The following is a 72,089-nucleotide window of genomic DNA, read 5'->3' as shown; positions in this document are numbered from 1 at the left end:
CAAAGAAGCCTTACAGAGATCCGGGTCCGAGCCTCTTTTGAGCAAGCTAGTGGCAAGGAAGGAGAGAAAGAAACCTTGAGAGGAACCAAGAACCCATGGGAAACCCATCCTTCTCAGGTCGACCCCGGATAATAACAATAAAAAGCAAAACAAGAATAAAAATTAAAACATTAAAACAAAACTGAATTAAGGAATAAAACAAAAAACAGTAAATGTGGTGTTAAGCCGTGCAAGATGAAAGTGTGAGTGAGATGATAAAGTCCTGCAGGTAAACAGTCAGAAGGTAAAGAGTCGTGCAGTGAGAGGAGGATGAACTGGTAGCTGGTGTAATTGGGTATAAGGGTGAAGAAGGCCAGTTCAACTGGATTTGAAGATATTATACCATGTAATAAATACATTACATATTCCGTATATAATAATACTATAAACTGGTAAGCTAAAACTGGCCTAGCAAACTAACTACACCTGGCACATGCATCCTGGTAGATCTGATCATAAGTGGCCAGCTGAAAAACACCTAACAACCCCATGACCCCACCGTCCACAGTCAGTTAGCTGAGTTAGTGGAGCACGCTACAGTACCAAACTAGCTAACAGAAGTGAAACTAGGTGCCTCATCCTCATTAATTAATTAGTAATGTATGGCAATTATGTGAAATGATGTGAGAATTCTGATCACAAGTCTGATCACAAGTGGTAACAGGGGACTCATTTAAAATGGCAGGTGTGAACAGCGATGCGTTTTGCCAATCATGTGTGAGCAGATCTCTTGCGATGAATGATAATGCTAGGTGTGAACCCAAATGAATCAGAATTTAATAAAGTATTAATTACTAATCAGCAGCACATCTTATCTGAACTGGGTGACTGGATCATTTAAACAAACTCTAACTGGAATCCGCCAGTTCCCAGCATTAAGGTCCAATCAGACCAAAAAACAAACAAACAAACAAACAAAGATTCCAACAACAGGACTGAGAAATCCCTAATAATGAACCACAGTTTTACGTCTGGCCGTTACTGCAGTTCTTCGTAGTAATATGTCCTGTAAATGGCAGCAAAGTATTAATAGTGTAGAACAGTGATGGCGCAAATGAACTGAAACAAGCTGTGAACATGTTAAATGTTTGTCTGAGGAATACTTACTGCAATTAGTATTCAAATTATTTGTGCTAGCCTTTATGGCACATTGTTTTGTTTGTTTATTATAATTTTATTTTAAAAACAAAAACAAAAAACAAAACAAAACCTTTTCTTTTCTTCTGACATCAAATTAAAACCATACAGTTAACCTTAAGGTCAACCTAAAATGAATTCTTTTTGACAGATCTCATTTAAAAGACTTTTTGTTTGGCAAATCCTCCAAATTACTGACCAATGCTGCGGTCGAATGCTGACGGAAACTGGGAAATATCATTTGTACCACTTGTAAATTGTGCCAGAAAAGTCGTATTTACAACTGGGCTTCAAGAGGATACAAGAGTTTCTGAAATACGATGTATGTCGGGACCTTTTACCTTTTCGATATATTTATAGATTCAGTTTTTAATCTTATATATATATATATATATATATATATATATACAGTCATGCCCGAAAGTATTCATACCCCTGTCAAAGTTTGACTTAAATTTACTTTTATTTAACCAGAAATTATATTTTTGCCTGTAAATGACACAGGCATCTCCCAGGAGATAACACGATGATGTACAAGAGGCATCATTGTGGGAAAAAATATTTCTCAGCTTTTATACACATTTGAACAAAAAGTGGCATGTCCAAAATTATTCATACCCTTCTCAATAATTAATAGAAAAGCCTTTATTGGCTATTACAGCAATCAAATGCTTCCTGTAATTGCTGACCAGCTTTTTGCATGTCTCCACTGGTATTTTTGCCCATTCATCTTTAGTGATGAGCTCCAACTCTTTGAGGTTCGAGGGTCTCCTTGCCATCACCCTGATCTTTAGCACCCTCCACAGATTCTCAATTGGATTCAAGTCAGGACTCTGGCTGGGCCACTGCAAAACATTAATGTTTTTGTCTGCTAACCATTTCTTCACCACTTTGGCTGTGTGTTTTGGGTCGTTGTCGTGCTGAAATGTCCACCGGTTCCCAAGGCCAAGTTTCTCTGCAGACTGCCTGATGTTGTTGTTGAGAATCTTGATGTATTGCTCTTTTTTCATGGTGCCATTTACTGCGATCAAGTTCCCTGGTCCATTGGCTGAAAAACACCCCCAAAACATTAGGTTCCCACCACCATGTTTGACAGTGGGGATGGTGTTCTTAGGGTTGAAGGCTTCTCCTTTTTTACGCCAAATGGTGCACACATCATTGTGGCCAAACAATTCAATTTTTGTTTCATCTGACCATAAAACAGAACACCAGAAGTCTTCTTCTTTGTCCAGATGAGCATTTGCAAAGGTCAAGCGGGCTTTTGTGTGCCTTTTCTGGAGAAGTGGTGTCCTCCTTGGCCTGCGTCCGTGGAACCCAGCAGTGTGCAGTGTCCGTTGAAATGTCTGCCTTGAGATGTCGCCACCAGCAGAGTCCAGCAGAGTCCAGATTCACCAGGATGGCCTTGGTGGTGATCCTTGGATTTTTCTTCACCTCTCTCACTATTCTCCTGGCCAGCACAGGTGTCACTTTTGGCTTCCGACCACATCTTCTGAGATTTTCCACAGTGCGGAACTTCTTGTATTTTTTAATAATACTTTGCACTGTAGCCACTGGAACTTGAAAACATTTTGATATGGCTTTATAGCCCTTTCCTGACTTGTGAGCGGCCACAATGCACAGCCGCAGGTCCTTAGTGAGCTCCTTTGTCTTAGCCATGACTGTCCACAAACCAACTGCAGAGAGCTGCTGTTTTTCTCCTGTTGAGTTGATTAAAACAGCTGTTCCCAATGAATCAGGGTAATTAGGATGCTTTAAAACAGCTTGGACTATTTGGAATGGTATAGAACTTTGGATTTTCCCATATACTGTGACAGTTTTCAAAGGGTATGAATAATTTTGGACATGCCACTTTTTGTTCAAATGTGTATAAAAGCTGAGAAATACTTTTTCCCACAATGATGCCTCTTGTACATCATCGTGTTATCTCCTGGGAGATGCCTGTGTCGTTTCAAGGCAAAAATATAACTTCTGGTTAAATAAAAGTAAATTTAAGTCAAACTTTGCCAGGGGTATGAATACTTTCGGGCATGACTGTATATATATATATATATATATATATATATATATATATATATATATATATATTTTTTTTTTTTTTTTTTTAATAACATATATATATATATATGTGTATATACACACACACACACACACACACACACTCCAACGCTCAGCCGATTAATATTAATCGATTTGTTTTAAGATTTCGCAATGTTGTCTTTTTGCGATTCCCTACAGATCTCCATGCTTAGTGGGCGGACCCCCCAACGGAGCGAAGGTGTATTTACTGGTTAACCATCTAGTATATACAACCTTCCGACCAGCACTCGAGCACAGCATTAATCACCTTGTGGTTTTTGATGACATCCCCATGCTCCAGTGGGCGGGGCAAAAAATGATCTAGGGATAACATCATGTGTTCCCTTTGCCTCCCACCAGCCCCACCTATAATCAAGACTAGACCCACCCTGATACCAGGTTCCACTCACATTAAATAGGATATAGTGATCTTGTACAGTGACCGCCCATTGTAAGACATTACAGGTCACTTTCGAGTGTGAAGGTTTTCTCTTCTTCTGCGAGCACAGAGAAACATGCTGAAGTTCCCGTCCGGGGGAAATGACCGCAAGCTACGGGCATAGCAGATAATGATCACACTGAAGGACACTGAAGTATTCCTTTAAGGCCTGACCGTACCCACTCAGCATATATCACTGGCTACTGAAAGGTTTTCCTGCAGTACGATAATGCTGACCGATGTTTCTTTAGCAGACAGTTTCTCCCTTGTCCATTAAACCTCCTCCGTCCCCCCATCAGGAACAATGGAGCTCTTTAGTGGAGTGCTGTATTCCTCTCGTCACACGACATGCGTTCAACACTGTTCAAATGGGAAGGCCACAAAGCTGGCCAAGCAGCATAACTGCAGATATACTGCAAGTCAGCATGAACACCCCCCCACACACACACACACACACACACACACACACTCACCTCCTGTCTAACAGCTGCACAGATTTCTCAACACGATCTGAGCAAACACACATACGTCGTCATGTTGCCGACTTACACGCTGCACAGAAATATGATAAATCACTTCTCAAAAATCCCCATGATGCGCTCCTCACACCCCTCTGAGAACATTGTGGGCGTGGTCTTAATATTCTAATGACAAGTGCCTGACTGACAGCTCTCCATCAGCTCCAACCATGGCAATGCACACACAGCCTTGAGACAGAAAGTTTACAGGGCGGGGTACTGGTGGGAAGTGGGCAGCCGACCTCCCTGGCTAAGGATAAGGTTAAGCTGGGCAAGCAGGGCAGCTTTAGCATTAGCTTTAGCCCTCCAGGTTGCTCAAAGTCGAAAAGAGGGCGGAGTCATCCTAGCCTTATGATTGGTCAGGGGTATGCTGATGTTAACCTGATCAACTTTAAGGACCGCCATTCCACATGCAGAGGAGAGGGGACAGCAATACTGGTGAAATCCAGCAGACGTTTATTCGACTTTGGAAAGGTCTGCAAAAGACGTAGGGGCCCAGAGGAGCCAGATTAACGAAAACTCAGATTTAGGCTCTAAGGGGCCTATTTAAGCAATTATTCTACCACCATAAACATTCCATATATAACTCAGAAGACACATGTAACTTAATCGGTGGGTTTGAATAGTAACTAAAATGGCTATACTCGTGCAGGGGTCACTTGATTCCATTCACCACCGCTGTAAAGAAATCTGAGCCGGTCAGTTTCTCTATAAGGAACCATTGCACACCAAAGCCACTCTGGATTACTGTTCACGTCTCAACCGCTGAACTATAGAGGAATTCTGAAAAGGTGGTGGACTTCCCCTTTAATAACAGTAGCTATTACAAGGCTATTTACGCTATTTAAACTACTAGCTATCAATAACCACTAATCTTAACTAGTGTGTGTGTGTATATATATATATATATATATATATATATATATATATATATATATATATATATATATATATAAACTGGCTATCCTGACAGTAGGTGAATGTACACACACACACACACACACACTTTGACAGCATCAGTGACATCATACACTACATGACACAATGGGAGCACAGTGGTGCGCTTGAGACTAACGCTGGGCGGGGCCTGTGATTGGTCACTTGGTCATCAGGAGGTTTCGGAATGTCTCCTGGTGCCAGCCAGTGAATTCGCTCGATTCGGTCCACCACCGTACACCCACCTAGGGTGAAAGGCCGCCGGTTCAGAAACACCGCCCTGTTCCAGCCGAACCACACAAAGGGCACTTTTGTCACGTACAAGCTCTGCGCTTCCTGTAAGGCTGAGGAATGGAGGCTCCGCAGTGGGAGCTGATGACACATGACTGACTTCCAGGCCAAAACACCAGCGTTTCGCAACGAGCTGAAGGGGTGGGCCGCGTCTGGACATCTACTGCAGGAAACCAGGGCTAATGTCACAGCCGAGATCGCAGGAGCTAAAGAGACAGCCCCCCGTCGAGAGCGACATTTAGCCAGGCAGACTGAGGACACGCAAAAGGGGGCCCAGTGTGCTTCAAGTCAGGGGGTGACCAGTTACACCACCGCACACTGAAGAGCACCCTACCTATTCACTAGGAAAAGAGCCTTGCGGTACGATGTGCATCGCGGTACAGGTTTTTTTTTTATCCAATCAGAGCAGTGGGATCTGGCCTGTGATGCTGCAAACTGCATGCCATCAGCAGTCAGAGCCTGAATGAGCACAACTGGCCTTGATTTCTCTGGGTGGGTAGATGGCGCTCTCTCCCCACATCACTCCCCATGTGATGATGGGTGTGCGTTAGCTGATGTATCAGAGCTAGGGGGCGCTTTTGTTGGAGTGCGTTGGCCGTCCAATAACTTATGGCAATGACAAGGATTTAAAAATTATTGGAGTGCTGGGAGCTCTGCAACTGATAGGAGCAGAGCCTGCACAAGTGTACTGGAGTGTGTCTGTATGTATCTCACACACACACACACACACACACACACACACACACACACACACACACTCCTGCTATCTAGCTAACACCAGCTAATACACACCCATGTTGGCTTTTGCTAGCATCTCTCTGACAGACTGGGATTTAAGGGAACATCCAATTGCGATCTCTTGACCTAACCAGGTGGAAACAGACTGGTTTAGACAGCGCTTAGACTGTTGTGCCACCCAGGAGCCATCACAATGCTGTACTGTTATACCTTATATATGACATAACCGTGTTAGTTATTAGTCCCTCCTGGCAATTATTAGGATGTGACTAAATAGGGTGTTTGAATACTGGGAGTTGGCGGACAAATCCCTAGACTAATATACCTGGACAGTGGACAATACGTCTGGCTTGGATCCAAATCCACAGCCCTTGAGTAAACACACAGTCATCCGGCAGCGATGTCTTGCTGTATTGCGGACAATAGGGATTAAATCACACATGTGGGCTGTGTGGTGTCGGTACGGGAAGAGCAAGCAGCTTTTAGGAGCTTGTTATCCAAACATTACACACCAGGCCTCAGAGCTGAATCATGAGGAGTGTGTGTGCAGTCATGGCTTTCATCACAGACGATGAGATCACCCCAGTGGGCTGTGGTTCGCCGCCACTAATGAGGACTAAACGCTGATTTTAACATGGAGGTTAAACTTTGGAACTACTGGTCCAGAGCACAGGTTCAAAACCCTGGCCCTGGAGGACTCCCTGGCCCCGGAGGACTCCCTGGCCCCGGAGGACTCCCTGGCCCCGGAGGACTCCCTGGCCCTGGGAGTAGGGGGGTCCTCCAGAACCAGGCTTTGGCAACCACTGGCCTAGAGAACATGGTAGTGTATTAGTATTTAAGGAAGGCACCATCCCAGGCTACAAAGTCCACAAATAGTCCCTGTATCACATTTTTAAAAACAAGCAATATCTATTAGAACTACAATCAGTGGTGACAAAAAAATGGACAAAAGTATTGGGACACCTATTCATTCTCTCTTCCGAAATCAAGGGTATTTAAAAAAAAAAAAAGAGCTTATCCTGCTTTGTTGGAGTGACTGTCTCTCAGACAAAAAGCACTACTGAGGTCAGGATGTTGGAGGAGTACTGGATGGAGCACCATCATCCATCATTCCAGAGAACACAGTTCTTCCCCTGCTCCACAGCTTCTCAATGCTGTGCTTTATACCCCTCTTGCTCAGTGATCAATCACATATACAGTGTGTATATACGCTATATACACACACAGTCTAATAGCCACCAGATATTTACATGCATTTCTACCACAACATACACTACACAGACAAAAGTATTGGGACACCTGCTTATTTCTTCTGAAATCAAAGGTTTTACTGCACTTATCCTGCTTTTGTTGAAGTAATCGTCTCTACTGTCCAGGTAAGAAGGCTTTCTACTAGAGATTGGTGACAGTCCAAGTTCAGTGCTTGTTAGCAATCCTAGCCTAGCATCTCTCATTCTAAACTAAAGAAGTACACGTCACACTTATTTGATTTCCCACCAAACTATTCTTTTAGTGTAACCAGCAGTAGGGCTGGGCGATGTGGTAAAAAATCATATCACGATATTTATAGACAATTTCAAAAGATATTTATCGTGATATTTTGACGTGCAGACAAAATGTATCTGTAGCAGTAGATTTAAGAAAAAAATTAGGTCCAAAGGGCTTAGAGTGGCTCAGTGAACTAATGTGCTACCACTAAGAATTTGAATCCCGAGCCATACCGCTTGGCCATCAGCAGTAGGAGCCTGAGAGAGCACAATTGGCCATGCTCTCCGGCACAGATGTCTGGGACTCAGCGCTTTCCTCCGAGCATATCGGCAGCATTGGCGGCAGTGAGAAAAGAGGCGGTGGCTGGCTGCACATGTATCGGAGGAGCAACCAACGGGCTCAGAGCAGACGGCAGTGTCGGCCAGCACTGCACTAGAGCGATGTGTGGGGAGAAAACACCATCCATCTACCTACCCTGGAGAGAGCAGGGCCAGTTGTGCTCTCTCTGGGCTCCGGCTGCTGATGGCTAGCAGCATGACCGGGATTTGAACTAGCGATCTTCTGGTCATAATGACAGTGCCTTATTACACTGGACCTCTGTGGGCCCTAAACAGGCCATAATATCTGCTGCTGATGTAAAAGAGCAAGAGCAACTCTTCGTCTGGCAATGAAAGAAGTCGGGCCCAGCCAAGACAAAAATGCTGGGCCTGATGCTTTTCCACTGCAGACGTCTGACGTAAGGAACTCCACCATGAGTAAACATCTCTAAAGGCGGACAGATAGTTACTGAATGACATCACAACCATTGATCCACCATTAGCTTCTCAACACTAGAGCTTCTACACTTCTCCTTCACTCAACACACTCAACCAACACTGCCACTGTAGTATGTGTGTAAGCCGAGATGCTCGCATACACTATATGGACAAAGTATTGGGACATCTGCTCATTCACTGGGTTGGGGACCTGATTGCATTCAGCAACAAGTGCGTTAGTGAGGTCAGGATCATCTCCCTCACATCATCCCCCCCCCCCCCCCCCCCCCCCCAATCAACTCGTTCCACAAGTATTGGACGGAGCACCACCCATCATTCCAGAGAACACAGCTCTCCCACTGCTCCACAGCTCAATTCCGGGGGTAGCTTTATACCCCTCTACTAGCCCATACCTGGCATTAGGCAGCATGGTGCCAACAGGTTGCTGTTAATCTGCTGCAGAAAGTCCTATAGGCAGTCTACAGGGCCTAGATGAGCTGTGTGTGTGTGTGTGTGCGTGCAAAGTAGCTGAATGCTTTATTCGAAGGGGTGTCCACAAACATTTGGACATATAGTGTACTGATCAGCCAAAGGAGCATTGTGCCTTTTTCTAACGGTGTTTTCAGTGTCCATTAATGCTAATTTTGAACCACACCACAATTACAAATCATTAAAGCCATGCTCTCCATCACGGCTCTCATCAAAAGACAAAGCCATGGATCTGCACCAGAATCTGCATACAAATCAATGACCGCCAAGTGCCATGAAAGTGACCGTTCTAAACAGGGATGACCCCCCCCCCCAGACCAATGAGTGCGGTTCTCCTGCTGGTAAAACAGAGAGTTTCCACCATAGCTGCATTTCTAACTAGCCGTAAGACATGGTGGGAGTCGGGTCCACACAGAAAGTGGGATTAATGCCCATTGATAGAGTCTAGGGGGCGCCAGAGGGAACTCTACTGTAGCACAGCGGTAAAAACAAAGGATCGGAACTGGTACAACAAATTGTCTCGTCTACGCCGAACGTTCTAGTAGACTGTAGATGCAGACCATTTATTTATTCAACCCTTTAATCACCCCTAACACACACACCTCCATCACCTACACCAACGTAAACCCCGTGTTTTGCTAGTAAACAGCAGGTCATAGGATTATTTATTTCCCTAAGGGCAGCCGAAATTTGATGGTAGGCCTTGAGGTTTCGTCACCCTTCACAAGGAACCGCGTCACTGTCTGAAGCCTCATGTAGGCACCTGGCCAGTAAAACAGTCTGGCCCTCAGCCACATCATTCAGCCTTTCAGGTTCTTAGTGCTGAAGGGTAACGGAGCTGTGGGCTCAGTGCCAGGAAAGGTAAGCCCGGGTTCACAGGAAGAACCCGTCATCAGGCAGCTTTACCTAAGTGCAGACTACAACAATGCATGCATGGCGGAAGCCAGACGATCTACAAAGCCTTCTTTTTTCTGAACCTCATGAAGGCAGTTCCTCAGGAAATATGACAAAAGGATGGTCAGGGTGTTGGATGATCACCACCCCACATCACCCCCAACTCCCCACCTTATCCCACAAGTACTGGATGGAGCTCCACCATCCATCATTCCAGAGAACACAGGGCTTTATACCCCTAGCTCTAAGGAGTCCTATTCTATATATTATGAACAGGTGTCCCAATACTTTTGTCAATATAGTGTAACGTGAACCGTTTTTGTTTACATAACTGTCATAAGGTCTTTCAGACATTACTGAACAGCTCGGCGCTGAACCTCATGAAGGCAGTTCCTCAGGAAACATGACAAAAGGATGGTCAGGGTGTTGGCTAATCACCACCCCACATCACCCCCAACTCCCCACAAGTACTGGATGGAGCTCTGTCCATCATCATTCCAGTCCTATTCTATATATTATGAACAGGTGTCCCAATACTTTTGTCAATATAGTGTAACGTGAACCGTTTTTGTTTACATAACTGTCATAAGGTCTTTCAGACATTACTGAACAGCTCGGTGCTGTTGATCCTCCCTCCAGGTCTCCAGGTTAGCAGCAGAGTGTCCATGCTGCAGCCTCACCAGCGCGGCCTGCCTTTACATGCAGGGCTGGTTATCTCACCTTTCGCGAGATACAGGCCCCAGGGGCATCAGTTACCAAACAGCAGCTTCACCTCCCACGCAGGGACGAGGCCTCGCCTCGCAAAACACACCAAAACACAGAGCAGAGATAATGAGGGGGCCTTAAAGGGCCCTTTTTTAAGCACATGACCTTTTCGTGATACACTATGTGTCCAAATGTTTGTGGACACCCCTTCTAATGAATGCATTCAGATCCTTTGAGCTGCACCCATTCCTGACACAGCTGTGCACACAGAGCTTGTCTAGTCCTTGTAGAGAAATACTGCCACTAGAATAGGACTTTCTGGAGCAGATAAACAGACATGCTGCCTAATGCCAGGCGTGGGCTAGTAGAGGGGTATAAAGCCCCCCAGCATTGAGCTGTGGAGCAGTGGAGAACTGGGTTCTCTGGAATGATGGATGGTGGAGCTCCATCCAGTACTTTTGGGATGGGTTGGGGATGATAAGATAGGGTTGTGACCTCACTAACGCTGCTCTTGTTGCTGAATGCAATCAGATTTTCACTCCAATGCTCAAAGCTCCAAAATCTAGTAGAAAGCCTTAATCCCTGGACAGTAGAGACAGTTAAACCAACAAAAGCTGGATAAATAATTTTAAATAAACATTACTAAAAATCTAATATTATAAAAATGTATATTTTAAAATACAACATATTTCCAACAATAAATAAAAAAAATATATAAATATATTATATATAATAAATATGATTATATAATATCTAAAACCAATTTAATACTGCAATAAAAACAGTAAAATCTGGTCATTCTTTATTACTTTATCATATAAAAGCCAGACAAAACATTTAAAAAATAATAATTATTTTTTACTATTATTATTATTATTATTATTATTATTACTATTATTATAACAATACATTTTATAAATTTATATTACCCCAAAAAAATACTTTACATCATGGCAAGTCTAATGAAAATAATAAAATATGAAATACTGAATACTGCAACAAAATAGAGCTGTAAAAACAGTACAATCTGGTTATTGTTTACCATAATATTAAAACATAATAAATACATTAAAATAAATAAATTAATTTTAATATTATTAATATTAATAATAATAATAATAATAATAATAATACATGTGTCTCAGTCCACTGTGGTTTTCTGCAATGGGTCCTTTAACAGCATTAGCTCTCATTGGCAGGTAACTGTATTCTTAATCACACACACACACACACACACACACACACACACACACACACACACACACACACACACACACACACCCCTACCTGCAGGCCTAAAGTGAGTCATCCTGTACTGCCATAATGCAAGTGTCGACTGGCAGTGTTTACACTTTTTATACCCGTTATTACGCAATTTACACTTCTGATGCCTTTACTGTTGCAATTAAGGTTAAGGGCCGTACGCCAAGTTAGCCTAGAGGAACAGAGTTTTAACTGACTGTGACACTCAGCACTTCCTGGTCTGAAGCAACCGGTCGGCTCTCCTCAGAGTTATAAAAGTGTGCGTGTTGCATAACAAGAGTGCTGCCAGTAAGAGGATTCACTGCCAATCAGTCAAAACTGACACCCAGAACCTCCAATTGGCGTAATCTCGCCCCTGTCTGTCATTTAGTCCCCCCGTCCTCCTAAACATACAACCGCGTGTGTAGCCCAGAGACTCCGCCATGTAAGGTAAGGTGCACGTATTTGTCACTGTACACTGTACAGCGAAATGTGTCCTCCGCATTTAACCCATCTGGTAGTGAACACACACTCACACACACTCACACACACACATGTGTTAGGGGCAGTGAGTACACACACACACCCAGAGCGGTGGGCAGCCAACTCCAGCGCCCGGGGAGCAGAGAGGGTAAAGGGCCTTGCTCAAGGGCCCAACAGTGGCAGCTTGCAGAGCCCGGGAATCGAACCCACAACCCTGTTATCGACAGCCCGGAGCTCTAACCGCTGAGCCACCACTGCCCACTATGTCCAGTCTGAGACATGGTACCACTTTGAGCCAAACACCGAGCCATCTGAGCACCTCCAGCAGCTTACAGAAGAATTCATTCATCATAATCGAGGTAAAATGTTGAGTCAGTCCTGATACTGATTTGAGGTCGTATCGCCCAGCTCTAGGCCTACGCCACCGCCTCTCAATCACACACAGTCCTGATCTGGCAGAGAAGTGGAGTTTATAGCCTACAGGACGTTCTGTCTCAGTGTAATGAAACAGTAAATGCGGTCGTTAGTCCGTACCAACCGTCTGCGAGTTAGCATCACAACGCCGACATTTTTAAAAAGCTGCGTTCACGAAAACACTGAACATAGAGAGCATTAAAAATAATATATATATATATAGGCCGAAGAAACAGCTACGTTTTTTGGACGGGTCAGTTAGGTCAAGCGCCTTCACTGGAAATCACTGCCTTGATCGCCCAATCTTTCTCACCTGAGAGAGATATATAATATTTTTATTTATTTATTTATTTATTTGGAAATCTTTTAGTTTTAACCAGCAACGATACAATACTTTTTTTTTATTAAAAATCTCTATAATGCATTTTTACAAGTACTTAATTAATTAAATATTTGTTTTTTAATCTGAATTAAATTTCTTTTTTTTTTTTACTAATAATAATATATTATAATATATAATAATATCACATCTACAGATCTATCACAGATCAGTCATATATTACCATTGATTTACGTGGAATATTCAAATCACTTCAATTCAATTCAGATTTATTCTAATATCAATTCAAATATTCTAATCAATATTTGCATACCAATTCAAATCAATTAGAATCCCATTCTCTTTTATCCATAATTAAAAATATCTATAATTATTCTTATTATAATAATTTTACTATTAGACATCGCAATTCCACACACGTACTCTGTAATTCCGACTAATAAAAATAATCTAGATTTAGATCTCGATTATATTATTATTAATACTAGTCAAAATCCAAATCGTAGAAAACTGAGATCTGAAACTGCACAAATATTCTTATAATGTTCTTTTAAATATGAAACACTTATATTTAATATTAATAAATTTAATAAATGACTTTCGCACATTTCACTTAACAGAGCTCATCTCTACACTCTACTGTTATTTATTTATTTATTTATTTAAAATACATATGTATATATAGTCGTTGGAATTACATTTGGCACAAACAATATTCACTAAATGACTCCCAGCCCAGACATTACTGACCGTCTTCACCTCCTGATTCATACATTTAACTTGAATTAACTGAAATAATGAAATATCATTTTCAGTTTTTTGTGTGATTACTTTATTAACCCTAACATTAAATGTATCCATATTTGATATCTGTCCCACTGTTCTGGTCAACTCTGTTACCACTCGGGTGTCCAACTCTGTGATGTCACTATATCTATTCAATTCTGAAAATATTCTGAATATATTATATGAAAATATTCTTGTTATATTGTTTATGGTGTACATTGTATCTTTCTTTGACATGTTTGCTTTGATATTTACATTTATTTCTTTAATATATTTACTAGATAGACAGAGACAGATCAATACTTCTTTGATCCTGAAGGAAATGTAGCGGCCAGTAGCAATTGGACAATTCAGACATACAATAATTACAACAATAACAATAAATAGAAAAAATGTTTTAAAAATAAATAAATAAATAAAAACATTCAAAACCAACCGGAGATGAAAGGCAGTGCAGTTATAGTGAAATATGAAATATGCAGACAGATGACAATACTGAAGAAATATGTGCATATACTGGTCTCTAAATATTGGTGTATATATATAGTATAATATATATATGGTATATTATATATATATATAATTTATATAGTTTCATGCGAGCAGACAGTCCTCCAGACACTTCGCTGCTGGTTGTACGGACTATGATTGTGTGTAAGAGACGAATAAACTTTAATTTAGTCGAAATATTTATAAATAATAGAATTCAGTGGCCTTAACCTGTGTTGATACTGATCCGTTTTATCAGTATACTCCTGATAAAGTGGCGGATGATGACTGTTTTGGACAGTTTTAGAGGTTTGGTTTGAGAGGTGGAGATGGACACCCACCCTCCTCTAACCTACTATATTCTAGCTTATTTAAATATGGGTGCTTTTTTATATTTGGACAGTTTTCAGCATTTGAAAAGTTCTCAGGTGCTTTAATTTAGTCCTTATAATATTTAAGAATTAATGTTACAAAATAAAAATTAAACATTGACTGAACGTGTTTGGTTATCGAAATATCGCGATATGCTGTTCACGTCCACATCGTGCAGCCCTGTAAGACTGTGAGGAATACCTGCCCACAGGTAAGTATATCCAGGTGTCTGGGACTTCCCGCCATTCATTTATTTAGTTAGCCAGTCAGCCAGCCAGCCTACCTACCTACCTACACCCAGTCATACAGGTGGAGCGGGTGCAGGAGTTTAGCGTACCTGCGTTTCTGCGCCCTGCATGCGCACTGCATGCGCAGACAGGTGGGTGAAAACATGGTCTCAGCGAGTTTACCTGCAGAAATCACGGCTCGAGCTCAGTGCATCTGTACGTGGGGTGACTTACTTACCTGTCTGTCTGTCTGTCTGTCTGTCAGCCTGTCTGTCTGTCTGTGTGCAGCACGCCGGTGGTCGGAGGTGTTCAGGGCTGCTGCTGCTGCTGCTGCTGCTCCTCCGTCTACCTGCTTGCTTCTGAGCTCATGGCACTTACTGTAACTTCCCCAAGACGTTTCTCAGACGTTTCTCAGACGTTTCTGTGAGTTCCTGTGCTTTTGCTCTCCCCCAAACTTCCCTTTCTGTCGCTTTTCTCAGTCCTAATGTTGTGCTGGCCTCGTCCCTCAGTTCCTCTCCCTCTCTCACCCTCTCTCTCTCTCTCTCTCTCTCTCTGCTGGCAGCCCACTCTTAAAGGGACATGCAGCTATTTCCCCCCTCAGTGTGCCAATAATGTTATTTAGTATTTTATAAAACCTAATATTTCTATTTTCTATTAGCATCAACAGACAAGCACTGTCTGACAGTTTTATACATTATACATATATATATGAATATGGACCTAAAATATTTTAGCTTATAATTTTTTTGCATTTATTTGAATCTGTATAAACGTGAATATAAACAGGGCAGTAAGACATTTAAGGGGTTTAGGGACATGGCACTGCACAAAGAAAAAAAAAAAGGAATATTTGTAGGCTGGATAAATAGTGGGAACTGGGGGGAATTGTGTTGGTCCTCTACTGACACCTTGTGGCGGAATTCGAGAACAGCAGCCAAGTCAAGACATGGAAACACTTAAAGGGTCTATATTCATCATAAGCATCTAAGCATTGAATCTGTTTTTTTCTGTGTTTTGTGGAGTTAATTAAAGCATCTTTACCTGTGCAGTTAAATGAAACCGTGCTCTTTGTAGATCACTCCAAGGTCGGAGGGTAGGAAGCACTAGGGTTAGGGGTTAAGGGGTGGCCTGGCAGGCCTTAGGCATTAGGCACAGGCATTAAACACACCACAAGCTTGTAATTTATTACAATCAAGGGCATGAACTGTGTAGCTACTGCTGTTTTTCTTACCCTAGGTCCATTTATGATAGTTGTGGGTTAATGTGCCTAATATACCGTCACAATCTACCCATGTAAAACCACTGTTTACCCATATATATATATATATATATATATATATATATATATATATATATATATATATATATATATATATATATATATATATATATATATATAAAATCTTCCAGTGGCCTAAAATGTGTGTGTGTGTGTGGACGGAGGCTGAAGAAACAGCTTTTTTTGGACGGGTCAGTTAGGCCAAGCGCTTTCACTGGAAATCACTGCCTTGAATGTCCTCATCTTTCTCACCTGAGAGAGATAAATAATATTTTTTTTTTTTATTGATTTATTTGGAAATCTTTCAGTTTTAACCAGCAATAATACAAGACATTATTTTTTTATTATTGAAAGTCTCTATAACGTTAGTTAGTTACAGGTAGTTAATTAATTAAATATTTTTTAAATCTGAATTAAATTTCAGCTAACTTTTTTTTACTAGTAATAATATCAAAGTAAAAATGACATGTAATATTCAAATGACTTCAATTTAATTCAGATTTATTCAAATATCAATTCAAATATTCAAATCAATATTTGCATACTAGTTCAAATCGATTAGAATCACATTCTCTTTTATCCATAATTAAAAATATCTATAATTATTCTTATTTTATTCTTATACTTTATATTCTATTCTATTTAAAGGCAAAGTGTAAAGTTTAGGCTAAGAAAATATTAATATTAGTTTTTTATATTGTAGGTTTTTCTGTGCCGTAACTTGCTGCTTTCATGTTAACACTGAATTACTGACATTAATACAGAGAGATGAACAGAGTGCCACGTTAACACAGAGTAAAAAGACCCGAATTAAGACAAGAGAAGAGGATCGTTTATTGGACACAGATCAGAATTCAGTTTCTTACAAAAATATAAACAAAGAAAATAATTTTCTACAAAATTAAGACCCCAATCAGCGCACGGGACCGTCACCAGGATAAGCTTGTCTTTGGGACGCATTTAAATATGTGCAAATATGTGACAGACACTCAACCGTGAGTGCATTAAGAACATAGACCACTATCAAATCATCACTGTCCTGCGAAAACCTTGCATCTCATTGTGCTGTTTTTTGCATTTGGACATAATCTGGCAGCTGTTTTTAAAATGGGGCAGAATTTCATGATGAACAGACAATAGAAATGCTCCAAAATATCTCAGATTTTTCTTTTAACACTGATTTCCATAGAAAGTTAAGACGTTCCCTTGAAGGTAAAACTGGATTGTAGGTCTGGTAGGAGCAAGAAATGCCAATTCTTGCATAGCGCTCCTTTAAGTGCACAGGTCCTCACATTACAGGGATAGACTAAACCCCTTAAACCCCAGGCTTAAGACCTATTATCCAGTAATTGCTTATTATTTAATAAATGTTATGAAACTAATGTCATTTATGTTCTTAGAGGGCGATAAACTGAAGTATGGGCCTACAAGCAAGTATTTAGGGTTTAAAGGGTTAAAAAAATACTATACTGACCATTTCTCTGCATTTTTGCATTAAATGAAGTCTTCAGCTTCTTCTCCATCACCTATCTGCTACACAGCTGTCATTCCTGGAGGCAGATGTAAGCCCTATTTGGGGGCCTGTGAGGGCCATGAGGCTGTAGGGTGCTCACAAGCACTATGCGCCACACTAATGCCTAAGACAGCAGAGGACGGATCACAGTGGACAGAAGAGGAGGAAGAAGAAGGAGAGGACCTTGAGATGAGAGCTGGAAGTGTGGCTTAAATTCCATTAAGCAGAAGCACGTGTCCTCTTGAACCCCAGAAAGCCGCCCCTTGTATCGCACAGTGTCGCAGTTTAAGGCATTCTGGTGAAGCTGTGCAGCAGTCCATTTCGGTCCCTCCTTCTGCCTAAACGTCGTTGTCCATCTCCCACACGTTTTCGCCTGCCAGGGCGTTGGCGCAGCTCTGGATGATCCAGGTGACCAGAGCAAACTGGTTCTTCAGCAGGTCAAGGTCAGCGCTGGCCGAGCCCTCCTTTATCGAGGCTAGGTGTGCACGCAAAGCTCCCAGAGTGTGTGAGCCAGAGCCCTGCAGTACGTGCCTGAATGGACTGACCTGCGGACACACATATGGAGAAAGGAAATGCCTCTCCACCTGTGGATACAGAAAAAAATTATTTTAGGACACCCAATTACACATTTTAACATACAATAAATTGACAAAAATATTGGGACACCTGCTTATTCACAATTTCATCCAAAATCAAGGGTATTAAAAAAAGTTTCTCCTGCTTTTGTTGGAGTAACTGTCTCCGCTGTCCAGGGAAGAAGGCTTTCTACTAGATTTTGGAGGAACATTGCTATGAGGATTTGATTGCATTCTACGACAAGAGCACTAGTGAGGTCAGGACTCCCCAACTCACTCCAAAAGAACTGGCTAGAGCACCCTCCATCATTCCAGAGAGCACAGTTCTTCCACTGCTCCACAGCTCAATGCCGGGGGGCTTTTTTAAATACCCCTCTACTAGCCCACACCTGGCATTAGGCACCATGGTGCCAACAGGTTCACGTTAATCTCCTCCAGAGTGTCTTATTCTGCTGGCAGTACCTCTCTACGGGGACTAGACATGCTGTATGTGTGTAGATCTGTGCATTAAATCTGTGTCAGCAATGGGTGCAGCTTAAAGTAGCCGAATGCATTCATTTGAAGGGGTGTCCATAAACTTTTGGACATGTAGTGTAATGGACACATGTATTTTAAACATCGACCAGCTATTACTTAAAATGTCTAGAATTAGAATCAGGCTCTTTATCCTATTCAAGGTAGGCAATGTTTTTCAATCAGTAAAGGAAAGATCAAAGCATTTTGCATTCCTTAAAAGTTCTTATTTACCCCCATGATTCGGTCATTGATGATGCGGCACTGCTCAAAGTCCTCCAGGTCGCTTTCTGCAATGCTGGTGGTCAGTTTACTGGCGGCACGACTGTATGAGCCCAGAGCCGACAACAACCGCTGCGTTTTCAGCGTCTCCGGAAGACGACCAGCCTGAAAGAGACAGAAAATGCTCACCGGATAGACCAGACATTGTACTTGCTAAAGAAAACATGCTGCCACAGGTTCAAGCTGCTTATCTAGGCATCTCCAAAGTTCTCCTCATGGAGTCTAGTGTTATTTAGGGTTCTCCTCAGATCAACCGCTGGTTTGGTGATAAATCAGGGCTTAATGATGGTAAATCAGGTGATCTGCTGCTGCTGCTGATGATGGAGTTGAACACATCCTCCACGCTGTGCTGGCTGTGGACCCTGTTTCATGAACCTGTGGCTTCTATTAGTGCAGGTCAGGAAGCCTCACCGATTGTAGACTGGTGACGTTTTTATTGATCAGAGCCACGTCTCTGCGGATGATGCCGGTGTACTTCTCCGCGTTCAGTCTGAGCAGGTGGTCGTGCACCAGCCGAAGAGCCATCTGCCCAGCGATCTCCCCTGCCGTTCTGGCCAGCAAAAGGAAGTTGAAGGATGTCTTGTTATCCAGATTTTCTCTGGTGTCCAAAACGGTGCCAAAGAATGGGTATTGCTCTTTGTCCTGAGAGCGAGAGAGCGAGAGAGCGAGAGCGAGAGCGAGAGCGAGAGCGAGAGAGCGAGAGCGAGAGCGAGAGCGAGAGCGAGAGCGAGAGCGAGATCTTTAAAGAATCTGTGTGTATCTGAGAGTTCGGGGGGGGCAAACCGTGACCCTCAAACACTGTTGTTCCTCCTTTTAAAGAAAATCATGGTGGCCCAGAATGACCAGAGGATCGCCGGTTCAAATCCCGGTCCTGCTGCTAGCCATCGGCAGCCGGGCCCAGAGAGAGCACAATTGCTCACACCTCTCCAGGGTGGGTAGATGGTCCTCCTCCCCCCATATCGCTCACATTGCTAATGTCATGCTGATGGCATTTCCTGTTATCTGCTACACGCCAGGCACATTGGCTGCCCGGCGGCAAGTCGAAAAAGAGGCGCTGGGCGTGTGGTGGTGTTTTTTTTTTTTTGTTTGTTTTTTTAAACCCTCACTAGTATCGGTAGAATATGTACCGGCTGGGTCACTGGAGATCCAAATTGGGGAGGAAATGGGTCAAATATAAAATTATATAAATTAAGCCTAACCAAAACAGAGCTTCTGAGGTCAAATAACAGGGTTGTAAATGGGCCAATGATATTAAAAGTGTGGATACCTTTTAAGCCGTTAGATTGAACGGCCTCAAGTGAATGACATCAAGGCTGAGCTGCCAAAGCCCAGGTAGCCTAACAGAGCCCGGTTTGGGCTGTTATGTTATGTACGATTTTAATAAGGGTGCGCTCTCTAAGCCTCGCTGCCTACCAGGTCACGTGGCCATGCCCCCTTTCCCCAATGGGGCTCGTCGCATTACTTACTGAGGTAAAGCGAATTGAGACTGAAGGGATGCCGGAGAACGCCAGGAATGGATAGGCAGGATCAGACAACCTCATTGGCTCCATCCTGTAAATAAATAAATAAATAAATAAATAAACATACTGGAACATCCTACAACACGCACAAACTGTTATTTACATTTCTGTGCAGCAGAAAACACACGTACACAGCGGCTTCCCAGTCGCCTGCAGCCACCAGTGAATACAAACTCCTGCTGGTGTCATTGGGTGAGGATACCTGCAGTAATAAACACAGGGATCCATTCAAGACAGTCCATTGCTCACTTAACATACAAATAAGGAGAAACAGCAGGCAGCAATCTCACCTCCTTCAGGGTACTCTGAATCAAGTCATACATCAGTGGGCTTGCACTTGCTTTGAGAGAGGAGCCTGTGCAAAAGTTTAGACACAGGCGGTCACAGGTCATTCAGGAGAACGAGACGATTCCACTGTTTTCGTGAAGCTAAGACTAAAGGTAGTATGAGGAATTTTTAAAGTTCAGTTTTTCAGGTTTAGGGTGGGAGTATTTTCTTATGCAGAGCTCTGGGTCACATGGGGTCTCGTTATAGAGAGGGCTGAGACTGTTTGGTATAAAACATGTGGGTATTATCTGATATAAAGGGCCTTTAAAGGTGTATTTCAGAAGATTGAATTGAATTGAAGAGGGTTAAAGTAGTAAAAGACTGAACACACACCTGTGACGACTCCATCAAGGCTAATGTAGGAGAATGCGTTCAGATTCAGGGAGGACAGATAACCCTGCGGACACAAAAACACTCACTGCACATCATCACCCCAAAAACCATTCATCATTCCAGAGAACACAGTTATTCCACTGCTCCACAGCTCAATGCTGGGGGGCTCTAGACCCCTTTACTAGCCCACACCTGGCATTATTAGGCAGCATGGTGCCAATAGGTTAATGATGTTTATCTGCTCCAGAGAGTCCTATTCTATTGGCAGTACCTCTCTGCAGGGACTAGACAAAGCTGTGTGCAATGGGTGCCATCTAAAGTAAATGTACGCATATTGTTAGAAGGGGCGTCCACAAATATCTGGACACATAGCGTATGTAGGTGTAACTGCCATGCTACAAGTCTCAGACGGTCAATGGGGTGAAAAAGATGGGGGTGGTTAAGCTGGTTGACTAGGCTGGTCAGGTTCTTCACTCTGGTAGACCATCTGACCCATCACACTCAAACGAAACGCTAAGCCAGTCTGAACTGGCCGGGCTGGGTTTTTTTCCAGGAGAAAGGTAAACAGTAAATAAACAAAGGTTTCTAACCTCCAACCACTCGGTGGCGCCCACAGCCCCATATTCTCCAGCAGTCCAGCTTGCGAACACCATGCTCCTCCTTGGCTTGAATCCATCTAGATGAGAAAAGCGATTAGCCATTATCAGTTTCACAAATCGCCAGCTGTTCCCTCTACCCTGCTTATGATTGCTTATGACAGTTTCAGCTGATCACAGAACCTCTGACGGCAAGTGCTATCAGGGTCCAATCAGGGACCAATCCCAGCACTCTAAGGGTAATATTGTATTAACCAGCCTAGAGCGCAGATGAAAGGTGCTCTCGGCCGGACCTTGAATGCCAGGTCCAGCTTTAAAGACGGACAAAGCTGCGGTCACCGTCAATGAGGCTTTTTAAACTCCACTCACTTTTGCTGATCATCTCGCTAACAGTCCTGGCTAACTCAACCAGCAGGCTGGTGCCAACAGTGGACTTGGCATATCCAGGACCCCAGGCGTCCCTCTGAGCTCCAATCACCACATAGCGATCTGCAGCACGGGATTAAGGCCGATTAAGAGAGGAGTTCAAAGCCCGGGCGCCTGTTTGATGTGAGCTCAGAGTAAGGCATCATGAGTGTGTGGTGCCGCAGTGTACCTGGATCCTGGAATCCTTTGATGACTCCAAACACATTAAGGATCTTTTTAACCGTGAGGACGTTGGTCACCTCCACTGAAGCTGTGTCACTGTCACTACCGAGTTTGTATGTCACATTTCGGAGACCTCTACCTCCCCAGCCTTGAGGAGGGTCAGAACCCTCCATTTTCCTGCTCAGAGAAATGGATATTAGGGCCTCACCAGTAGACAAAAAAAACAGATAACCAATATAATTCCCACCAGGTTTCAGGTTTGATGGTGTTTAGTGTTGTTGAAATTTGCCAGTTAAGCCTATAGAGGGCACAGATACCACCAATTCCTGTCTAATACCTTCTAATACCTTCTGAAATATCAGTCAAAATACTAGTACCTTATTTTTCCTTCACTTCCCTTAAGATGAACATCTAAACGTACTTCCTTAAATAAAGGTTCTTTAGTAGTTCTCTATACAGAATCAAGACTTCAGGCTCCTGCAGATGGCGCTGCACGAGAATGATGGAGTTATGAATGGCTGTGGAGTGGCTGTGTGACAGGATTCATAGATTGAGAAAAGAAAAGATGTGTGGTAAAGGGGTCGCAAAGCAGATCCAGTTAATGATTGGCTAAAAGGATTGATTGTATTTGGGGCGTGGCCAAAAACCACAGTGTGAAGGAAGGAGCTGAATCTGCAGGTGTATGGAAGCTTACGGTCATACGGGTCTACCAGCAGTGGCAGAAATTCCTACAGCCTACAGCCCTACAATTTTCCTCATTCTTGAGCAGAAGTGAGCGAAGGTCTCTTGCGAGCCGCTCTGCTCCACATGTAGATGGTCTGCAGCTTTGGGTGCTTTGAGAAATTGGTGGCGAAGTGGTGAAGGACCTGCCCCGACTTCTAGAAGCAAGCTGAAACACTCCAACCGCCCCTGTCTGTCAGTTTCGTCTTTCGGCCACAATTCTGAGGAGAATTTCCTGTAGACTGTGTAGGGATTTCTGCCACTGCTGGTAGACCTGTATGACCGTAAGCTTCCATACACCTGCAGATTCAGCCACTTCTCTCACACTGTGGCCTTTGGCCACGCCCAAATGCAATTAGTCCTATTGAGCAATCATTGACATCTGCTTTGCGACCCATTTTCCACACTTCCAGCAAACACTGCACTGTACACCTCTTCTCAATCTATAAATCCCGTCACACATCCTGCAGGTACAGCGCCATCTGCAGGAGCCTCAAGTTACTACAACCTTAAACATGCAAGGTGACTTATTTTTGGCCCAAGGAGCTTAATTATTTTATATGTAGAACCAAATAGGATTCCACACCTGTCTATACAACACTCCACAACCCCAGAGAAACCTCAAGGTACCTCATGATGGCTGCAGCTGTACTGGCCCTGATGGTCTGTGCAGGTATGGTCGGCAGGCCTGAGGACTGCGCCGGAGGAAACCGGGTGTGGTTGAAGGATGGAAAACCTGGAGTGTACGGATCTCCACAGCCGAGATGGACCTGGACAGAGAGACCAGAAACCATAATTGAGCTCTTCATCACAGAAGGCCTCATGCATGCATATGTTGATATGAGATTGGGTGAAGTTTTAATGGATTATTCTTTGGTTTGAGATGTTTTGTCCTACTAAAATAGGAGATACAGAGATGCAAGCTTGCTAATGTATCTCCTGGAAGGAGGTCCACCACCTGAAGCTGCATTATTTTAAACACTTACACATACAAGCCAAACAGGCCACTGTTACATTCAGCTGGACCTGAATGGCCTAAATTTCAAGGCAGGTACTTACATGGCCAAACAGATCCGTTCCCTCATCGAATGGGTAATCCTCAGGATCTGGGTAGATCAGCACCGCACTGGCGTTCGCAGCAGCCGCATTAGCAACCTAACCGCGCCAATAACGCAAACACACTCAATCAAATCACCTCACAGAGAATCTGAATTAAGAGAGAAAACTTAAGGAATCCGAACCTTTTCAGCATAACTAATCTTTCCAGCTCTGACCAAGACGATCTTCCCGTTAGGGCTGATGTTCAAATCTCGCAGCTGCTTGAAGTCGCCCGCTTGTCCATAATAGGCATACAAAACAGCACCCTGTAAAACACTGTATCTTACCCACTCAGCATGAAAAGGGTCGAGTCTATTTCCACAGAAAAAGGACTTGAATACAAACCTTTACTAAGCCAACTGCACTGTAGGCCAACAAGCCACATTCTTCAAACTTCGTGCCACGGAAAGTCACTCGGTTGCAGCCACTGGAAGAGCGATCCTGGATGTTAACGTAGTGCTCATCAGTCCAGGGGGTCATGCCGTACTCCTTAAATTTTCTCACTACGTCTTCACCCAGTTTCTCATCTCCTGAAGACCCAGCTTCATGTTTGTCACTGGAGAAATGACTGAAAAATGATAGAGAGCGTTTACAAGTGCAGTGGCTCAGCGGTTAGAGCGCTTGGCTATCGATAACAAGGTTGTGGGTTTGATGCCCGGGCTCGGCAAGCTGCCACTGTTGGGCCCTTGAGCAAGACCCTTTACCCTCCTTTTACTTGCTCCACCAAACATGGCAAATCTGGTGAGGCCTGGTAGAAAAAAGGCCTTGGGCGGTAAAACTGACAGTATCACCAAATTCCTGTTCTGTCTCTATATCTAGTACACGGCCAAATAAGCTCATTTCCCCCATGTGCGTTTAAGACAGCCACAGCATGGGGGCGCTGTGGAAGCAAAACAAGCCCACTGTATTTGTGAGTTGTGTACCCCCCCTCTTCTCAATCTATGAATCCCATTACACACCTGAAAACAGTCGGAAACACTCGACTTGTGCAGCAGGCATGTTTACGTGGACACTCCCTTCGGTTTACAGTCATTCACTGAAGTGGTAGCTGCGAATAAGGAGCCAAACAAGTAGAAAGGAACGAGTAGCGTGGTACCATTTACCTTTACTAATCAACCCATGAAGCACCTTGAAGAAAGGGCAGTGGTGGTGGCTCAGCGTTTAGAGCTCCGGGCTATTGATGACAGGGTTGTGGGTTTGATACCCGGGCTCGACAAGCTGCCTTTGAGCAAGGCCCTTCACCTTGGGCGGTTCTCTCTACTGTTGGCTGCCCACCGCTCTGTGTGCTCACTAGTGTGAGAGTGTGTGTTTACTACCACAGATGGGTCACATTTCGATGTACATAGTACAGTGACCAATACATGCACCTTTAAGTGTGTATGGGTTCAAAACACCAGTGTATATATATATATATATATATATATATATATATATATATATATATATATATATATATATATATACACCGCCCTGTGGCCGTTCACCAGTGGTGGCATTAAAGGGCCTGCTCAGTCCTACAGTCCCTACTAGACACTCATAGTAAATTCTGCACATGTGTAGAGACTGTGTTAGAGCTCCACTTGGGCTGTTAAGGGCTGTCGGTTGGGTGTGGTGGAGGTTAAGTGATATAAAGGTTGGTTGTGCGGTACTGCAGCTCTACTATTGGAAACTGCAGTATGAAGCGCACAGCATAATAAGAACTCGTGAGAACTGCATATCACTGCGTAACCCGAGTCATATTCATGTAAAATCCTGCGAAATTACGCTAATGCATTGACCCACATGCTTTTTTACCTTCAGATGCTGCTTCTGTATCTCTTAGCTTGTAAAATCCATGTGAAAAGCGTGTCCCTTAGCTATGGTTTAAAGTGCAAATTTCATTTCCCGACTGTAGAGAGAGCCCTCGAGCAAAAAATTCCCATTGTCGCATATTGCTGCTTTAACTACATCTATTTTAGTAATTTTTTTCTAGGTATGTATTACCTTATACATGTAGTGTTTTTTAATATATAACATCATAAGGGTGACACAAGAATAGGCTATTACCATCATATAAACATTTAATAGCACGATAATGACCTATTCTTTTTATATTATTATTATATATTATATTATATATTATATTACATTGTATATTATATTATATATTATTATTATATATTATTTATACCAAAAAAATATATCGTATCGCTGACGGCGTCTGTCCTCGATACAGATGCCGTCAGCGATACGATATTTTTTTTTTGGTATAAATAATATATAATAATAATATATAATATCATATTTACCTGAGACTGTCCTCAATGATGCTTGTGTTAAGTGTGTTTTTAAATAAGGCTGTGAGATTGCTCCAGTCCAAGGCGGTTTCAGTCTGAACCCTGGACTCGTCATCATCGTCAGAAGGACAAGAGGAGGACTCGGCACAGCTTGGAGAGCTTATGTCTGCCTTTGGATGAGCAACAAGATAGCCAATCAGGAGTCCTGAAAGACAGGGTCATAACATCGTATTACTGGACAAAAGGCTCGACAAGTGACACGGCTCCTCATGTCTTTCCCATAGAAACGCTTCATTCAGGTTATATTAGGAGGTTTATTACCGAAGGAGAAGACGAACGCGGTGGCTGCGACCAGTAGGCAGATGTTTCTGGAGGAGCACTGGCTGGGTTTGCTGGTAGACGACTGGTGAAAGTGATGGCTCACTCCGTCCTCCTCATCCAGGTCATTGCACAGCACCAACTCTACTTGACTGTTGTTGTCCGCCATGTTCTGCAGCAGATGGAAGCTAGGGTAGAAATGCCTGGCATTAGACATGTTAATCTGCTCCAGCCACATTCTCATAAAATATTACCGTAGTAATTCAGGAATACAGAGTCAGACAGTAACACAGTAAGAGCGCTACAGGAGTGCTGTACAATTACTGAGTTTATTCAGAAGAAAAATCCTCCCCCAAACTATTTCCTCTCCTCATCTAGTTTCTGAGGCGTTAGCAAAAACTAACTTCCCCTTTAAGAGCTCCTGAAACACGTCTACATAAACCTCGTATATATAACCTCACATATATAACCTCACATATATAAACCTCACATATACTGTATAAATCTCACATATATAAACCTCACATATATAAACTCACATACTGTATAAACTCACATATATAAACTCACATCTATTGTATAAACCTCACATATATAAACCTCACATATATAAACCTCACATATACTGTATAAATCTCACATATATAAACCTCACATATATAAACCTCACATATATAAACTCACATACTGTATAAACTCACATATATAAACTCACATCTATTGTATAAACCTCACATATATAAACCTCACATATATAAACTCACATACTGTATAAACTCACATATATAAACTCACATCTATTGTATAAACCTCACATATATAAACCTCACATATATAAACTCACATACTGTATAAACTCACATATATAAACTCACATCTATTGTATAAACCTCACATATATAAACCTCACATATATAAACCTCACATATACTGTATAAATCTCACATATATAAACCTCACATATATAAACCTCACATATATAAACTCACATACTGTATAAACTCACATATATAAACTCACATCTATTGTATAAACCTCACATATATAAACCTCACATATATAAACTCACATACTGTATAAACTCACATATATAAACTCACATCTATTGTATAAACCTCACATATATAAACCTCACATATATAAACTCATATACTGTATAAACTCACATATATAAACCTCACATATATAAACTCATATACTGTATAAACTCACATATATAAACCTCACATATATAAACTCATATACTGTATAAACTCACATATATAAACCTCACATATATAAACTCATATACTGTATAAACTCACATATATAAACCTCATATATACTGTATAAACTCACATATACTGTATAAACCTCACATATACTGTATAAACTCACATATACTGTATAAACCTCACATATACTGTATAAACTCACATATACTGTATAAACCTCACATATATAAACCTCACATATACTGTATAAACTCACATATATAAACCTCACATATACTGTATAAACTCACATATATAAACCTCACATATATAAACCTCACATATACTGTATAAACTCACATATATAAACCTCACATACTGTATAAACTCACATATACTGTATAAACCTCACATATATAAACCTCACATATACTGTATAAACTCACATATATAAACCTCACATATACTGTATAAACTCACATATATAAACCTCACATATATAAACCTCACATATACTGTATAAACTCACATATACTGTATAAACTCACATATATAAACCTCACATATACTGTATAAATCTCACATATATAAACCTCACATATATTGTATAAACTCACGTATATAAACCTCACATATATAAACTCACATATACTGTATAAACTCACATATATAAACCTCACATAGACTGTATAAACTCACATATATAAACCTCACATAGACTGTATAAACACACATATACTGTATAAACTCACATATATAAACTCACATATACTGTATAAACTCACATATATAAACTCGTTTACAGAAATGCACAAATATCAACTTACACATATAAAACCATCTATTTAAATACACATATATAAACATGTCTATATAAAGGCACATATATAAACTCACATATATAAAACACGTCTATAGAAATGCACATATATACTCACATATGTATAACATGTCTATAGAAAGGCACATATATAAACATGTCTAAAGAAAGGCACATATGTATAACATGTCTATAGAAAGGCACATATATAAACATGTCTATAGAAAGGCACATATATAAACATGTCTATAGAAAGGCACATATATAAACATGTCTATATAAAGGCACATATATACTCACATATATAAACATGTCTATAGAAAGGCACATATATAAACATGTCTATATAAAGGCACATATATACTCACATATATAAACATGTCTATAGAAAGGCACATATATAAACATGTCTATATAAAGGCACATATATACTCACATATATAAACATGTCTATAGAAAGGCACATATATAAACATGTCTATATAAAGGCACATATATAAAACATGTCTATAGAAAGGCACATATATAAAACATGTCTATAGAAAGGCACATATATAAAACATGTCTATAGAAAGGCACATATATAAAACATGTCTATATAAAGGCACATATATAAACATGTCTATAGAAAGGCACATATATAAAACTGTCTATATAAAGGCACATATATAAAACTGTCTATATAAAGGCACATATATAAACATGTCTATATAAAAGCACATATATACTCACATATATAAAACTGTCTATATAAAGGCACATATATAAACATGTCTATAGAAAGGCACATATATAAAACTGTCTATATAAAGGCACATATATAAAACTGTCTATATAAAGGCACATATATAAACATGTCTATATAAAAGCACATATATAAAACTGTCTATATAAAGGCACATATATAAACATGTCTATATAAAGGCACATATATACTCACATATATAAACATGTCTATATAAAGGCACATATATAAACGCAGATATATAAAGACGTCACACACATAAACACACTTCTGCAGGACCTTTAACACCCAGATCTTCTCCTGTCAGGGAATATCTGACTCTTTTTGCGCAGCTGGGAGCTGAGAAGCTCCTCGGCTTTAATGCAGGATGTTAAAGGTGCTCTCTTACCCTGCAGGCAGCGCAGCAGAGCTCTGAGGGGGAATGGTGTCCACTCCGCTGCTGGACACCAAGCTCCCAAACTCCCAAACTCTCCAGTCATGTGAGTGCGCGGGTTTCCGCCCTTCCTACGCCGCTCGCCAGTATAAAAGTCCCAGTATAAAAGTCCCAGTATAAAAGTCCCAGTATAAAAGTCCCAGTACAAAAGTAAGGGTAAATAATAAACACGCTGTTATCAATCAAAAACTCACTTTTACTGCTGTTTTGATTGATGATGCTCGCAAAATAATAATAAAAAACAACAATGACGATGACATTAGCTACCATAGCTGATAACAACAACAACAACAACAATAATAATAATAACTCCTATTATTGAAGAATGCCATAGTTACTACTACTACTACTACTACTAATAATAATAATAATAATATTAATATTAATAACTCCTATTATTGAAGAATGCCATAGTTACTACTACTACTAATAATAATAATAATAATAAACTCCTATTATTGAAGAATGCCATAGTTACTACTACTACTACTAATAATAATAATAATAATAATAATAAACTCCTATTATTAAAGAATGCCATAGTTACTACTACTACTTCTACTACTACTACTACTAATAATAATAATAATAATAATAATAACCTCCTATTATTAAAGAATGCCATAGTTACTACTACTACTTCTACTACTACTACTACTACTACTAATAATAATAATAATAACCACAATAAAAAAAACAAGTAGTTATTGTTGCATTTAATTCCATTTCTTGTCCGTATGCCTACCTATACAATTTATTAATAAAATATTATTAATAACTTATGCTGGTCAAAAAGTGCTAAGTATATGGTAAGACATATTAACAAATAATAATAATAATACCATTAAGAATAATACAGTAATAGCAACACTCATTATTGAATACATCCATAGTTACTTCTACTAATAGTAGTAATAATAACAATAAAAATAAAATCAGTAGTTACTTTTTATTTCTTTTCCATATGCCTCCCTCTATATTTTTATTATTAATAACTTTGATAGTTAAAAAAAGCACCAAGTACTTCATACTGTAGAAAATGATGAACTCCACTGACCAACATGCAGAATTGTAGTGTGAAGTAGAAAATTGGTAAAACATTAAAACCATAAATGTCCATTTAAAAAAAAACATAATTTCCAACAGAAAACATGACGACAATAAGAGACGGAGCCGCTTTAATGTACTGCAAAGATTTATTGCGTTAAAAGGTTTATTTACTGAACATCCTTGAACATAAAACAGGCAGATAGCTTGGAGTGCTGGAAGCGATTTACAGAATTTTTATTGTAACAAATATCTGGTTTGTTTTTCATAATTGCAGCCAAAATAAAAAAATAAACCAAAAACAAAAAACCCGAGAAACTAAATCTACCTCTTCTTCTATTTCTTTATGGTAAAGTAAAGTAATATTCCAACTAAACTGACTAAAATATTTATTATTTTCACATGAGAAGTGGTTATATTAATTCTGAGTCAAATATATTACTATTCTAAATCTCTGCGAATATTGAATATGTGAGGTTTTCAGTGGCATAATCAAATGAAAGGTCAGGAGTATTACTCTGAGGTGGCAAATTAAAGCCAGAGAATCAAATACGCAGGAAAAAAAAAAAACCCTAATATTGAATCTAAAAAGCTGGGTGAAATCATTTAAGGCGCAAACAGGAACACAAAGTGTCAGAAACAAAGCAAGAGAGAAAAATACAATATGTACTACAGAAACATACGAATGCCCATCACAATATCACACAGTGCCTTCTGTGCGGCCTACACTGCTATGATTCTCCTGATGCTCTTCAGCGCTCCGTTCACACCTGCAGAACAGAAGCTGCTAACAGCCGACGCGTGCGGGACGGTTGCTCTGCTTACTGTGTGTGAACGCAGATAATATGTACAACATTATGGGAAACACTGTTCCCGATAATTTCATCCACCCTACAGTGAAATATGAGGGGCACTGCCCTCGATATCGACACGCTGGTAGGCAAAAACTACCCATCATCTTCACATTATGGAAGACGCTGCTCCCGATAATGGTTAGGATCAGGAAGAAAAAGTGTTCCAAAACTGAGACGCCAGAGAAAAGTCACAGAACACGAATCGAATGGTCATACGTTGGACACTTCAAGAGAGAACGAATAGAATACCCTTGATTTCTGATGAAACAATCAATGAGCAGGTGTCCCAATACTTTTGTCCATGTCGCATACCTCAATACTCGTTCTCAGAGGCATGCGTCATAAGTAGGCTAACCATATTTTTAGCTATGTCCCCTACTGAAGTTCAAAGCAACGCCAGTAAGCAACAAGAATGCAATAGTGTCTACCAGTGATGGCGCAAATGAACTGAAATCAGCCCTGAACGTATTTACAGCTTTTAGCCCAATGCGAACAGGGCTAGCATAACGCGCAAGACTTGCAGCCTGCAAAGCAGTACTGGGACCATATCTGGATCATATTTGGGATGATTTATTGAAAATCATCTGATGATTTAAGACGCTCCACACTGGAAGGCTTGCTCTTTTAGCCTTAGCGGCTACGCGGACAGCGCTGCACGATGTTGTTTGTTTGTTTTTAGGGCTATCCCAGCTATCGATCAACCTTTGTTTTGTTTTTTTTACATTTTCGTCCATTTGTTAGCATTAACTGTTCTTTCCGAAGGTCAAAAAGGTCAAAGCGATACTAGAGTACGTGAATTATTCGGCCCAGCCAAACTCATTTAGCCATAGCACTAAACCATGCTCTGTGACCGTCTCTGGCTTTTGGAAACAGGTTTATCCCCGTAGCAGATGCTGCTTTGTCATTTCGACAGTATAACTGTCATAATTATGGAAGGCACTGCTTCCGATAATTATACATATCTTAAAAAAGGCGTTACAAAATGCTATTTATAGTGAACCCTGTCACTGATAAATAAATACAAAAAAATAAATAGATGATGATGATGATGATTTCAGTGCCACTCTTTAAAGCCTCCGATTAGCCCGTCTTAGATGGTCCATTGGGATTTCAGCATCAAGTCAGGAGGCGTCAAAGACAGCAGATGATCGGGAAAAAAAAAAAAATGACTGTCCTCTGTAGCTCTTGCCTGTGTGAACCTAGTCGGCGGCTGCTACATTCAAAGGATTCTTGCATAAGGTTCTTCTTCATTATTATAAGGCATCTGGAACAATAGCTCAAATAAGGTAACAAAAATACGTTGAATTTCCCAATAGTAACTTTTGTATCCAAAAAAAATTCAATCTAAATCATCAATACTGAACATATTTTGACCTTATATTAGCAAGGTCTACAGCCAAATCTGTTTTGCATAGGTTCAGAAAAATGAAAATACTGTGTGAGGTAATATTTCAGTTGGAACTACATGTTCATTAAAGCACCAGTATGAATATTAACAGATTTTGCCTTAATATCACAGGGGTTTTGCTTTTCTTCAGAGACAGCACCTGAAATGCTCTACTCTTTGTTTTGCATCGACTGATTTTTTGGCTGTTGCATCATTCAAGAGTGAATAGTTAGCTCAAGGCAATACTGTACTGCATCTTAATCCAATGATTTTGGGTTTTAATTGGAATTTATTCCAATTAAATTGCTTATTTAGCATTTTTTTCTATACTATTTGGTTCTATTAAATTTACAATAACAAAAAACCTACTGTAAACTTCAATAGACCAGGTATAGATTAGCTTTAGCTCTGGAATCTTTCTAGATGACCCCCTAAATGGCACGTTAGACCCGTCAGAACTTTAGAACTTCAGGCTGAAAGGTAGTACAGTATTGCTTCAAGGCGTTCTAATGCACCCGTGTGAACCTGAGGAGTGAAATCTACTATGACTTAAAGGGGGGGTGATGTTTTCACCTAAACCTCTGTCCGCGATCAAGAACGAGCTAAATCCGATTGGCCTAAACTTCGTTGTCCATCTCCCACACGCTGCCTGCCAGGGCGTTGGCGCAGTTCTGGATGGTCCACGTGGTCAGAGCAAACTGGTTCCTCAGCAGGTCAAGGTCAGCGCTGGCGGAGTCCTCCTTGATCGCGGCCAGGTGTGCAAGCAAAGCCCCCAGAGTGTGCGAGCCAGAGCCGTGCAGTATGTGCCTGAAGGGACTCACCCTGGGAGACACATATGGAGAAAGAAGGTCCCTCTCCACCTGCGGATCCAGAGAAAATGAGACTTTCACACGATTCTTTACTGTGAAGCTGTGTAAGGTGATGTTCTTTATGGCGTACCTCAGGGTTCTGTGCTAAGCCCGCTTATGTTATGAATTTTTATTAGCAGTAAACAATGGAGGGTTCTGGAGGCCCACTGCCGTGCACTTCTTAGTGTTTCCCCTGCTCCCAACACACCTGATCCAACTAATCAGCCGATTAACAGCCCATTCTTGAGTTAAGGCGGTGTGTTAACGCAGGAATAGCACTAAAATGTGCAGGACAGAGGGCCTCGAGGACCGAGGGGTTTGAGAAACACTGCTTTAGACCTTTAAAAATGTTGTAGGCTTGGAAATATGCTTCTATGAATCCATTATGGTTCTAATTAAGGTTCTAAAGCTCTGCTTTTCTGCTTTTTGAGGAACCAATCTTCTGTAATTGCAAAGCTGTTTTTCACTTACCCCCATGATTCGGTTATTGATGATGCGACACTGCTCAAAGTCCTCAAGGTCACTGTTCTGGATGACTGAGATGAGTTTTCTGGAAGCACGACTGTACGAGCCCAGAGCAGACATCAGCCACTGCATTTTCAAGGTCTTCGGCACACGACCAGACTGTAAAAAATATATATACACACACACATCAGAAAAGTCAATCAATCGAACAGGTCGACGGTTCACCATGTCTAGAAAATACCACACTGAGGTCCAAAAGATTTTCCTGATGATGAAGCCTCACCGATTGCAGACTGAAGACCTCTTTATTAATCAGAGCCACATTGCTGCGGAGGACGGTGGTGTACTTCTCCACGTTCAGTTTGAGCAGGTGGTCGTGCACCAGCCGAAGAGCCATCTGCCCAGCGATCTCGCCTGCACTCTTGACCAGCGAAGATAAGGCGAAGGATATTTTGAAGTTTAGATTCTGCTTGGTGTCCAGCATGGTGCCAAAGAATGGGTATTCTTTGTCCTGAGAGAGAGAGAGAGAGAAGGTCAGTTGTCAGGTCAGGTATAGTGCATACATCAGATTTACAGCATCCACAGAACATATGGGACTAACAAGAACCCTTGCATGGATAAACCACATCAAACCTATAGAAGAAGTAATTACTGACACCTTCTTGAGACGTAACGATCCTCAAAATTGTAATTAATTTCGATAATAATGATGTGTCAATTTGCAATGTGTCTGGACATTAGCCTCAAATTAACACACTATGTTAACACTGTAATACACTATGTCCCTTTACAGTGCAATACAATATTATGCTGCATTTCATCCTTAACAGTCTATTAACACACTTAACCATAGTAACGATCCAACATACTGAATCTGTATCAGCATCAATACTTTACTTAAACAGATCAGATGCCATGGACCCATTCTTGACCCTGATTCAATACTGTTTCTTAATCATTATTGTAATAAAAATATATAAAAGAAGAAACCTTCTGGAACAATATAATAAAAATCATTCACATAAAAATAATGGCTACAGAGTTATCAAAAAACATTTTTTAAATTCTTGCAATATTTGACTAAGTTGCAGTAGTTGTGTTTATTTTACCATGTGTCATTTTACCTATGATGTCAGTAATAATGATAAGTGCCTTAACAGAGCTGTGGTATGGGACTGGTATTTGGTATCCGGAGTAAAATTGGAGTAACCACTTAAAAAAAAAAGAAAAAGAAAAGAAAATTATAAGATATTAAAATTATATATATATATATATATATATATATATATATATATATATATATATATATATATATATATATATATATATATGCATTTAGTATTAAAAGTTAAAGAAAACAATGGCACATTAATGTCCACAGCTTTCTCTTCTTCCATCACAAACATGAAGGCTTAGTCCGCTTTCTAAAAAGTCTCTATATCTCAAAGGTAAATGACTATGAGAAATTTTAAAACGTAATTTTTTTATTTTGTATCCATCAGCGGACGGAGCCTGAAGGAGCATAATTGCATAATTGGCCGTGCTCTAACTGGCTAACTGGCAGTACGTAATTATGAGAAAGGGCAAATTCGCCATATATATATATATATATATATATATATATATATATATATATATATATGTGTGAATTTTATTATAAAGAAAAAATTAAAAGATAATTTATCTAATACTGGATGAGATCTGAGATGGTCAGTCGCGAGGCCTCAGTTGATTACACATGCATTAACCAGCCCCCCTATCATACTTACAGAAGTAAAGCGAATTGAGACTGAAGGGATTCCAGAGAAGGCCTGGAACGGATAGGCAGGATCAGACAGAGTCATTGGCTCCATCCTGTTTGAAAAAAAAACATGGTTACATTTTTCTGAGGTTTACTGTGGACACATGGAGCTTCATGGAATGTGTTCGTCTATAGTAGGAAATCCACACGTACACAGTAGCTTCCCAGTTGTTTCCAGACACCTGTGAATACAAACTCGTGCTGGAATCGGTGGGTGACGACACCTGCCGGAGAAAAAGATGAAATTAGCCATCTCTTCATTACTTTTACCAGATTAACACACCAAAATCACACCCTGCAGAATCCTCACCTCTTTCAGAGTGCTCTGAATCAAGTCGTACAGCAGTGGGCTTGCGCTGGCTTTAAAAGAGGAACCTGTACAAAGTATTAAATGTTCAGTGTCATTTTACAAAGTCGTTGAAAAATAAACCTTTTAGGTAAGTAATTTCTTTAACAATAATAAAAATAATAATAATAATAATAATAATAATATTAAATAATGTAAAAATAAAAATACTGAACACACACCTGTGACGACTCCATCGAGGCTAATGTAGGAAAAGGCTTTCATATTCAGGGAGGACAGATAACCCTGTAGATTTGGGGGGGGGGGGGGGCAATCATTAGAGGTCTATACTGACTGATTACACTTACTATACAGAAAACACACAAAAAGGTCAGCAAACAGGAGCATATTCAAACCTCCAACCACTCGGTGGCGCCCACAGCCCCATACTCTCCAGCACTCCAGCTTGCGAACACTATGCTCCTCCTGGGCTTGAATCCATCTTGATGAGGAAATGACAGAAGTGCAGAATATTAGAATATTTCATTATTCCTCAATTTTATTTTTTACTTTTGTATCCAATAAAATAAATTAAATTAAAAAAATAAAATGTAGAATTTATTATTTATATATATATATATATATATATATATATATATATATATATAACAAAAATATATAATAATTATAATAATAACAGGAATTAATAATTTACAGGAAAATTCATCAGTCTTCTTCACTTTTGACTTAAGTTAATGTACCCAGATATTATTTTTTTATTTCATCTTACAAGGAAAAGGGCAGCCAGTGATTCCAAATCAAGTACAAAAAAATAAAAATAACACAAAATTGGACAAAAAATTAAATGCTTTTAAACTCCACTCACTTTTGCTGATCATCTCGCTAACAATCCTGGCTAACTCAACCAGCAGGCTGGTCCCAACAGTGGACTTGGCATATCCAGGACCCCAGGCATCCCTCTGAGCTCCAATCACCACATAGCGATCTGCAGCACAGGATTAAGAACAATTAAGAGCAACGACCAAATACATACCAACACAAGCCCCGGTTCTAGTTTAAAAAAAAAAAAAAAAAAAAACTTTGTGGACACCCCTTCTAGCAGATTTTAGGTTACACCCAATGCTGACACATACAGCTTATCTAGTCCCTGCAGAGAGGTACTACCAATACAATAGGACTCTCTGGAGCAGATAAACATGAAGCTATTGGCACCATGCTGCCTAATAATGCCAGGCGTGGGCTAGTAGAGGGGTATAAAGCCTCCCAGCATTAAGCTCTGGAGCAGTGGAGGAACCGTGTTCTCTGGAATGATGGTGGAGCTCCCTTCAAAATCTAGTAGAAAACCTTATTCCCTGGACAGTAGAGGCAGTTACTCCAACAAATTCATTTGTAATACCCTTGATATTGGAAGAAACAGCGAATGAGCAGGTGTCCCAATACTTATAGTGTCCATATAGTGCATGTTCTTATTACTCAGTGTAGCGGATTTTGGTATAAACCTCAAGTCAATGAAGCTGCGTCTGTATCTCTACCTGCATCTATGAAACCTTTGATGACTCCGAACACATTGTGGATCTTCTTCTCCGTGAGGACGTTGTTCACTTCCACAGTGACCAAGTCACTGTCACTTCCAAGCCTGTACTTAACGCTTCGGAGACCTCCATCCCCCCAACCGCGAGGAGGGTCGCGACCTTCCATTTGCCTGTTCAAAGATTCAAAGACATTTAATAATAAAGAACATCTGGAACGGCGGCAGAAGAAGAAAGAACCGAGTGATAAAACTGGCTGGATGTTCATGACGTACCTCATGATGGCTGCAGCTGTACTGGCCCTGATGGTCTGTGCTGGTATGGTCGGCAGGCCTGAGGACTGCGCTGGAGGAAACTGAGTGTGGTTGAAGGATGGAAAACCTGGAGTGTACGGATCTCCACAGCCGAGATGGACCTGGACAGAGAGAGACCAGAAATCATAATGGGTCACAGTGGTGGGGAATGGAACCACATTTTAAGAGCCATTTGAATGGCTAAAAGCTATTTAGCTCATTTTAGAGGATTTGGGACTACTGGACTTAAGGAAATCCATTTATGGTGGAGGGGTACATGCCGGATGCTTTAAGGCAAAGTAGTCCCCAGTACTTTTTATTTTCTATTTTTCCCCACATTTGCCTCTATTTTACCACCATCATCATACTTACATGGCCAAACAGAGCAGTTTCCTCATTAAAGGAGTAATCTGCAGGATCTGGGTAGATCAGCACAGCACTTGCGTTCATAGCAGCTGCATTAGCAACCTGAAATGAATTATTAAAATAATAAAAACACTTCGTAAGAACCTAATTCTATTATTGTATCAATAAAAATGAGCAAAACAACAACATTACAAACAGTACTAACCTTTTCAGCAAAGCTAATTTTGCCAGCTCTAATTAAGAGGACTCTTCCACTCATGTCGATGTCAAGGTCTTGCAGGCGCCTCAAGTCGTCCGTTTGTCCGTAATATGCATATAAAAGGGCACCCTATAAAACCACATCAATACTATGCTTTAACACAGCTTTAATATATATATATATATATATATATATATATATATATATATATATATATATATATATATATATATATATATACACACATACATACATAAATAATGTGTATAATATATACACACACACACACACACACACACACACACACACACACACACACACACACACACACACACATACAGTGATTGAGAAGGAAAAATTTCTTTAGCCAAAGAAATTATACAGTTTCTTTAGATTTGCACTGGAAATACATGACTAATGTAACTGCTAGCTAGCTACATTAGTCTACACCCCCCCCAAAAACAACATCAGTCCTCACTTCTGCGTATTGACCGTTTTTACGAAACGTAAGCTCCCGCCTCAGAGAGACATTTAAACTTTATTCCTGGAAAAATTTATATCTATACACATTATTTAAACATCGCTAACAGCACTGTAATCTTGTGTCCCATATTGAACAAATTTATATATATATATATATATATATATATATATATATATATATATATATATATATATATATATATATATATATATATATATATTTTTTTTTTTTTTTTCGTATTTCCATAAATGTCCAATACAGACGTGAGGGGGGGAAATGATCACAAGGCAAATTGTTAAATGGGCAAAATAAGCTTATTTTAGTCAACTATTGTGGTCTGATTGATGGTTTAGGAAGTCAAATGAACGATCATTTATTTAATATTCAGTAGTATCAGTCAATATAAATATTATATATGGCCATTTAAAGAAAAAAAAGTTATACTACTGGAATAACAGTTAATAAATATATAACTTAGTTAAGAGAAAACATTTATTCTTTAATATAAAAACACATTTCCTAGATTAAAAAGGTTTGTAGTCGGGCCCGTGGTGGTCATGGCCCAGAGGAGCCGTGGTGGGCGTCCCTTTATTTTCCATTTCTGAAAGGTGGCAACCCTACCTAACTGCTAGCTAGCTAGCCAACAGGTCACAGAAATGAGCTTCTGCTGTTAACTGCAGGTCTAAATCATCACACCCCTGCCTCCAAAAATGTCCAGTCATCTCAAATATACTAGTTTCGTGGTTTCTGACACTGTATGACTCATTGCTATTCATGAACATGGACAAAAGTAGGTAGCTAGCGTAAGTAGCTAGCTAAAAACTGGGGTAGCAGCTTTCGTGAGGTCATACAGTATCAGACACTACACAAGCAAGTCTATTAGAGATAACTCCACACCTTCACACAGTCTGAGGGAGTCTGAGATCATTTAGGTCTGTGGTTTGTTGAACTTCCATGTCTTGTTCGCTAGCTAGCTACATTAGAATCGGATCAGCTACATTTGGGCTCCAGGTGGGAAAACTGTGTAAATTTCATTATTAGACAAACTGAAGCTTTAAATACGGACCTGTACCGATCCGGTTGCACTGTACGACAAAAAGCCCGATTCAACAAACGGCTGGTCACGGAAAGTAATTCTGTTGGTGCCGCTAGAAGGCCCATCCTGGACCCTGACAAAGTGCTCGTCAGTCCAGGGGTTCATGCTGTAATCCTTGAATCGCTTCAACAATTTATTGGCAAGTGCCTCGTCTCCTGGAGATCCGGCCTGGTGATCGATAATGGAGAATTCACTGAGAACGAGAGAGAGAGAGAGAGAGAGAGGGTTATTTATATATCCATCCTGTTCTCCTCATAGCCCCGAGCAGTGTTCAACCAGACCAGACACAGGGGATCATCAATTACAGATTTCTATATTTACCAAGGCTGTCAAAGTTAACATGGTGAATAACACAATAATCATTTAAATAAGTAAATAAGTAAATAAATAAATAAATAAGTAAATAAATAAATAAATAAATAAATATGTTCTGAGTTAGACAGTTTGACCCATCCGTAGAAGTTCAGGCTGAAGTTCAACCAAAGAAGCAGCAGAGTGCTGATCCAGTTCTCCTCGAGAGCCTCTACTATAACAAGAATCCTCATGAACGAGAGCAGAGAAGCTGTACCACTCACTGTATATTTGATATATATATATATATATATATATATATATATATATATATATATATATATATATATATATATATATATATATATATAGCCTATACAGTCACTGGTGGGAGGAGCCAAACCACACACTCTATATAGATTTTGATCTAAACAGTCACTGGTGGGAGGAGCCAAACCACTCAATGTATATATATTTTGATCTATACAGTCATTTGGGGAGGAGCCAAATCACTCATTGTATATATATTTTGATCTATACAGTCATTTGGGGAGGAGCCAAACCACTCACTGTATATAGATTTTAATCTCTACAGTCACTGGGGGGGAGGAGCCAAACCACTCACTGTATATATATTTTGATCTATACAGTCACTGGGGGGGAGAAGTTAAACCACTGACTGTTTATATGATATGATCAATATAGGCACTGGTGGAGGAACAGAACCACTGACTGTATACTGTATATATGAACTATACAGTCATTGGGGGAGGAGCCAAACCACTCACTGTGAATACATATATATATATATATATATATATATATATATATATATATATATATATAGCCACTGGAGGAGGAGCAGAACCACAGACAATTTACTGTATATGATATATACGGTCATTGGGGGAGAGGTTGAACCACTGACTGTACATTTGATATGATCTATATAAGCACTGGGGGAGGAGCTAAACCGGTGACTGTATATATGAAATAAGATCTATACAGTCACTGATGCTCTCATTGGAAGTCGAAAACCTGGACACTGTGGTCACTCTGTGGGACTTGCGTTTAGCCTACAGGTGAACTCAGATGAATCACCCCATGAAAACAGTTTGAGCTAATCTGAGCAGGTAAAGGTCATTAAATCACCGTTAACTCAGATTTACCTCAGGCTGTTCTCAATGCTGCTCGTGGTCAGTTTGGTTTTAAACAAGGCTGTGATGTCACTCCAGTCGAGAGAGGGAACCGTTTGTATCGGAACTACGCCATCGCTTTCATCAGAGGAAAAGGCTTCTGCACAGCGGGGAGAGTCGCGGTCTGTCCGCCTGTGAGCAAGGTAGCCAACCAGGTAGCCTGAAGAAAATAAATAAATAAATAAATAAATAAATAAATAAATAAAATTAATTAATTAATTAAACAGACCAACCAAAAAGAGCAGATACTGGGGGTAGCAGATACTTTATATGTAATATTTATATATAATATATATAAAATGTTACCAATGATAAAACTTACCAATGATGAAAAGGAGGAGTATGGCGATGCCCATAAAGCAGAAGTTTCTGGAGGAGCGCTGGCTGGGTTTGCCGACGTAGGTCGGACGAGGGTGGTGGTTCATATGCTCCCCCACTCCGTTCCCACCGACCTCCTCATCCATGTCGGACGACAGCTTCATCTCCACCTGACTGTTGTCCCCCTCCATGTTCTGGGTGAGGTTGAAGCGTGTGTAGGAACGAGGTTCCCCATTGAACTGTGGACATACGGCAAGCTTAGGAAAACATCCCGTCCTCTAGTCTGAAAGTAATAACACCCCATAGATGCCCTTCTATTGGCTGAAATGACCCACTTAGATGACCGGTACAGATGAACATAGAGAGTCTTCAAGTGTTTTTTTGCTCAGCAATGGTCCACAAAAAGGCTAAAATTCTAGATACTGATGATTAGTTTGGTTGCTTATGTAGTGATACGGACATAACTTACTATTTTGGATATTGTTGACCTGGCTTGATCCATCAGCACCTGAAACAGACACAAATAATAAAAGGTGTGTAAGTAGCATGTATATGATACAAGCTGCTTATCTGCTCAGAGAAGCACTGATATTAGAATAAACACTAATAATAACACTCCTAAAGAAAGTGGTGGAGGTTCTCCATCACTGTGTTCATCATTAGAACATCTCCAAAGTTCTCCTCTCTCATGGAGTCTAGTATTATTTAAAGTTCTCCTCAGATCAACACCTGGTTTGGTGGTAAATCAGGGCTTAATGATGGTAAATCAGGTGAGCTGCTGCTGCTGCTGCTGCTGATGGAGGTGAACACATCCTCCACGCTGTGCTGGCTGGACTGGACTCGGGGCATCCAGGAGAAACCTGGAGGAACCGAGCTCTGTTCTTCAGACTAGCTCTCAGACAAGATCTCACTACTTTATTTCTTCAGGATTAGAAGCTCTTGTTTCTCCTTTTTACTGGAACAGATTTATGTTCATCTGCATCTGTTCTGATGAGATCTGGAGCTTCTACAGTAGAAACCACCTCACTGCTGAGAGACTTAAGTGCCATTTTGGAGATACAAGGTTTCTGCATGACGGCACAGATACATATGAATCTATAGTTACATATACAGTAAGGTGATTGGCAGTACTAACAACATTGCACCTATGCTCTCGGTCACAAGCCCTTCACAAACATCTGTCAGAGCTCTAAAGATAGAACATCTCACAGTAGTGCACAGTAGCACCCCCCACCCCCACCCGAAACTAAAGTGGAATCCAAAAATAGACCACCCCTGAATTTACAGCGGAAAACAGGCCTACTCTACCACCACCTCACACTAGAGAGAGAGAGAGAGAGAGAGAGAGAGAGAGAGAGAGAGAGAGAGATCAGCTTCCACTGCAGAGCCTCATCAGCACACTCAGCATCTCCTCTGCAGGGTGTTATTTAGCACCTGAGGCACCTGACCGGACTTCCACCCACCTCTCAGATCAGCGAGAGCAGCACCGGTCCAGAATCACAGCATTACGTCTAACCAAGAGCTGAGAAGAAGGCCTTGCTCACTGTTCTGCAAGGAAGAACCCCCCCCCCTCTCCCACTTCCCTCTACTACATGCTGGCTCTTGTCCAAACTTGTGTACGTGTACAATCCAGTGGCTTTGTCATTGCAGGATCTATGATGGAGAGATTAGAGGTCCATATGGGCCAAAGCCGTCCTGTGTTTGGTACAGACTGTTGAGATTAAAATAAATAAATGAAGGTAAAGGTAAAGGTGCACGTATTTGTCAACAAACATCTAAACCAGGCTGTGGAGGTACAACCCTCTGAGCCGGCTCAGCCGCCCCAGAGACTGCAGGTGTTTCATTCATTACGCTGCTGCAGTCACGTAGACAATGGTGAGCTGCCGACCTTACGCTGACCTTTGCGTGCACTTGACTGTGGCTGGAGGACATGAGGAGGAGGTCAGTCACGAGAGAGAGTGTAAATAAGCGGCGGGTCTCTGGGGTACAGTCTGCCACCAAGAGTCTCCACAGCATGTATTAGTGATAGGGAGACTATATTTATAACACAGTACTGTTGTTGTCGTTGTTAATAATAATAATAATAATAATAATAATCCTACTACTAAACATTATTATTATTACTATTATTATTATTATTATTATTATATTGTGTGTGTATTTAAATGCCACTGAGATAATAATAATAATGGCATTTAAACACACACACAATATAACAATAATAATAATAATAATAATAATAACTTATTATTATTATTATTATTAAAATAAAACAATCCTACTGCTAAACATAATAATAATGTTTAGTAAAAAGATTGTTTTATTATTATTATTATTATTATTATTCAGGAAATGAACTATAAGGTATTAAAATGTAATAAAAAATGTATTAATGAGTAGTAGTAGTATCATTATTATTAAGTAGGAAATGCACTATGCAGTGACATTTTAATACACACAATAATAATAACAATATATAATATATCTAATATATAATAATAATAAAAATGTCTTGGGCTGTATAAATAAATTTACTTTGATATATAATTAGTTTAAATAATATTTGTTATTATTAGTAGTAGTGGTAATCACACACACACACACACACACACACACACACACACACACACACATATATATATATATATATATATATATATATATATATATAATTATATATATCATAGTGAATTTACACAGCATAAGACATGATCTTTTTATTATTATTATCATCATTATTATTATTCATTAGATTAATTAGATGCTGGCAGGAACTGTCAAATCCACCACCACCACCACACCTATGACTACAGTAGAGCTGAGCAATATGACGATATTTTATCGTATTGTGATAAATGTTATGATAACAATAAGCTTTTTTATTAATAAAAGTGCTTAATAAACACGGATCAGCTGCAGGGTTCATTACTAACAGTGTAATTATACTGATTTAATTAGATGAAGTTCAGCAGAAGTGTTTAATCTGTGATGTATGTATCGGGATAATTATGTGTATCGCAAAAAAAACCCTGTAAATATCGTGATGTAGTATTTCTACCATATCGCCCAGCCCCAGTCTACGTGTATAACTTTCCTCTGCTGTGGTTCGACACATATTCAGGAGGAATTGTCCAAGTTAATCTCCACAACCTCCAATGCTTTAGTGCCACTACAAACACCAACATGAAGATCTTATCTCCTGCAGTGTCATGAAGGTCCTGACGTCACCCTGAAGAATAATTTAAAAAAATCTCTACTTGCCTTAGTTCAGGAAACGTGCAAAAATACACGATGCAGCCCGTTATCAGATCTGAACAGAATCCAAACTGAAAAATGTGTCTTTCACTTTTTTTTGTCACCTACTTCCCCCTCCATATCTAAAGCTCCTGGCCACCAGGGGGCACCCTAGATCATAAAAAACATCTGTTCTGGTGGTAAAGATGTTAAAAATGACAATGTAAAACATCTTACTAATGTATGGCTGCATCATTCAAGGCTTTGTCTTCGGGTATGAATTTATGACCTGGCAAGGGCCATCCGATCTAATATAGCCCTCGGCAGATAGCCCTGCAGATCCATCCTTAAGATGACCTGGAGATCTGAGATCCTTTCAATAGCTGTGTGGTTCAAGCAAAGTTCATATGTGGCCATAATATATAATATGCATCTCAAATATGCGGATCCAAATACAGGCAGGCCGAGAGCCGAGCAGCCAAGACAGGTTTGGGGTCTCTGGTTAGCTTCTCAGAGGGAAGGGCTTGTGTGAAAGCAAAAAGAGCTAACATGAATTAGCATGGTGGTAACCACCGTTCCTCAGACTGCGTGAAGTTGGTTAGTAGTCTTTCTGGCACTGTATACGACACGGTCCTCCACAAACATGGACCAAATAAAAAGACAAAAGTATTGGGACACCTGCTCATGTACTGTTTCTTCTGAAATCAAGGGTATTATTAAGAGTTGATCCTGCTTTTGTTGTAGCTGTCTTTACCGTTTAGGGAAGAAGACCTTCTACTACAATTCTAAAGGAGAATTGCTGTGAGGATTTGATTGTATTAAGCAACATGAGAGCATTAATGAGGTCATGATGTTGGACGACCTTATCCCCAACCCAAAAGTATTGGATGAAGCACCATCAATCAGTCTTCCACTGCTCCACAGCTCAATGCTGGGGAGCTTTATACCCCTCTACTAGCCCAGCATGGTGCCAATAGGGCAATTAGCAGTACTTCTCTACAGGGACTAGACAACCTGTGCGTGTCTGGGTGTGCATTTGCACATCTGGGTCAGCAATAGGTGCAATTTAAAGTAGCATTTTGACACAGGGTATGTTAGCATAGCTAAAACAGTAGATATCCAGATGTTCGCTCACTCCAGATGTTCGCAGCTCCAGCCTTGGCTGATTGACTACATTTGAGGGTGTCCCTAAAAGCCATGTCCCGATTCTTCCACATCTGTGAAAGACACCAGCGGCCACGCTTGTATCAGGCCGTCCAGCTTTCAGCGTGGTGTGCGTGCTAGAGATAGGGGAAGTGCACTTCTGGTTACACCCTACCACTGAGGCTCGCAGCGGGCTTGGATACAATCAGATCAAACTCAGCCTCACGTCCCCCGGGCCCCGACATCTGACCTCTCATTGTAAACTATGTGCTGAAGAGAAAACAAATGCATTCTTTCAAAAAGGGCCCAATAATCCAGCCCTCATAGCATGTATTGGTCAGCTAGCGGTGAGGGTTTCACTCCAGCGTGGGAAAATGACTTCTAATTAGGAACGTGCCGATGTGTTTCCATGTACACCTGCATCTGCTGATGCTGATAGATGCTGATAGAAACGTTTATACCATCATTACAGAGAAAAAGAGCCTATCAGTGACATCACACAAAACTTTACAGGATGAGGAAACAACGTTTACATTTTGAATGGAAGTCAATGGACAAAGATTTGATTCCAGGTCATTTTGGAGCATTTCTATTGGTTTGTTCATCATGAAATTTGGATACAGTGTAAGAAACAACTGTTAGATTTCAATTAAGTCAAAAAGTGTAAAATGAGAAATGGTCAATATCGGGTGACGAATGCAATGAATGAATAAAATGCAGATATTTTAGTGCTATATACAGCCAAATCTAGCAGATATCTGCCGATATCTCGCACCCCTACCCTGTGTATTACTACTATTCGCCAACTATTCGCCAACTTTTTCAGTCAGGGCATAAGATCAGAATCAAGCTCCCATTACGTTTCTCAGATTTGACGCTGTTATTACCGTAGGAATAGACTTTACTAACGAGGTTATTGTTTTTTTTTTATGGAGATGCACACGTTTACCAACGCGAAAGAAGCCATTATCCAGCCTTTATTCAGTTTTAGAGGCAAATAATGATCAAAACAGGTCAGGATATTCACTGAGCTGCTATTCCTAGACTACCTACAGAGATTCACGTTAAAGAACAACGCAATCTGTTGTTCAATACTGCAGAGTTTACGAGTTTAAGAGTTTATGAGCTATAAACAGTCATTCGGGGTGGGGTTTGGTGTGAAATGCTACACTATTGAGAAACTTACCAATTTACAATAGCAATAATTTTTATGTCGTGATAATTTTTACGACATACAATATTTATCATAATCTTTACTCTCACATACTGAGTACCATGAATTTTACTTCAAATATGTGGATGGTGTGGCGCAACAGATAACACCACTACCTGCCAGTGACCTGGAGGTTCGAGTCCCGGTCTGGGTGACTATGCAGCGCTACACCAATAAGAGTCCTTGGGCAAGACTCCCAACACTGCATTGGCCCAACGCTATAATATGAGTAACCTTGTAAGTCGCTCTGGATAAGAGCGTCAGCTAAACGCCATAAATGTAAATGTAAATATTGGGTTTATATGAAAGATATCCATGATATACTCATAAAAGCATATTGTGTACAACAATAACAAATTTTATCATGATACAATAAAATATTTTCATATTGTCCAGCTCTAGTTTACCTATACTTTATTAGTTTACATTCATTTTATTAAATATCCAAAATAAATCAATGAATGTTGAGTTTTTATGACGGTATAAATTAATAAATAAATAAACAAATAGAAAGAAAGAAATTATAATTCTGTAGGGAACTATTTTGCTTGACAACGCCCTGCATGTACCCCTCCGCTATTTATGTATTTTTCTTAAAAACTGAATAAATAAAAATAAATAAATAAAGCATTTCAAGCCTAAAGCTTCGCAGTGCATCTCCAGCACGTGTATTCATAAACCATTTACTGTAACAACCTTCTGCGAGGGTCATTTTAGAGGCGTTATACTTTTCAGACCCCTGGTTCCCGTCACCACCACCGTGAACAATTATCTGTCGTGACTATATATTTCTCTAGAATGGAGCATTTCACATCAGACCACTCTGAAGGACTTTGTTTACAACTTAGGCATTTAATTATGTAAAGAAAAAAAAAAAGAAAAAAAACCGGGAACCAGCGAATAGATTAAATTTAGCTAATCTTTAAGGAAATAACAGCAAAACTAGCAGGAGTTTCGGTATCTGTATTGGGAAAGTCTCATTGGTCTCATGCCAAAGTAATTTGTTTCTTTAAAATCAATTATTTGAATTCCAACACGTTTGATCGTTGACGAGGGCTGCACAAGACATTCAGCGCCACCTTGTGGCCAAGTTACGAAGCGCATTTCAAAGAAGCCAAATTAGGCCTACAGATAATGTATGAGACACTTTTCAGATTCTCTTTTAAAAATGGGATACTGAATCACATTTGAGAACAACCTAAACACCTACGGTCACTACACCTGACCAGGCCTCGCCCTGCTCGCGGCAGTACACGCAAACTGAGCTATGTGAGCAAACCAATGGCAGCAAGACTTTTCCGAATTTTCGGTTTAATTATAACCCGTTAATCAGTGCAGAATGATTAGGCAGTGCAGCTCTGTGTATGTGATCCTTGTTCTCGTTCCAAAGGTTTGATAATGGCTCATTTTTCTGGGCACTCAGAACATTTGGCGACCCATTCACAAGGACTGGGACCCAAATCCGCTGCAGAATGTGACCACATGCCTGTCTGAGATAATTCCTTCACAGAAACAGGGCGAACTTGTGTGTTAACAGTTAATAGGAACATTTATAAATATAGAAATATCATCATGCAGCACAAATACCATCACTTTTTAAACTGGGGAATCCTGCAAGCTTTTCTATTGTGTCCTCAAAGCTCATTTTAGATTTTTTAAATTTTTTTAATAAAGCAGAAAGGATTAGACCCCCCATCATCAGCTCCACTGTAGGCGGTCATGTGAGAGTCATACTGAAGTTCCAAAACTGACCCATCTTAGCGTTGCTGAGCACTGCGAAAGCTGGAGTACAGTATGGTTGGTAGACGGCTGTAGTCCTCATGCAATAGTGTCTTATCATAGCTGAGTGCATTAATGGGCAGTAGTGGTCCAGTCACACTGTACAACGGCTACTTCAGCTGCCCTAGAATGCAACATTTCAGGGCTGTGGTAAGAAAAGTAAGCACCTCTGAATATTGTACAGGAGAAGGGAAATACTCTCAAGTTCTTAATGTACATTATTGAAGCATCATTTCATCATTTTAGGTCATTTTGGACTATTTTTGGTGTCCGATTCATCATGATATGTACACATCTCCAAAAAAATGGCAACTTTACAGGAGAAGGAAAAAAGCGTCTTCATTTTCAATGGAAGTCAATGTAAAAAAGATGTTAATACAGGTCATTTTGGAGCATTTCTATTGGTCCATTCGTCATGAAATCTTAATGCAATGTAAAGAACAGCTGCAAGATTTATATTATGTCAAAAAGTGAAATAGGTTATAGAAGACAGATCTTTCTACAGCACTAGAGAATTGTAGGAGAAGCAGTCTGGCCTCCGTACTACACCCCCCCCCCCGTACTACACACCCCCCGTACTACACCCTCCCGTACTACACCTACACAAAGTTCAACACTTTCAACAATAGTCAGGTCTTTGATCTTTATTTTTTCTCAAATGCAAAATTCAATTCTCTAACTTTCAATTCTTTCACTTTTAATATGTTCAGTACAAGAAGTTAGAGAAGTATTCAGCTATGAAAAAAATGTTAGACCTGGGTTAGATCTGAACAGTTTTGCATTAAAAGAGGCTGTAAACCAAAAAAAAGAAAAACCCAAAAAACAAATATTATATATATATATATATATATATATATATATATATATATATATATATATATTCTCCAGAACTAAGCATTTCACATCAAACCACTCTGAACAGCTTAACCATTTTACTATATAAAAAAAAAATTAATAAATAAGTAAATAAAATGTAAAACTTAAGCTGCAAATAACTAAACTTGAGCAATTTTTAAGGAAAAACTAGCAAAACTAGCTGGAATTTTAGTATCTATTTCGGAAAAGTGCCATCATGCCATCTCACACTGCAAAGGAATGTGTCTATCTAAATTCAACACGTTTAACACAACCTTGTATCTACCTGTATCTCAACAGTTTTGCATTAATAAAGAGACACAAAATGTAAAGGATAAAATATTAAATTAATTTCAGATCTCAAATTGTTCAAATTATGATGAGAATTTCAAGGTTTTTTGGATTTTCCTTTTTTTTTTTACCACTTTTCACTTCTGGCAATAGTTTCTAAAAGTTGTTCATGAAGAACTTACCAATAGAAATGCTCCAATAATTGCTCCAATAATTTACTTCCACTGAAAGTTAAGAACCTTTGGAAATACGAGGTTTTTGCATGACCACAGCAATAGCATCGTTTAATATTCAGCATTGTGATCCAACACATCAGTATCAGCACTGTTCTACTGAGGTCATCAAGAGACGGCCTTATTAGTGCTCCAGTACACAAACAGCCCCAATGTCCATAAGGATCCTCACTGGACATCTGGACCACTGCCCGCACGACGTCGGGCCTACTTTTAAAAAGTTTAATCATAAGCTCATCACAGCTCTACATTAGAAGTAGGTGAAGGACACTAAGAAGGTCAAGGACAGCGGAAGAAATAGCCCATATCTGCATACTGACCCAAACCCAAATGCATGCCACTGAACATACAGAAAGCTCTGAAAATTGGCTTACTGACTCAGAACTGACTCAGAACTGACCCAGACAGTGAGCAGCACAGCCAGACCCTGACCAGCCACCAGGTGACCAAGTGACCAAGTGCATAAATAACTACATGACCTTCAATTCAGTGAGTAAACTCATTCCACCCAGCACCAGAATAAAGCCCTGGATCATGCACTGGACCTCACAGCTGCCCGTGAAGGTCAGGAGCACATGCTCTCGCATGCACATGCACATGCACTTGCACATGTAGGACAAACACCCTGTCCAGCATGGTCAGGGCACTGACCCACGCTGCTGCAGGCTGCGTTGTGTAGATTTGTGGGTCAGAACAAGCTGCACACGAGACAAACCCCACCGGTGAGAAGTAACCCAGGCTGGACCCAGAGAGGCAGTGCAGACCACCACACCACGTGCAGCACCAGCTCGAGCCCCCCTACAGAACACACATCAACGTTGAAAAGCTCCGCAAAAGTTTCTGCACCTACCCCGCAAAAGAAGCACGCGCTCTCAGTCCCTCCTAGCTTGGCTCGTGCTCCCCAGCTCAGCTCAGCTCGCTCTCAGAGTCGACCCAACTCTGCTCACAGCACAAGATTTCAATAGGGAGCATACGGCCTACGTCACGCTTACGTAACACCCCGTCACCCGTGTTAATGAAGCAGGCGCGCATGCACACATTCATGCAGAACTGTGGCACCATGCTGCCTAATGCCAGGCGGGGGCTAGTAGAGGGGTGTAAAGCCCCCAGAAGCATTGAGCTGTGGTATGATGAGAAATGATGGATGGTGGTGGTCCACCATAGTTTTTGGATTGGACAGTTGGTGGTGGGATGAGGTGGTGGTTGGTGATCATCCAACATCCTGACCTCACCAACGCTCTTGCTGCTGGATGCAATCAAATCCTCACTGCAGTGCTCCTCCAAAATCTAGTAGAACGTCTTCTTCCCTTAAAAGACTTCTTCCCACAAACTCTTTTCAATACCCCTGACTTTAGAAGAAACAACAAATGAGCAGGTGTCCAAATACTTTTGTCCAAATAGATAAATAAGATGAATGTAATGGTTCTCTATTTAAAAAAAAGGCTCTTTATGGAACCAACAGTGGTTCTTCTGTATCAGCAATCTGAGAAGAACCATTAAAGATGCCTATATATTAAATATGATATATAAAATTGGAACCTTCTGTAAAGAAGACCTTGCCAACTGTGAATTATGGGGGTGGATCTATCATGCTTTGGGGTTGTGTTGCTGCCAGTGGCACTGGCAATACTGCATGGGCAAGGGGGAAAGAATGGATTCCATCACAGGCTTAGTTGGACTACCTGATCATCCAACATCCTGACCTCACCAACGCTCTTGCTGCTGAATACAATCAAATCCTCACAGCAGTGCGCCTCCAAAATCTAGTAGAATGCATTCTTCTCTTAAAAGACTTCTTCACACAAACTCTTTTTTTACCCCTGACTTTAGAAGAAACTATTTGGTGTCCAAATACTTTTGTCCAAATACATAAATAAGATGAATGTAAAGGTTCTCCATTAAAGAAAGGTTCTTTATGGAACCAACAGTGGTTCTTCTATATCAGCAATCTGAGAAGAACCATTAAAGGTGTATATATTTCATATATAGGTATATACATATGTAATTATAATATATATAATAAAATATATAATTAATAAATATATATATATATAGAATAAATAAAATATATAAAACAAAATATATAGTTTTATATATAGATATATAAAATTGGAACCTCCTGTAAAGAACACCTTGCCAACTGTGAATTATGGGGGTGGATCATGCTATCATGCTTTGGGGTTGTGTTGCTGCCAGTGGCATTGGCAATATTGCATGGGCGGAGGGTGGGGGGGACAATGGATTCCACCAAAGGTTTAGTTGGACTACCTGAAAAGACACAACCTGAGGCTTTTGAAAGATCGTAGATAATTCATAGATAATTCGTAGATAATTCGTAGACAGACCCCAGCAACACGGCCCAGTGACCTCCAGAACTAGAGGCCGGCCTTGAGGGGAATTCCAGCGTCAGGAACTGAAAGACTTTAAGCCAAGGGTGCCAAGATAAGACTGTCTTAGGCAGTGTTTTGCCATATTCCACCGATTTGGGTCCTCATGAGTCAGTCAGTCAGTACTCAGTACTTCTCAGGTGGAGAAGTAACATTACCTCAGTTGACCTCACTACAGGTCTCACTATCAACCCTCCCATAAAGCTGCGGAAGGAAGTAACCGCTCAATCCCGCCGCCACCTCTCCACAGTTATAATTTTCCACAGTTATTATGTAGATTGAGGTGGATTCTAAGCGTCCACCAGAGGCTCTGAGAAGGTGAAGGTGCAGGAATGAATAGATGGCTTTATTTCCAGACTGTCGGCTCAGCAGACTTTACACCACGGTCTGAAATCGGGCAAAGAGAAAGTCCTACCACGGCCAAAAGCATCAAACCCATGAGCTCTGTTCTGGGAGGTGCTCAGAAAAGTGGACAGCAGACACAAGCGCTGTGGCTTTTTCTCACGTAATTTTGCAGCACCTGTGAAAATATGGCAACAGTCTCACACACACACACACACACATTTTTACTGCCTGGCTCACCGGCCATGGGTAAACAGCTTCATTTTCCACAGGACCTTACCACCAGCCTTCTCCGGCCTCCACTTATCAAGATACAGCGACTGTGGACAATGGACCACTGAGAAGAAGGTACTTCTTCAGGTACTATTTTTACTCCTGATCTTCTGATTTACGCAAAAATAGGCCCAAAATCTGCACAGCCAACACTTTATCAACGACTCCAGGAATGAAAAAGCCCAGTCAGTTGACTGTGGGTGTGTCCGTAGCATAAACCCCTCCCATCCCCACCCTGTTCACTCTGATAGGTGGCACCCAGATGCCTAGTTTTGATAACAGAGTTGTTGAGCCTTGAGCAAGGCCCTTCACCCTCTACACTCCCCAGGTGCCACAGCGATGGCTGCCCACCACTCCGGATATGTGTGTATGTTGTTGTCTTGTCTAATGCCAGCTACTCAAACTGGAGGATCCTGTCATACCTACCTATCTCAGTTAGAAACATCCAGAAATAGGGCTGGACGAACTAGAAATAGGGTTTGTCCAGCGCTATTTCTGCTGGTCCGCCGGATGACACCGCATAGCTGTGCATGCATTATAATGTTAAACTGGGGGTTCCCATGTCTGTGTTACCTTCTGGCTGTCTCCTTCAAGTTAGGTTGTCATAGTCAGATCTGCCAGAGTCATTAGCCACACTCTGATAATATTCACAGTCTCTGTTCTCCATCAATCCAAACAGAATGGATTCCATCTTTTTACATTTTTCTGAGTAAAGGACTGCCCTTTTTTTTTGCTCTTATAAAAGAATATTTTTAAAGCATCTACAAAGAAAAATGGAAAATACGTTTAAATTAAAAAACATATTTAACAGCCTTTAGTTGCTAAAGTAAGTCAGGGATTAAACTTTAACAATGTTAGCCTATTTAGCAATGTGGCCCAGTGGCGGCTCACTGGTTGGAGGACCAGGCTGTTGATAACAGGGTTGTTGAGCCTTGAGCAAGGCCCTTCACCGTCTACACTCCCCGGGTGCCACAGCGATGGCTGCCCACCACTCCGGATATGTGTGTATGTTGTTGTCTCGTCTAATGCCAGCTACTCATACTGGAGGATCCTGTCATACCTATCCAACATCCAAAAATCTATTTCTGCTGGTCTGCCGGATGACACTGCATAGCTGTGCATGTGACCGTCGGGCCCCCTCACAATACTACTGAGCATGAGCATCGAGGTGTCCTGAGCCCACCAACACCTTCATAACTCATGACTCCACATTAGTCATATTTCTTCAGTATCCCACTCTGTCTGACCAGTTACCATGTCAACCAGAGGAGGGCTGGCTGGCTTTGCCTCTCTCAAGGTTTTTCTTCCTCTCAAACTGAACTTATTTGAATTGAATTGAGCATGTCCTCTGACCCCGGCTTTCAAAATTTGAAGATGCAAAGAGCAGAAAGTTTATGTACTGTTCAAGTGTACACTCGGCTGGCTACCAATGATGTAATTATCTTATGGTAGAACGAGGACTGTAATGCTGGGTGACCAAAATTCAATGACCAGTGCCAGTGCCAGAGATATGGGGACCAAAACTCAGCATCTGCTAAACGTTATAACGTTCCCATGTCTGTGTTACCTTCTGGCTCTCTCCTTCTAGTTAGGCTGTTATAGTCAGATCTGCCAGAGCTGTTAGCCACACTCACAGTCATATTCACAGTCTCTGTTCTCCATCAATCCAAACAGAACAGATTCCATCTTTTTACCTTTTTCTGAGTAAAGGACTGCCCACGTGTCCGGCCTGACACCAATGGGATTTGGACTGCCGGCTCTCCTGTGGTCCCCCTCAGACTATCTACTCACCCTTCAGCTCCTGCTACCTGCCTCAGACCAGCTGCCCACCCTCCATTACCAACTACATTGGTTTGCATGGACTAGAAATGCTCTAATTGCTGCTATTATTGTTATTATTACCATCAACCATCATCACTTTTATTATTCTTGCCATCACTACTATAATTATATTGTATTATAAGTACACCTGGGCATGAAAACAGACCTATGTGGTGACTTTCTATCACTAATTTGCAAATGTTTTTGACCGCTGGGTTCATTTATATCAATTTCACGTTGATATGTTGTTGGTTTTAAGTCACTGTGTTGAGTAACCCCAATTCGACGTCTGTCTAATGTTCAGTGTTGGTTTTGAATGGATCTGTGACTTTAATTATCTAACCAAAAAAACAATGTTGGGTTTTGATGACAATGCAATTTTCATTTTCGACTGAAATTCAGAGTTAAATGTCTTTCTGACGTCAAATTAATGTCCTGTTCCTGCTGGGTAAGTATAATGCATTTAAAGGTACAACATGGACTACATCAGGTCTAGCACTCTCTAAAACTAGCAACTGTCTTAGAGAGTTATTACAGTTGCTTAAATTGGCCCAAACATGTGTCCCAAATAGATATTATTACAGAATTAGGGCTCAAACTCATGTCATTGGAACTGTGAATCACTGCTTGTAACATCCATTATGCTTTCTGGCATTACAGTGTCTTAAATTATTGTTTCGGTCGGGGCAGCTGCTTGTTTCAATACCTCAGTGTCTTTAGATAGGTTCACGTTTATTCTCCTGTAAGCTGTAAACAGCAGCGCTGAGCTCTAGCTAACTTAGTAAACAGACATTGGGCATGCGGTGGTGTTTTTAATGGCCTTGCACACAAGAATGTGTGTTAAATCAACACCCATCCATCAGTCAAGAATGACCCTAAATCCCTTCTATACTGCACTACACTACACTGTAACTTAGCATGTTATATGTAGTGTTGTGTAACAGGCTATAGTGAGGCCTTTTCAGTTTTAGGATAGAATTCACAATTTCATATCATTTCTGTGTGTTTTCATCAGTCAATGTCCTCAGACTACAATACCCAGCATGCATTACAGCAATGTGTTATAGGTTACTAAGTTCCACATTAGCCAACCAGCATGGAAAACACACATTTTCAAATATTTATACATTAGTACATTTACAACAGATGCAGTGACAGTTACATCATTTATTTAGTCTGGAGTGTATCTTTTTTTAATACTGTGAACGTTCCTATGTGAGTTCTGCATTGGCCATAATCAAATCTGTATTCCTTCATTGCTGAACCTGTAGTAGTAAATCTTTATTGACCATTACTGAGGCAGTTTGGATGCTGCACAGATAATAAGAACCGATGGCTTGATCAATAACATCAACATAAACACATGCTGTACATAAGATTAAATATATATATATAATGCAGTAGATTTAAGGGTATGATCGAGCACACTGTACCATTTCCTTATACTACTTATGAGTAGTATATAAACATACATATCCCGTCTCAGCCTGTGTATAGTCCATATATGCGAATGTATTGCATAGCGTGTGGAGAACGAGCAAGATGGATTCAAACAAGTCTCAGGAAATCCTAAGAGAAAACATCACGAATCATCGCGCTGAAGCTTGGACGTCACTGGGCTATGCAACAGGACAATGATCCCAAGCCAAATTCGCCAAGGCTTGGTTTCAGAAAAATAAAAAGTCCTGGAAGGCTCTGAAGTGGCTGTCACAGTGGCCTGACTGGAACCCTATAGAAAACTGCCCAGCCTGTATATAGTCCATATATGTAAATTAGCCAGTTTTGTTTATGTATTGCTTTTGTGATGTCATAAAAACCAGCATATGGTATATGGTGAACTTCCCCACTGTGGGACTAATAAAGGATTATCCTATCTTATGGTATATGGTATATTCACCTGTTTAGCCTAGAGCAGTTTAGCCCCGCCCACTCAAGGTGAAGTCAAAATGCATGTGTAAATAAATAAATGCCGACTGGTCATGGTACATAAACCCACCCAAATATAAAGCTGACCTAGATACTGGCCCTTTAAGTTGTAATTGAACAGCTTTGCAAATCTTAACTGTCCAGGAGCTCTTGGTGGTTCAGAGTGGTCACCTAAGGAAACAAAGCTCACACAGAAAAAGTGTGTTTTATTAACACACCGCAGACACACACACACACACACAGCGTTAGCATTTTCCTCTGGCCTGGCCGTGAGACTGAATTACTTACAGTAAACTGTCTTAATCTTCCAGCTGGCATTTAAAGACAAAGGCTGTAGAAGCCCCTCTCTGTGTGTGAGAGATCAGTTCGGGTCGGGTCGGTTCAGTTTGGGGCATTTCTCCTCTCACTCCATTAGCTTTTATGCTGGGACTCCAAAGGAATTCACCGTGAAATAAAGCTGTATACTGTCTTATCTCCCAGGCTGCCTTTAAACAGGGCTGAACTCCAGACTGGGACGGGTTGGGACTGAAGTGTTACACTCATTTCTGATGAACTAGTTTGAAAGATACTTAGTAAAAGGGCACATATCCTACACTTTAGGTGTAAAAAAAAGTAATTAATTCTGCATGAGCATTTTCCAACCTCTCTTCATTCCCTAGAATTGTGCCTGTTGCTTGTTGATTGAGGCCCTGCATCGTGCCTCATTAACAAGCAGTGCAGACTGAAACACACACTTCATACACACTTAAAAATAAAGGAGCTACAATCTTAGAGCATAGAACTTCAACATGAATGGGCGGGACTAAACTGCTGCCGGCTTAATAAGTGGAGCAATGTCAGTTTGTTAGTTCTTATGACATCATAAAAAACACAATCCCTCTTATGCTCTGTATGTAGACCTACTCCAGACGTAGCGCACATCCATAATCCCAAAAAGTGCTCACCTGATAGTATCTGGTGCTCACTTAATAGTATTTGGTGCTCACCTGATAATATTGGCAGCTCACCTGATAATATTGGGTGCTGACCTGATAATATCTGGTGCTCACTTAATAGTATCGGGTGCTCACCTGATAGTAATGGGTGCTCACTTAATAGTATCTGGGGCTCACTTAATAGTATCTGGGGCTCACCTGATAATATTGGGTGCTCACCTGATAATATTGGGTGTTGACCTGATAATATCTGGTGCTCACTTAATAGTATCGGGTGCTCACTTAATAGTATCGGGTGCTCACCTGATAGTATTGGGTGCTCACTTAATAGTATCGGGTGCTGACCTGATATTATTGGGTGCTCACTTAATAGTATCTGGGGCTCACCTGGTAATATTGGGTGCTCACCTGATAATATTGGGTACTGACCTGATAATATTTGGTGCTCACTTAATAGTATCAGGTGCTCACCTGATAGTATTTGGTGCTCTGTCCCTTCAGGGGCTCTGTACTCCACAGAACAGAATCCCAAACCTTCTGTGGAGAGCTAAAGGAAAACTGGAGCTTTTCAGGTATGTTTGGATCTGTGATGCATCTGATTGAGGATGAATTAAGTATTCGCTAAAAACAACACCCTGCCCACAGTGAAGCATGGGGCGGTGGCACTCTGGGGCTGTTTTGCTTCCTCTGGCACTGGAAACCTGCATTGTGGAGGAAAGGGAAGATTTAATGAAGTATGAAGTAAATTTTAGGAGAAAACACCATGCGCTCTGTGAGGAAGCTTAAGCTTGGATGTAACTGGGTCTTTCAACAGGACAATGATCCACCAAGACCTGGTTTCAGAAGACGTCCTGGAAGGCTCTGGAGTGGCTGTCATAGTGACCTGACCTGAACCCCATAGAAAATCTTTGGTGTAATGGAATATATATATAGAGAGAGTGTGTGTAGATATACATACTGTGATAACTGTCTACCTGCCTGTCTACCTGCCTGTCTACAGTATTTACAGTAGATAGATTGAGAGACAGACAGTAAAGACCTTGTTATGGGAACGGGAACTCAGCATGTGTGTGTGTGTGTGTGTGTGTGTGTGTGTGTATTTCAATGGTCTGTTGGTCTCTTCAGGTGAAAATGCATCAGATAAGAGTGTGTATGTGGGTGTGTGTGTGTGTGTGTGTGTTTAGGTATGTGTCCTTAATCCTTAACTTGTCAGCAGTAACATAAACAGTTTTTATTCTCGGTTTTCACACACACACACACACACACACACACACACACACTGGCTGCAACCAAATACTGTAATTACACGCTGAAGACGAAAACACTTATTTCCACACATACACACACACACCCACCCACCCCTACACATAATCCCCCCATCCGTTCACATGGCCATACGTCTGTGTCTTAATTGCAGCTTGTGTGCAGTGGAAGCCAGGAAGCTCGGCCCTCTCCCTGGCTAATCTCTCTCTCTGCTGGTTCTGCACTGACAGGGACTTCTCCCTTCCAAACAAAAGCCCTGTGAACGCATGTAGAACCGCAACCAGGACGCTTACAACTGCACCTCTTTTTCTCTTCTTCTTTTAATGTACCACGATTATCAAACATAACGGTGCTACACAAGCTTCTTTGAGCCATAGGAGCCATTGATGCCATAGGAGAACCTCTTTTGGTTCCATAAAGGCACGTTTCTGTAATAGTGATGTGAGCTTTAAAATAATAAAGACCCTTTGCATCAAGAGAAAGCTGGTTGGGGTCTTTTAAAGGTTCTTCACACTCACAGATCTCACAGATGATAAACATGTGTGAGTGTTCTTTTGAATGTATTGGATATTATATTATATTATATTTATTTAACATTTTATTTGACCCGGCAAATTATTAGTTAAGGAAAGAATGGGATGCAAATATTCTGTCATCCTTCAACTGTAACAATGATACAAATACACTCAGCATTAAGTACCACAGCGACCACTTGCCGATACCTGAGCAGCCACCTGAGACACCAAAGCAAACACCTGGTATACCGAAGCAATGACAAAGCAACGTCATGTCAACTGCCTAAAAATACCATAGCAATCACCTTGTCCCGCTGTAGCACTCATCTAGCGTCCACCTAGCAACGCCATAGCAACCATTTGGAACACCACAGCAACCAACCAGCAACTGCTTAGAAACACCACAGCAGACACCTAGGATACCACAGCCACTGATCACCAACCAGCCAGCCAGCCAGCCAGCAACACCATGGAAGCCACCTGGGATTCCACAGCCACTGATTACCAACCAGCCTGCCAGCCAGCCAGCAACACCATGGAAGCCACCTGGGATACCACAGCCACTGATTACCAACCAGCCTGCCAGCCAGCCAGCAACACCATGGAAGCCACCTGGGATACCACAGCCACTGATTACCAACCAGTCAGCCAGCCAGCCAGCAACACCATGGAAGCCACCTGGGATTCCACAGCCACTGATTACCAACCAGCCTGCCAGCCAGCCAGCAACACCATGGAAGCCACCTGGGATACCACAGCCACTGATTACCAACCAGTCAGCCAGCCAGCCAGCAACACCATGGAAGCCACCTGGGATTCCACAGCCACTGATTACCAACCAGCCTGCCAGCCAGCCAGCAACACCATGGAAGCCACCTGGGATACCACAGCCACTAATTACCAACCAGTCAGCCAGCCAGCCAGCAACACCATGGAAGCCACCTGGGATACCACAGCCACTGATTACCAACCAGTCAGCCAGCCAGCCAGCAACACCATGGAAGCCACCTGGGATACCACAGCCACTGATTACCAACCAGCCTGCCAGCCAGCCAGCCAGCAACACCATGGAAGCCACCTGGGATACCACAGCCACTGATTACCAACCAGCCTGCCAGCCAGCCAGCCAGCAACACCATGGAAGCCACCTGGGATACCACAGCCACTGATTACCAACCAGCCTGCCAGCCAGCCAGCAACACCATGGAAGCCACCTGGGATACCACAGCCACTGATTACCAACCAGCCTGCCAGCCAGCCAGCCAGCAACACCATGGAAGCCACCTGGGATACCACAGCCACTGATTACCAACCAGCCTGCCAGCCAGCCAGCAACACCATGGAAGCCACCTGGGATACCACAGCCACTGATTACCAACCAGCCTGCCAGCCAGCCAGCCAGCAACACCATGGAAGCCACCTGGGATACCACAGCCACTGATTACCAACCAGCCTGCCAGCCAGCCAGCCAGCAACACCATGGAAGCCACCTGGGATACCACAGCCACTGATTACCAACCAGCCTGCCAGCCAGCCAGCCAGCAACACCATGGAAGCCACCTGGGATACCACAGCCACTGATTACCAACCAGCCTGCCAGCCAGCCAGCAACACCATGGAAGCCACCTGGGATACCACAGCCACTGATTACCAACCAGCCTGCCAGCCAGCCAGCCAGCAACACCATGGAAGCCACCTGGGATACCACAGCCACTGATTACCAACCAGCCTGCCAGCCAGCCAGCAACACCATGGAAGCCACCTGGGATACCACAGCCACTGATTACCAACCAGCCTGCCAGCCAGCCAGCAACACCATGGAAGCCACCTGGAATACCATAGCAACCATGTAGAACAGCCCTGGAACAGTGGAATGCACTTTAGAGATCATCCAACACCTGGGTTGGTAAATCAGGGCTTAATGATGGTGCTGCTGCTGCTGGAATTGAGAACCCCCTCCATGCTGTGTTGGCTGGACCGGGAGGGGGGCGTCCAGGAGAAACCTGGAGGAACCGAGCTCTGTTCTTCAGACCAGCTCCCAAGATCTTTGAGAAGTTCTGACCTGACCTCTGATGGGATGTGGAGTTTCTACTGCTCAGGTGCCTAAAACCTCAAAACATAGTTTATAATATAATATTTGCACTTCTGCTAAAACCCCTCCTTTTACTCAGTTCCACTTCCTAGTTCTGTCTTTTTTCGGGTTGTGTTCAGTTCTGCTACAGTCCTCGACTTTTTCTTTTTACTCAGTTTCATATCAGGCTGAAAAAGGACTTACGTTCCTCTGCAGTTCTGTAGGGCTCTATAGGCCTACTGTCCTTCACTTCAGCTCAGCAGGAGCTTGTTCTGGGCCATCCTTTAGGACCCTTTTCTGTCCCGGCACCGACGTGGTGGAACGAACGCCCCCTGGTCGCTCGCTGTCTTCAAACCCAGACTGAAGACCCACCTCTTCCGAGAGTCCTTGGGCAGAGTGGAGTGTATTTTGCGTCTGAGATTAGAGGCATCTTTTGGACTCTACAAACTAGCTAAGGGTATTTCCTGAGTAAACAAGTGAAGCCCTGGAGACGCTCTGGAGACGAGCGTCTGCTGAAGGCCTTCAATGGTAATGTAAATGTAAATATGGGCAGGTAAGTCAGGTAAGAGTAGCACACATAAGCTAAGGCTTCTGAGTGTGGGTTCAGGCTATGTGTGTGTGAGTGCGGTACTGCATTGTGTACGGCACAGGCAGACAGGCGGATGTGAGCCAGGCTGCTGTGTTTTTGTAGCTGGTGCTTGGCTTGCTTTTTTAGAGGTCCAACCACAGACACCACAACCTGTTTGGAGACGGAGCAGACACAAGGAAAAAACATCGCAACCTTCAGCCGGGGGGCCGAGGTGCCTTCCAAGGCCACGGTTTCAGGGCCGCACACTTATGTTATGCAAATGAAACACAGCATAGGTCGCATCTAGCGGCTAGCTAATATGCTAATGACTCAAGACACAATTACAATGCACATACTTCAGCAACTGCCCATTTTGGCTTCTATTATAATTTGCCTCTTTATAATTGACAAAAGTATTGGGACAGCTGCTCATTCATTGTTTCTTCTGAAATCAAGGCTATTAAAAAGAGTTTCTCCTGCTTTTGTTGGAGTGACTGTTTTCTACTGTCCAGGGAGGAAGGCTTTTTTACTAGATTTTGGAGGAGGAGCACTGCTGTGAGATTTTGATTGCATTCGGCGGCAAGAGAAGTTAGTAAGGCCATGGTGTTGGATGGATGATCACCACCTTACCTCATCCCCAACTCCCATCCCAAAAGTATTGGATGGAGCACCATCATCCATCATTCCAGAGAACACAGTTCTCCCACTGCTTTACAGCCCAATGCTGGGGGGCTTTACCCTGGGATTAGGTAGATTGGTGCCCATAGGTTCCTTCTGGGTTTGTTTTTCTGCTCCAGAGAGTCCTATTGTACCGGCAGTGCTCTTCTCTACAGAGTCTAGACAGATTGCACATCTGTGTCAGGAATGGGAGCAACGTAAAGGCTGAAGGGGTGTCCACAAACATTTGGACATGTATATTAAACTATATGGCATGCACGCCAACTTATTTAAATGTGAATTCTGTATGGGTACAACATTCTGAATGGAGATTCACCACCTTCAGGACTGGACTAGGCCTAATCCCTGTGGTTAAGCGAATAATCATTCACAAAGATAGACCCACGCAGCGCTTCCTTCCCGCCTTTCTTCTGAACAGTATCAGTGCTGTGCATCCTCTCCCAGCCCAAACTGTGAGCTGCACTTTCTGAGAACAGCTGCTTATCAGTGTCTCCCACACACACACACACACACACACACAGAGCGAGAGAGAGACGCGAGAGTTAGAGAGAGATACATATACACACTCTCTCTTGGCCTCAACTGTGCTCCTCAGTGTCAGCTGTCCAACCTCAGTTTCCTCTCAATGCTAATCTCACCACCATTAAAGCAAAGTGGTCCTAACTATAAGCTAAAGCGCATGGTAGGCCTGAATTTAGGCCTGGATTTGGCCTTATTTTACAGATAGCAGCCACTATGCTAATTTAGCTAAGCAATGGGCGAGGTGTTCAGTAATCTCTGATAGACTTGCTTGTGTGTTTTCTGACACTGTATGACTCACTGTTGACCATAAACATGGACTAAACATGGACTAAAATACGGAGAAATGAAGGCCTCAAGAAAGCCGCTGCTATTGTTATGCTATTAGCTTTGCGGACTTTACTGACTCTGAGTTTATGGATAATAGTGAGTCACAGAGAGTCAGAAAGCACATCAGCAAGTCACAAAAACTAAACATGGCTTGAGGCCAATGAGTCATTACAGTCATTCCCGAGATCGGTGACAAATGGTCATGATAATGAGGAATTCATCCCTCAGAAGTACAGAAGTACACCCACATCAGCAGAAGGGAAATGTCATGGGGTTGAGTATTTCCTAACTGGGCACCACATTTGTAACATCTTTTCTGGTACAAATATTAGAGTCTCTGATCCCATGGTGAGATTTTAGCATTATTGGAGACTTCCTTACTGATTTTGTGGTTCTGCTCCTGGCCTGAACTTTCTAGGACGGTCTGATCTGGCCATTTTGGTTAGTTGTTCCACTTGTAGATGATTAGTCAGATGGTGGAACGGCTGATTTCTAACAGTACTGAGATCTTTATAAACCCCTTCCCAGACTCCAACCTTCTTTCTGAAGGCCTCAGAGAGCTCTCTGGATCTGAACCTGCTAGGACGGTCTGATCTGGCCATTTTGGTCAGTTGTTCCACTTGTAGATGTTTAGTCGGACAGTAAAACGGCTGATTTCTAACAGCTCTGAGATCTTTATAAACCCCTTCCCAGACTCCAACCTTCTTTCTGAAGGCCTCAGAGAGCTCTCTGGATCTGAACGTGCTAGGACGGTCTGACCTGGCCATGTTGGTCAGTTTTTCACTTGTAGATGATTAGTCGGACAGTAAAACGGCTGATTTCTAACAGTACTGAGATCTTTATAAACCTCGTCCCAGACTCCAACCTTCTTTCTGAAGGCCTCAAAGAGCTCTCTGGATCTGAACGTGCTAGGACGGTCTGACCTGGCCATGTTGGTCAGTTTTTTCACTTGTAAATGATGTAGCAGCCGGTGGAACGGCTGATTTCTAACAGTTCTGAGATCTTTATAAACCCTTTCACAGACTCCTCTGCCTCAACAACCTTCTTTCTGAAGGCCTCAGAAAGCTCTCTGGATCTGAACATGCTGATCTTCTTCACCGCTCACTTCAACTGTCAATTAAGAGCAGACCAGACTCCTCCAGAAACCTATCTAAGCATGTTCTGATCATCTGCAGCTGATGTTCTGCTCCTGATACTATTTCTACGCATTTAAAGTAGTAATAAATGCGAGGTTTGGACTCACATTTGTAATTTTATTTCTATCAATTACATTTTACAAATGATTTTTGGAGATTTTTGGGTTCCTCTCAAGCCATAGATGCTTGAGTGAGGTTCACATGGGTGGAACATGGGCTAGGTAGGTTCCAGATGGGCATGGGACGGATGACTGCATATCCCCAGTGTCCTCTTTCCTCCCCTAAACTGAAGAAGACCACAAAAATGGAGAAGCAGAATACAGGACATGCATTACTGCATGTAGACTGATCCAGCCACAGCGTTTCTCCAGAGAGAACCTCCAGGCCTGCCGCTGGGACTGAACTAGCTGCTAGGCTCCATTTCAGAAGGTGATATTCTGCTCATTATTTAACGGATTGATTTCATTTCTTTTGGCTCAGGCCGCACTTTTATGAGCTCCAGGTGTCCTGAAATGTAAGGAGATAAAATATTGTTGCTTCACATTCTGAGAGCCCCGAAGGTCACGTTGATAGGATTATATAAACGTTCACTGGGATCTTCTGTAAACTCTGAGATTGAGAGAAACCTTGGAGAGATTACTTTATCTGAGGCTCTTCCTGCTACGTTAGGATGAACTGACCTGTGTCCTAGTTGGTCAGAGAGCTTTCGGGCTGTGTGGAACATCTCACAGATCCAGTACATTTGATGCTTACTCAAATCAAGGGTACCAGTACTAGCCTCTGCTAGTGGATAGAGCTCCATCACTCCGGACAACACAGCTCCTCTGCTCCAGAGCCCAGCACTGGGGGCCTTTCTACCCTCTTGAAGTTCTATAGAGTTTATACATGCTGTATGTGGAAGGCGTGTCCAGATACATTTTGAATGTACTGTATAGTGACCCAACCAACACATATCCAAAGCCCGGCTATGATGGTCTTCCCTTCTGTTGGCTTGAATGCTTGAATATGTGAATACACTCAGGTCTTCTTACTATGTTTGTGTATATGTGTGCAGTACATGTAATTACGGCTCATTTTCCCACACAGGGATTAGGCCTAGTCTTCATCTACACAGTACCCTTAATGGGGATTCTCTATTCAAAGGAATAGACTAGTCTAGGCCTAGGCTAAAACACTGTCACTGTCTATCGGCCATTGATGTGCACTGTAATGTCCATCGTTTTTATTGTGCCACACAGCTCTGGAGGCCTAGGCCTGTGGGTGCAGTCCCCTGCAACAACTGCAATCAACTGCAGCATTGTTCTATATTATTTAAATTTAGCTGAAATACACTAAATGGTCAAATGTTTGTGGACACCCCCTCTCTAATGAATGCATTCAGGTACTTTAAGCTGCACCCGTGAACACACAAACACACAGCTCGTCTAGTCCCTGTAGAGAAGTACTGCCAATAGAATAGGACTCTCTGGAGCCGATAAACATGGACCTTATGACACCATGCTGCCTAATGCCAGGCGTGGGCTAGAGGGGTATATAGACCCCCAGCATTGAGCTATGGAGCAGAACCACAAAAGTACTGGAGTGCTCTGTCCAATACTTCTTGATCATCTAACATCCTGACCTCACTAATGAGCTTGTCGCTGAATGCAGTCAAATCCTCACAGCAATGCTCCTCCAAAATCTAGTCGAAAGCCTTCTTCCCTGGACAGTACAGACAGTTCAGACAGACACTCCAACAAAAGCAGGATCGACTCTTTTTAATGCCCTTGATTTTAGAAGTAATAATGAACGAGCAGGTGTCCCAATACTTTTGTCCATAGAATGCAGAATGCATAAAATACTCATAGATAAACAAGTTCTAGCAGGAGGTCATTGTTTTAAATGGCTTGGACCTGCCTGGTGGGCCTCAAAGAGGGGGTTGAGAAACACTGCAGTGGGTTGTGTATTGAGATACAGCCTCAGGTGGAATTTCATATAATGCATTTAAATGATTTTTTTAATTATAGGATCTATTCCCACTATCTTAAACGCTGTATGCCTATGTGTTGGGAAACACAGAACCCTAATTAAAACAAGGACACAAATCCAGTACCGTTCACACTCACACACAGCCACAGCCACTAATCACAGCATTCCACGGATTTGGCCACTAATACCGAAATCTCATGTAATCCTTGAGTAGTACATGATGGAGGATTTCATCTCTTTACTGTTGCTTGTATCTGTGCGAGCCGAGTTTAGTAAACAAGCAGTAAACCCACCCCACCGTGAGAACCTCACACAGTGCGGCTGTGAAGGTCAGCTAGAGGTTGTGCAACGATATTTAAGAAAGAACACAGTGACAGTGATTCCTAGCTGAAGGGTTTCAAAGTACACGTGTGTTCGTATGACCTCCCTCACCTCTCAAACACAATAGCGCACACCGCTTGGGTTACACGCCCCTCGTCCGTCCAGGGCAGTGGCTTTTATAATGCTGGGAGGTATTTGGGGCTAAGACAACAATCAGTGGGGCCACTTTTGCCCGGCTCAGGCTGGGAGAATCCTTTTGAAAAGCTTAGAGGTATTAAAAGTCCTTAGAGGTTACAGTGATAATAACAAGCTACAAGGCTAATTAAGCTAACAAGTAATGGAGGCTAATGCATGCTAATTAGCATTGTCCAAAAATGCATGTGTAAATCCGTGCACGCTTAAATGTCTTGAACAGAACTGGAGTTGCCAGACGTAACCTATGGGAAAAAAGGCCAGGCCATTACGTATAGCTAGCTATAGCTTTTCTTCTGAGCCGATCTGAGCCATGAGATGTGCCACCACCTCAAAATGACCAAACCAGCTAATCTACACCATATGGACTAAAGTATTTGGACACCTGCTCATTTTTTTTTATACTTTCTTTCAAAATCAAGGCTATTAAAAAGAGTTGATGCTGCTTTTGTTGGAGTAACTGTCTCTACTGTCCAGGGTAGAAGAAGGCTTTCTACTCTTTTTTTGGAGGAGCATTGCTGTGAGGATTTGATTGCATTCAGCGACAAGAGTGTCAGTGAAGTCAGGATGTTGGATGATGATGATCACCACCCCACCTCATCGTCCCCAACTCCCCAAAGTACTGGATGGAGCTCCACCATCATTCCAGAGAACACGGTTCTTCGACTGCTCCACAGCTCAATGCTGGGACGGGGGTTTACAGCCCTCTAGCCCACGTCTGGCATTGGGCAGGAAGGTGTCAATAGGTTCATGTTGGGTTTATGTGCTCCTGAGAGTCCTACTCTATTGGCAGTACTTCTCGACAAGGACTAAAGACTAGTGTGTGTATGCATGCACATCTGGGTCAGCAATGGGTGCAACTTAAAAAAGCTAAATACCTTGAGAACCATGAGAAGGGGTGTCCACAAACATTTGGACATAAAGTGTACTTGTTAGCTAGACTAGCTAATCCAAACATCTTGCATGATCAGCTTTTAACTGTATAACCTGGGTAGTGTAACTGTTCATTGGACAAGCTATCTTCAAGTATTCGGCCTATAAACTCAGACATTTTGGGCCTTCCAACGTACAGCAGACCCCTTTCTACCAAAGTAGCACAGCACTGAGGGGTGCTGGAGATGATGCAATCCCCCGGCCTGACTGCATCGTACACACATGGACACACACTCATACCCTGGAAGACTAGCAGCAGCGTCAGGCTTGGACTGTTTCGAGCAGATAGAGTATCTGTCCAGGAACACACTAGCTCATGAAGTCCTCACTGAGTAGAAGGAGTAGGCCACCTTATCTAGGACCTGCTAATGAATCGTCAGCTTACGTTGCGTGCACAGTCACTCATTATGTAGTTCAGTCTAATTCACAGAATCCATAGCCACCACTACGTCCGCTTCCTAGATGGTCTGGGCCTGGATGTATGATTGGTCAACACCAGAAGCTTTATTGCGAAGGTCCCTCAATAAATTCTGAAGCCTATTTGTTTCCTGCAAAATGAAGAGCCAGAATGTCTGTCAGACACCAGGGACTCTGATAACGTGATCCTCGAGGTGCTCTTTGCTGACTTTCGTTGATATCAGAGAGGTCAGTTTGGAGGATCACTGGAAGCAGTGCCAAAAAAAGTACTGGACTGTTGTATCAGTTACAGTGTCAGCTGACATGGTTGACATTAGCTGGGGTTTATACAGGCCTGACATGTGTGGGTTTATACCTCTGACCTATTATACAATTTTAAAGACATCAAGACTTTTTTTTTATTATTATTATTTAGCTTGTTTCATGTTAATCAAGTGCCCTAATGACCTAACATTAGCACTACTGCTTTTTATTACTGGTTTATATATAGTTGGATATAGTAATAATAGTAAAATAGTAATAATTTATAATGTTAACACTTATTTTAATGCAAATAAAATAGATTTAAAGTCATAAAACACTATGAAAATGTATTAAAATAAATGTAAGATAAATACTTGATGTATTTAAATTATACTTTAAATTAAACAAAACACTTATAAATGAATCGGTTGTTTTGAATCCATTATCTTCAATAAATTGTTCGAACTGATGCAACAGAATCAAGCTGTCTTTTATTAGTTTAAGATTTGTAATAATCATTTATCATTTTTACAAAACATATTTTATATATACACACTTATATAAACATATAAACATATAGACACATTCAGTTATAATATAAATAGAGGAAAGATTCGCAAATGAATCGGTTGTTTTGAAACGTTTGAATCAGTAATCGGATCGTAGCGATGCAATCGAAAAGAATCAATATCATGAGCGTAAGATTTTGTAATAATAATTTTGATTTTCACAATTCTATCCAAAAGGATTACCATTTAGTTATAAAACACTAAAATATATATTCAATCAGTGTTATATACTCGTTGCATTTTAGTTATAAATGAATATTCAATAAAATATTCGTAAATTAATCGGTTGTTTAAAATCCGAATAATCAAATAAACTGAATCAAATACCATAAAGTCACTTTTATCTATAATCACTTATATACAAGCATTTCAGTTATAATTTAAATAGATGAAAGATTCGTTAATGAATCGGTTGCTTTGAATCAGTTTGAATCAGAAACTAATTGAACTGATGCAAAAAAATCTCTCTTTTCTTAGCATTTATAATGTTAACATATATATCGAAAATAATTCAATAAATACATTTAAATCATAACTCATATGAAGTAAGTTTTGGATATAAATACAAAAAAGTATTTCAGTTATAATTGAAATAGATGAAAAATTGGTGAATGAATCGGTTGTTTGAATCAGTTTGAATCAGTGAACTGATCCAAGCGATGCAATCGAAAAGAATATATATATATACGTGTGTGTAACTACACATGGTATACATAGAGTATATAGTATATATATATATATACTATTAAAACACTTAATAAAACACTTAATAAACGATAGTAATATATATATATATATATTACTATCGTTTATTAAGTGTTTTATATCGTAATTGTGAAAATACGTCATTATTTCAATGCATAAGCTTATAATATTGATTCTTTTCGATTGCATCGCTTGGATTAGTTCACTGATTCAAACTGATTCAAACAACCGATTCATTCACCAATTTTTCATCTATTTCAATTATAACTGAAATACTTTTTCATTCTGTTGAGTTATGATTTAAATGTATTTTATTGAATGAATTTCGATATATATGTTAACATTATAAATGCTAAGAAAATATTTTTTGCATCAGTTCGATTATTCTGGTTTATTGAAGATACTGATTCTGATTCAAACTGATTCAAAGCAACCGGTTCATTAACGAATCTTTCATCTATTTAAATTATAACTGAAATACTTTTTTATTCTGTTTTTATATACAAATGCTCGTTGTATTTCAATTATTTCATTAAAATGAAATATTCGATACATTTGGACGCCTGAATCGGTTCGACCGGTTCGAATGAGCCGATTCTTTCAGTGGTGATCGGTCGCTGTTATTAAACCTCCGCTCTGTAGGTGGCAGCAAAGGCTCCAACTCGCATCCGCTGAACCCCCGAAGAAAACAGGGTGAACATGCGTACTGCTGACCGAGCCCCCGCTGCTGGACCTTGAGCGCCTCCAGGTAGGACAGCGCG

The 72,089-nt window shown here is 41.2% G+C and overlaps 3 protein-coding genes across 3 annotated transcripts in view; 1 reads left to right on the top strand and 2 right to left on the bottom strand.

Moving 5' to 3' along the window:
• Positions 1-16,947: 16,947 nt before the first annotated feature.
• LOC140546126 (transferrin receptor protein 1-like) lies at positions 16,948-30,024 on the bottom strand. The gene is made up of 17 exons (XM_072669287.1): positions 29,943-30,024; positions 26,800-26,984; positions 26,491-26,683; positions 24,548-24,770; positions 24,346-24,468; positions 24,164-24,259; positions 23,735-23,874; positions 22,392-22,561; positions 22,166-22,285; positions 21,791-21,876; positions 21,201-21,264; positions 20,831-20,895; positions 20,672-20,742; positions 20,487-20,571; positions 19,432-19,662; positions 18,973-19,125; positions 16,948-18,234 (listed from the first exon to the last, which is right to left on the bottom strand). Exons 2-17 carry the CDS (start codon positions 26,963-26,965, stop codon positions 17,989-17,991), a joined length of 2,232 nt encoding a protein of 743 aa, XP_072525388.1. The 5' UTR covers positions 26,966-26,984; positions 29,943-30,024; the 3' UTR covers positions 16,948-17,988.
• A 1,140-nt stretch (positions 30,025-31,164) lies between these two features.
• Positions 31,165-52,148, bottom strand: tfr1a (transferrin receptor 1a). The gene is made up of 18 exons (XM_072669286.1): positions 52,067-52,148; positions 42,938-42,976; positions 42,473-42,707; positions 42,124-42,310; positions 40,634-40,856; positions 39,090-39,212; positions 38,891-38,986; positions 38,501-38,640; positions 38,229-38,398; positions 37,562-37,681; positions 37,092-37,177; positions 36,918-36,981; positions 36,700-36,764; positions 36,543-36,613; positions 36,358-36,442; positions 34,872-35,099; positions 34,595-34,747; positions 31,165-34,135 (listed from the first exon to the last, which is right to left on the bottom strand). Exons 2-18 carry the CDS (start codon positions 42,968-42,970, stop codon positions 33,893-33,895), a joined length of 2,322 nt encoding a protein of 773 aa, XP_072525387.1. The 5' UTR covers positions 42,971-42,976; positions 52,067-52,148; the 3' UTR covers positions 31,165-33,892.
• Positions 52,149-71,985: 19,837 nt separating this feature from the next.
• LOC140546130 (protein NCBP2AS2-like) overlaps positions 71,986-72,089 on the top strand; it is a 1,822-nt gene continuing 1,718 nt past the window's right edge. The window contains exon 1 of the mRNA XM_072669293.1: positions 71,986-72,076. The gene's annotated coding sequence lies outside the window, so the exon portion shown is untranslated. The remainder of the gene's footprint in view (positions 72,077-72,089) is intronic.

The sequence above is a fragment of the Salminus brasiliensis genome, chromosome 23 (assembly GCF_030463535.1).
Source record: "Salminus brasiliensis chromosome 23, fSalBra1.hap2, whole genome shotgun sequence".
NCBI classification, from domain to species: Eukaryota; Metazoa; Chordata; class Actinopteri; order Characiformes; family Bryconidae; genus Salminus; species Salminus brasiliensis.
The sequence above is the reverse complement of the archived record's forward strand: the minus strand, read 5'-3'. Positions and strand labels throughout refer to the sequence as shown.

Bases quoted from the DNA above. Each gene is read 5' to 3' on its own strand.
- LOC140546126 (XM_072669287.1), bottom strand. From the start codon at position 26,965: ATGGCGGACAACAACAGTCAAGTAGAGTTGGTGCTGTGCAATGACCTG. The intron at 24,771-26,490 runs GTAAATATGATA...ATCATTTTTCAG, and splicing joins ATCATTGAGGACAGTCTCAG to TCATTTCTCCAGTGACAAAC. The intron at 23,875-24,163 runs GTAAGTACCTGC...CTCTCTGTCCAG, and splicing joins GAACGGATCTGTTTGGCCAT to GTCCATCTCGGCTGTGGAGA.
- tfr1a (XM_072669286.1), bottom strand. From the start codon at position 42,970: ATGGATCAAGCCAGGTCAACAATATCCAAAATA. The intron at 39,213-40,633 runs GTCCGTATTTAA...GTGGTTTTATAG, and splicing joins GTGCAACCGGATCGGTACAG to GGTGCCCTTTTATATGCATA. The intron at 38,641-38,890 runs GTAAGTATGATG...CTCTCTGTCCAG, and splicing joins AAACTGCTCTGTTTGGCCAT to GTCCATCTCGGCTGTGGAGA.